The sequence below is a fragment of the Mobula hypostoma genome, chromosome 10 (genome assembly GCF_963921235.1).
Source record: "Mobula hypostoma chromosome 10, sMobHyp1.1, whole genome shotgun sequence".
In the NCBI taxonomy this organism is placed as follows: domain Eukaryota; kingdom Metazoa; phylum Chordata; class Chondrichthyes; order Myliobatiformes; family Myliobatidae; genus Mobula; species Mobula hypostoma.
The window spans coordinates 90,193,421-90,265,509 of NC_086106.1; the positions used below are offsets into that span (position 1 = coordinate 90,193,421).

At 40.0% G+C, this 72,089-nt stretch overlaps 1 protein-coding gene across 2 annotated transcripts; it reads right to left on the minus strand.

Moving 5' to 3' along the window:
- Window positions 1–6,044: 6,044 nt before the first annotated feature.
- On the minus strand, window positions 6,045–52,601 carry rab41 (RAB41, member RAS oncogene family). 2 transcript variants are annotated; one of them, XM_063060838.1, is made up of 8 exons: window positions 52,179–52,601; window positions 39,685–39,743; window positions 36,810–36,863; window positions 23,083–23,188; window positions 12,349–12,460; window positions 11,280–11,373; window positions 10,581–10,647; window positions 6,045–8,932 (listed from the first exon to the last, which is right to left on the minus strand). In XM_063060838.1, the coding sequence occupies exons 1-8, from the start codon at window positions 52,249–52,251 to the stop codon at window positions 8,868–8,870; spliced, it is 630 nt and encodes a 209-aa protein (XP_062916908.1). In that variant the 5' UTR covers window positions 52,252–52,601; the 3' UTR covers window positions 6,045–8,867. The 2 variants fall into 2 exon arrangements, with proteins under 2 accessions (XP_062916908.1, XP_062916907.1); XM_063060837.1 differs by lacking the exon at window positions 23,083–23,188 and adding an exon at window positions 24,517–24,622 and having other exon boundaries at window positions 52,179–52,405.
- Between the last annotated feature and the right edge of the window lie 19,488 nt (window positions 52,602–72,089).

Consider the following 72,089-nt stretch of genomic DNA (forward strand, 5'->3'; position numbering starts at 1 on the left):
TGTCATTGGTGCCTATCTTGACCATGACATATGTCTCCTCACCCTCCCCTTACAGAATTCCTTTAACCACTGAGTGACATCTTTGACTCTGGGTCTAGAAGGCAACACAACATTCGGGGGTCTCAAATGCAACTACAGAAACTCCCAACTGTATCCCTTATTATCAACACAACTATCATTAACTGATTTCACCTTTCCCTTTTTTGCTTCAGAACCAGGCATGGGTTCCACTGACCCAGCGACTGATGTTGGCTTATGTCACAATGATTCACCAACTGAATTGAACCTTTTTGAAGTATGATAAAAGGAGGCTGACATTATAGAAGTTATAGAATGTCAGAAAAAGAAACACGGATGGTAGTTTGCCTCTCAGGTGCCAGGGTCTGTGATGCTTCTGAATGCGCCCACAATATCCTGAAAAGAGAGGGTGAGCAGCCAGAAGTTGTGGTACATATTAATACCAGTGACATGGGTAGAAAAAGGGAGGAGGTCCTGAAAACAGAATACAGGGAGTTAGGAAGGAAGCTGAGAAGCAGGACCTCAAGGGTAGTAATCTTGGTATTACTGCTTGTGCCACACAGCAATGAGGATAGGAATAGAATGAGGTGCAAGATAAATGCGTGGCTGAAGAACTGGAGCAGAGGGCAGGAATTTCTGGATAATTGGGACCTCTTCTGGGGCAAGTATGACCAGTACAAAAGGGACAGGTTGCACTTGAATCGGAGGGGGACCAATATTCTTGCAGGCAGGTTTACTAGAGTTGTTGGGAGTGGTTTAAACTAATATGGCAGGAGAATGAGAACCAGTTGATAGAGCTGAGAATGAGCCAGCAGCTTTGCAAGTAGATGATGGATGTAACATGAATGTAAATAAGGACAAGCCAATGATTGGATACAAATGCAGACAGAGCAAAGAGTTAAATTGTACCATAGAGGAAAAATTCAAAAGGGTGAAGAATGCAGGACTGAAGGTGCTGTATTTAAATGCATGTAACATTCTTTAAAAAATTTTTTTTTGTCATCTGAGTGTTACTGGCATGGACATTAATGTTGCCTATCCTCAACTGGTAAGCCACCTTCTTGAACCACTGCAGTCCTTCTACAGTGGAGGAACATAAAGGAACCTTTAGGAGTCAGTGATCATAATATGATTGAATTCATACTGCAGTTTAAGAGGGAGAAACAGAAATCACATTTATCAGTACCACATGTGCAAGCGAGCTAGCTGGAGTGTTTGCTGACATCTTCAACTGCTCCTTGCTTCAGTCTAAGATCCCCTCGTGTTTTAAGAAGGCAACGATAATCCCAGTGCCGAAGAAGAGCAAGGTGGCATGCCTGGATGACTATTGACCTGTGGCTCTGACATCAATTGCTATGAAGTGCTTCGAGCGATTGGTTATGGCACACATCAACCACAGCCTACCGGTCAACCTCGACGCTTTGCAATTCGCCTACTGGAGCAACAGGTCAATGGCAGATGCCATCTCTCTGGCCCTACATTCCTCCTTAGAACACCTGGAGAATAAAGACGCGTATGTAAGGCTCCTTTTCATTGACTACAGCTCTGCCTTTAATACCATCATTCCAAATAAACTGATTCCTAAGCTCTAGAACCTGGGCCTTAGCACTCAGATCTGCAGCTGGATCTTCAACTTCCTCACAGACAGGACCTAGGCAGTAAAAATAGGGGACAAGCTCTCCTTTACAATCACTCTGAGCACCGGTGCCCTACAAGGCTGTGTACTCAGCCCCCTGCTGTATTCACTGTACACCCATGATTGTGTAGCCAAGTTTCCATCAAACTCAATATATAAGTTTGCTGATAACACAACAATTGTTGGTCGTATCTTGGGTAATGATGAGTTTGAGTACAGAGAGGAAATTAAGAACCTGGTGGCATGGTACGAAGACAATAACCTATCCCTTAACGTCAGCAAGACGAAGGAATTGGTTGTTGACTTCAGAAGGAGTAGCGGACCGCACGACCCAATCTACATCGGTGGTGCGCAAGTGGAACAGGTCAAAAGCTTTTAAGTTCCTCGGGGTCAATATCACAAATGACCTGTCTTGGTCCAACCAAGTAGAGTCCACTGCCAAGAAGGCCCACCAGCGCCTTTACTTACTGAGAAAACTAAAGAAATTTGGCCTGTCCCCTAAAACCCTCTCTAATTTTTATAGATGCACCGTAGAAAGCATTCTTCTAGGGTGCATCACAACCTGGTATGGAAGTTGTCCTGTCCAAGACCGAAAGAAGCTGCAGAAGATCGTGAACACAGCCCAGCTTAGCATATCACACAAACCAATCTTCTGTCCTTGGACTCACTTTACACCGCACGCTGTCAGAGCAGTGCTGCGAGGATAATCAAGGACACAACCCACCCAGCCAACACACTTTTCGTCCCTCTTCCCTCCGGGAGAAGGCTCAGGAGCTTGAAGACTCATACAGCCAGATTTAGGAACAGCTTCTTTCCAACTGTGATAAGACTGCTGAACAAATCCTGACCCGGAACTGGGCGATACCCTCCAAATATCCGGACCTGCGTCTCAGTTTTTTTGCACTACCTTACTTCCCATTTTTCTATTTTCTATTTATGATTTATAATTTAAATTTTTAATATTTACTATTGATTTGCAATCCAGGGAGCAGGAAGCACAGAATCAAATATCACTATGATGATTGTACGTTCCAGTATCAATTGTTTGGCAATAATAAAGTAAAAAGTATAAGAATCATAATGGAATAATGGGAATTACAGAGATATGAGAGAGGAGCTTGCCCTGGTGGATTGGAGGAGGATACTGGCAGTGATGACAGCAGAGCAGTGATGGCTAAAGGTTCTGGGAATAGTTCTCAAGGCACACGATCCCAGAGGAGGTTCTCAAATGGCAGGGGTAGGCAACTGTGGCTGACAAGGAAAGCTAGGACTGCATAAAAGACAAGGGCATATAAGATAGCAAAAGTGAATGGGAAATTGGATGATTAGGAAGCTTTTAAAATCCAACAAACTACTACTACGTCGACTCAGGCCTAGGGGGATGGCGTCGGGCACAGTGACGGCCTCTCCCTCATCAGTGTGTTCAGTTCATCTACATTGGCCGTGCTGCTGTCTTCTAGGAGCGTGTTGACTATAGTTTTAGAAGGGCGCTCAGGGTTCATCCTCCCGTGCTTGGGCTCCCATATGTAATCCAACAAAAGGCAACTAAAACAGCTATAAGAAGGGAAAAAATTAAATTTGAGGGCAAATAATATAAAATAGGATACTAGTTTTTTCGGTTATAAGGGAAGTAAGAGTTGATATTGGACTACAGGAAAATGATGCTGGTGAGGTAGCAACGGGGACAAAGAAATGACAGATGAACTTAAATGAGTACTTTGCATCGGTCTTCACTGTAGAAGATACTAGCATTGTGTCAGAGGTCAGTGAGTGCCCAGGAGGAGTGAGTGCCATTGTTATTACAAAGGAGAAAATGCTAGGCAAACTAGAAGGTCTTAAGGTAGATAAGTCACCTAGACAAGATGAACTTCATCCCAGAGACATGAGAGGTTGTTGAAGAGATAATGGATGCATTAGTCATGATCATTCAAGAATGACTTGATTCAGGCAATGGGCCCGGTGGATTGGAGGATTGCAGATATCACTCCACTCTTTAAGAAGAGAAGAGGCCAAAAGGAAATTGTAGGCCAGTTAGCCTAACCTCACTGGTTGAGAAAGTGTTGGAATCGATTTTTAAGGATGAGGTTTCGGGGTACTTGGAGACTAATGATAAAATAAGTCAAAGTCAACATAGTTCCTGTAAAGGGAAATCTTGCCTGACCAATCTGTTGAGTTCTTCGAGGAAGTAAGCAGCAGGGCGGACAAAGGAGAGGTAGTGGATGTCATTTACTTGGATTTTCAGAAGGCATTTGATAAGGTACTACACAAGGCTGCTGCGCAAAATAAAATCTTATGGCGTTACAAGAAAGATACTGGCACGGATAGATTGGCTTACAGGCAGGTGGCAGAGAGCGGGAATAAAGGGGCTCTTTTCTGTTCGGCCGCCAGTGACTAGTGGTATCCTTCAGTTGACAGTATTGGGACTGCTACATTTCATATTATCAATTATTTAGATATTGAATTGATGGCTTTCTGGCAAAGTTTGCAGATGATTCAAAGATAGGTAAAGGGGTAGGTAGTGCTAAGGAAGCAATGCAATTGCAGCGGGATTTAGACAAATTGGAAGAATGGGCAAAAATGTGGCAGATGGAATAGTGTAGGGAAATGTATGATAATGCATTTTGGTAAAAGGAGCAATTGTGCAGACTGTTATCTAAATGGGGGTAAAATTCAAACATTAGAGGTACAGAGGGACTTGGGAGTCCTCGTGCAAGACTCCCAGGTTAATTGACATGTCGAGTCTATGGTAAAGGTGGCAAAAGCAATGTTGGCATTTATTTCAAGGGGAATAGAATATAAAAGCAAGTAGATAATGCTGAGATATTACAAGACACCAGTCAGGCCACACTTGGGAGTATTGTCAAGAGTTTTGGACTTGTATCTCAGAAGGGATGTGTTGTCATTGGAGGAAGTCCAGAGAAAGCTAACAAGGATGATTCCAGGAATGAAAGGGTTAACAATGAGAAGCATTTGGCAACTTTGGGCCTGTGTTCACTGGAATTTAGAAGAATGCATGGGGATCTCATTGAAATCTATCAAATGTTGGAAGGACTAGATAGGGTGGTTGTGGAGAGGATGTTTCCTATGGTGGGGGTATCCAAAACTAGAGGGCACAGCCTCAGAACTGAGGGGGGACCTTTTAGAACAGAGGCAAGGAGGAATGTTTTTTAGCCAGAGAGCAGTTAATCTGTGGAATGCTCTGCCACAGACTGTGGTGGAGGCCAAGTCTGTGGGTATGTTTAAAGCAGAAGTTGAGCTTCCTGATTGGTCAGGACATCAAAGGATATAGCGAGAAGGCAGGTGTATGGGGTTTAGTGGGATCCAGGATTAGCCATAATGAAATAGTGAAGCAGTGGGCTGAATGGCCTAATTCTGCTCCCATGTTTTATGGTCTTATAAAGTTATGAGAGATATAGATAGAGTCTACTTCCCATTTTTAATACTCAAAACTCGGCACTTGGCATAAGCTGCCATAAGAACTAGTGAAGGCAGGAAAATAACATTTAGGAGTCATCAGGACTGGTAAAGTATGGGTGGGGTGTGGTTGCGGTGAATAGAATTAATGCTGGCAAGTGGGATTAATATTGATAGGCATGATGAAGGACCAGCTTTTATTCTTGCAACTTTTATGACTGAAAATTGTATAGTTGCTCCCTGAATTACCCATTTTATTGCCTCCTCTCTGCGAACAGAACTTAAACAATCCGTTAAGGTTTTTAAGCGTCAGTTTCCGGCACCTAACTTTTGTTTTGGTATTTTCCTTTGTTGAACCCATTTTCAGGGTTCTTAAGGATCCACATTATTACTCCATTTTTCGTCTTTCTAAATTGTATTTGTTTACTTTAGCTAACAAGAACGCTATTTATTTAAAGGAAAGAAAATAATTTGGCATTCATCTGATGTAATATTTATAGGTAGCTTATGTATTTAGACTGTGATGCATTTATATGTATACACCTATGGATTCCACTATAAAAGCATCCATGCAATTTCTTGCTGTTGTCACTAACAATCATTCAATTATGTCCACTTAATTGATGTATTTTCCTCTTAAATACAAGTTTAGCTGAACATATAATGGTGAGCTCCGAAAATATCTACATATTTTAAGGCTATTCAGCAAAGTAGTTGCATTTTTTGAAAAAATACTATGCAACCAGCTACAACTGGAAGGAAAGTCTCAAATTGCTGATAAACCTTCATTAGAGCATTAAATTGCAAAAGCTGATGGGACTGTAGTACTTTCTGAACAAGTTTCAGAATTTCAGCATTCACTATCTTTTCTGCTGGCTGTACTCCAAAATTTAGGTACACAACAACCAAATCAATTATCCTTGATTTTTAAGGCACACAGATGAACATTCAAGGAAACCTGACACAAAAATGACCAGGGGTGAAATGGCTCATTTTATTGTGTGATACAAGGATGTTACTTTACAACCTTAATACAAATAATCTAATAACTAGCTGTAATGAGATCACTTATTACAGGAAATATGAAGACATAAATAGCTTCTTTATTACATAGTTGGTGTCAATGAACTATTTGAATGACATGACATTTATCTTTGCAAAAGACTTCAGACACAGGTACACAGGCTGAACTAATCTAAGTGATAAGGGCATAAACTTCATTAAAGAAGAGTGGGTTAGTGTCTTACTGCCTTTCCAAAGATTTTAAACTGGCAAATGCATACACAGACATGAGAACATTACAATTGTTAATTATTTACAACAAAAAGACAACTGTGCTAAATATTCAAAAAATACATAACTGATGGAGGATGCTCAGGTACTTTGCCTGCAGATATTTACCATTCTTTTTGGCTGTTTTCAAATTATTCAACAGAATATCCTTCATCACTGGCCTCCACAGGTTGCATTAGAATACCAACAATCGTTGTCATGACATATAGAAAAACTGCATTTTGCGTAACAGTTGCAACTTCATCCTTGCAAACCTTCATCAAATGAAGCTGATTAGACATGGTAAAGTTCAAATGGAGTATTTCACTGAGTGACAAAATCAACCCCTTAACTGTGTTCCTATCCTTCCAAATAAGGGTGTATTGCTTATTTAAAAGTGTGATTAAAGATGCAAATTTCAAATGAGACACAGTGAATCACTGTATTTTAATGATGCTGTGATCATTTTCAAATATCCTGTATCCTGTAACAATATTTGAGCATAGAATGCTACATCCAGAATCCTACATCAATTATTTATGGCTCATTTCGTTTCTCTAGCTTTTTATTAACATTTTATTCCATGCCAGTTAATTTCTAAGTAGAAATGATGAGGATTTCTGGAACCAAAAATTTCTAATTATTTAAGGGGTCAATGATATCACATGCTCTCTAGTTACAGGTATAAAAGTATTTACCAGAACTAGGTTAATTTCAAGTCTGCCAATGAGTTAAATATCAACCTTTACATTTTAATATTATCCCTTTTGGTTTAAATAAATAGCAGCTCGAATGAAGAAACAGCATTGGTCAGAATGTTTAATTTGCACCTCTGGTAGGACTATGATACAAAATGCTAAATTAGCATTAACATTATATCAATTTGAAGTGACCTTACGCACAACATCCCATAAAGAATATTTATACTGGAAGGAACATGGGCACCTCAAGTGTGCATCAAACACAGTCTTATAGGGTGAGTAAGCCAAAAGCTATGATTAGTTGAAAACAGTAAATACATCAAAATATTGTCCATAGCAAATACATTTAAGAATTCACATATTCCATTAAAAGGATTCCAAAATTCAGGCATTCACATAAATACTTTGCTGTGAAACTGAACTTGCTAAAGGACAAATCTCATGAAATATCACTATTAGCCCCTCCTAAATCTAAACAACAGGTACACATTACGCCTTTAGTACAGAAGCTGTGCAGAATCTATACATAGCTATAAATTGTAACTCACCTGGAGAATGTTTACTAGTAAACTCTTAATTCACAAAGAAAGTGGTGTACAAAGCTGTTATTTCAAGTAATATTTATTCTATTTTATCACTGATCTTGCATTAAAACATCCTTTCAACTACAGCAAAGCTATTCAGAAAGACTCCATTTAGTCTCAGAGCATTGTGGCTCAATACAGAAAATTATAATCAAACACCGTGATTACTTGGACATTTTCATCAACAAATAAAATTCTCAAGTATCCTTTCTCAGCAAAATCATAAACATTACTACATATTTAACACTTCTTATTAAAATGGCCCATGAAACAGATATTCGTTTAGAATATAAAATTGCTGATTAATTTTGTAAATTAAATCTATTGGGGCTATTTGAAAAGAATCCTCTTTATTTTGATATTGACCAAGTAACTTAAGGAAATAGTAATAAAAAAATTCTCTATTGTTTAACCATTTCATCACGTCACAAAATTAATTTATAAAGCATAATTTTTTTTAAAAGTTATTTTAAGAGTACCTAAAGCCACCTAATCTCTGCCTTCTTTGGAAGGAAGACTGAGTGGCTAATCAGAGGAAAATCTTTAATTACTTCAAAGACCACTGCATTCCTCGTCTGCACTTGAGCTCCATATGCTTGTGCACATATGATAAAGCATGAGATATATTCAGAAGATGTCAAATAATTAATCCTGCATTGCATCTTTGCTTAATGATAGAAAAATCAAGACTGCTATGCCAATGGATTGTTGGAAGGCTGCTCCAATATATTACAAATCACCCAAGGCAGCATTCTAGATCAATTAGACACCAAGAGTCTTGTGGAACACATGTTGTTCTGATACTCCACCACCATCATAAAAGCATTCTCTGTGGTCAAACCAACATCAGCACCTCAGCTCATACTCATATCAGGACTTCATCACAGACAATTTTTCCTTTTTTGAAAATCTGATACAGCAACATCTTTGCATATTCACACAAACATTTTACATCGTGCACACATTTCTGTACAATGTAGAGGACTGCATCGCTCAGTGTTAGAGTGCAATACATAACATAACAAAATCAAACTCGATCTCAGATCTTAAATAAACCATGCAGCTGAAGGAAATGAAATTGAATTTTCTGAATGAAGCTCCTGGTGTGTTTGACACCTCGGTAGCAGCACGTTCACACATTACCGAGCCAGCACACCATTAAGAGGGAGCAAGGTGGCTAGTCAATGACTGTAATGCAACTGGTGATGCTGGCTAATAAGGAACAGTTTGATTGTGCCAGCATTAGCAGGAGCAACCACCCTCGTTGATTGGCGGTTCAGGTGGTTTCTCCAGTTTGATATCAATCACTGTGTAGCTGGAGTTAAGGAAATATTTACCTTAATATCCTGCATCTATACCAAGGACATAGAAGAATCACTGCAACCCCTAACCAAAGTATATATACACTAATAATTGCATAACTTCTTTTTCTTCAAACTAGCTCCAGCATTTCTTTGTACAGATTTTGATAAATTTTGCTGAATTCTTTGAAAAAGTAGCCAACTGCTCTAAAACAGTATTTTAACCATTTGTAAAGCTCAATGATATTCAACCAGCTTGGGAAACTCAGTAGCAACTTGTAGAACTATATCAAGTTGTTTATTTAGACTAGCATGTTCTACAAGGAGAGAAGCTTCATACCATCCACAAGGCCAAATGGCTCCAAAAGAGGGGGGGTCCAATGTTTAGTTTTAATAAGTGGAAAGTCTTCAGCACTTGGAAAAAGCAGATTCGTGTTTAATTTTTAGGATCTATCATACATGAAGCTCAAAGGTCATGAGTATCATGTGGAAATTCAAGTTTACTGGGAAGAGAAACAACATTAATGGCTGGGCCAAAATAGGTTTGCAATCAGTTTGGAAGGTGCATAGAGTTGAGGATTTCTCTGGTCCCAAATAAAAGATAAATTAAAACACTTTTTAGTGCTGATGTCCATGAGCTATCAAGCACTCAGTCAGATCCCCCGCTTTTACTGTATTATGAAAGATCGCTTTTGTATGAGTAGCCTGTGCTTCTCATTGCTGTTTCTCTCTACAAAAACGACAAGATCAACCACTTGTTCACCTTGACTCAATCACAATCATTTAATAGCTAGCATAGCCATTAAACTGCTGACCACCATCAATGACCACCCAAATCTTAGCATCATCTGTAAAAGTACGATTTCAGTTGTCAAGTTAAAGTGCCAGTATGAAAGCATACAAATAACTAGCTCTAATTTTGTTTTGAAACCTTGCCAAAACATTACCAGCAGTGGTTTTCCAATCTCCTCCAACATGCTGACATCTTGTTGAGGTTGTGGTTCTTTTAACTTCACCTGCTGCTTGAGATATTTATGTGCATTCTGTGAATCCATGCAGAATTACCAAGCTATCTGACAGGATAAAGTTCTCTCATTCTTGAACTATTAGTTTCAAACTTGGAAGCAATTAAAAAAATGATCTTGCTCATAGTTCAGGAGGGTCTTACTGTATAGTCACCAGAGATCTAAGCAAGTTCACCCAACCCCAATAAACAAACACGGATGTCATGTGGAATAATTATCAGCCTGTTCAGCAAATAAGTCTTTGTTTTCTTTTTGCTCAGCTATTTGTGGTCAGAGTAGTCTATGTCTGTGACTTTCTCATCCAAATTCCTCCCCCACCCCGCCCAACATCATCCCTCTCACCACTAGTCTCTAAACGTTATTGTAATCATCTTTGGGCAAGAGGATCAGAAGGTAAATAGCTTGATTCTCATTTCTGCAAAATTAAAACAGAATATTATTATTCTATTCAACTGGAAGGAATCAGAACTGGATGTGGCTCTGCCCCAAGGAACCAAAGATTCAAGCCAGGATTTACATTCTCAATCTAGCTAATTATTATTAAGTGCTATCCTAAAAGATAGAATAAAAAAAATCGAAGTCTTATTTGACTCTGTTCTAACTTATAACTAGATATTCTTAAAGGATACTGTCTTCTTTGCTCTTTTCAGGTGCATTGTCCATACCAGGAAGTGCAGCAGCTACACGCCGGAAAAGCTACAAGACAAGAATGAGAAATTGATGACTCGGGAAAGATTATCCTGTTCAACAAAAGTCAAACTATGAAAACAAAACAACATTTGTTTTAGGCAAGTATATAGTGTCTATAGTCTATACTTGTCACAAACCATCTTAAATTTGCCTTAAAGACTTCTCTTTTGGTTCTCTATCAACAGGCTTGCATTAATTAAAGGGGACAATGAGGAGATTTAGGAACTCTGACTTAAACAACAATCAATGTAGGAATTATTTTTTGTGGGGGGTATTAATATTACAGAAAAGTAGTAATGGCATGTAGGTACAGCTTTTGAAAGAATTTTGAAACCAATGAAAAACAAATCTGAAGACGCAATAAGCTGGAAACACTCAGCAGGTTCAGCATCAATAAAAAGATAAACCAGTTATTGTTTGTAGTGTAGGACACTTCTTCGGAACTGAGGGAAAGTGTCGAGCGTTTATAGTTTAAAGTAAGCTGAAGGACCGCGAGAAAGCATTTAACAGGGTTTTCTTTTCGCAAATGATACTCTGCATACTTCACAACAACCTGTTTATAAATTCAGAGCAGCAACTGTTTGGTACAAATCAAATTCCAGTGAAATTTCAAATCCCTTTCAATTTCACAGACATACCTGCTTGACATTATATCCTGCTTTAGCACTGGTTTCAATGTACATTACATTTAGCTCCCTGGCTTTCCTCTCACCTTCTTCCATGGAAACCTGCCTACAACAATGTAAATGCAAAAAAAAAATTAGCAAACAATCTAACTGTAAGGAATTCTAGCATATCCACAGTTAACCGTATAAATACTAAAAGGAACAACATTTTTTTAACATACTTTATTTGTGCCAAGACATCATGATTGATAACTGCCTACTCTCTCCCTTCAAGATTAAAAGATAGTTGGCAAAATGCAATGAGTTTTGATGTCAACAATATAATTTGTTTAGTGCTTCCAATCATGGCTCAATTTCTGAGCATGTTACATAGTTTAGTTGGTCTTATGTTTATTTGTAGGTATCCTTCTTCTACTGGCTAACTGGATGCTACCAAAAAACTTTTATTAAAGAAGTACTAAATATACTGGCAATTCAATTTTCCAGAGTACGCAATCACAATTTGCAAGGCAATATCTCATTGCTTAGCATGCAAGCTCCTTTTCTAATTTTTGTATCTCATTGAAAAGTGCAGACTTGTTACTAACTTGAAGCGTAGAATCATTTGTGTTTCATTTCACTATTTCTGAATACTTTACAGGATTTTGAATATTTTTTAGAGCCTCATCCTCCAGAATACAATGTTTTATTAAACCTGTCAGTGCTCACACTCCATGTGGCATGCCACCCAAATTACCTCCTCACTACAAGTCAAGCCTGTAGCCACTATTATGTCACAAATCAAATTAAACTGCTGAATGTCAAGGTAGGTTCACAATTTTGGATAGGATCCCTTTAAGTCTGCTTCCGAAGATCCTACTCAAAGATCTGAATTTTGACAAATGATTACTTAAAAACTGATGATCTCACATTATATGGTGCAGATCTGAGGACAGGAATACCTATAATTTGATAACCTACTTTTACAGTAGAATTAACTATTAAGATTCAGCACATACCAAATCATTCCATCTTTAACTTCAATTAAAAAATGATACATGTGGAAGCATAAAAGTACATCCAATGCACTGAATGGTGTTACCTTTTATCTGCCAAATCAGTTTTATTTCCAACTAACATAATGATGACATCACTTCCCCTTTCTGTCCGTACATCATCAATCCATTTTGAAGTCTGTTGGAAAGAGTTCAAATCTAGAAATTGTAGAGAAAAAGTGAAAAGACAGAGAATCTAAGAATATATCAATGTAATTTGATAAGTTTAAATGCTAGAACTGGCTGTTATTAACCAACAGCAGACATTACATTGGTAGCTTAATGTGGAACTCAATTCCATTCTGCTATATGCAACATGTTCACTTTCTGCCAAAATGGTAAAAGCCTATACATAAAAATGAAAGATTATGAAGAATTACTTCTCCTAATGAACAGAAATTAACAAAGGAAATCTGGCAAAAATAAACTTGTTGGATCAGCTGAGTTGCTATTTCAAATGCATTTTTGTTACTATGATGGCTAAAGGTTTCTCCCATCATTGCACTGTTCATAGTAACACACATAAAATGCTGGAGCAACTCAGCAGGACAGGCAGCATTTATGGAAATGAATAAACAGTTGATGTTTTGGGTCGAGACCTTTCTTCAGGATGGAAAAGAAAGAGGCACACGTCATAATAAAAAGGTGGGGGGAGGAGAAGGAGGCTAGCTTAGAAGGTGATAGCTGAAGCCAGGTCAGTTGGAAAGAGTAAAGGCGGGAGAAGAAAGAATCTGATAGGACAGCAGAGGGGACCATGCGAGAAAGGGAAGGAGGGGAGCTGGGAGGAAGAGATAGGCAGGTGAGAGGGGTCAGACTTGGGAACAGAAGAGTGGCTGGGTGGGGGTTGGGAATTTTTTTAAAATTGGAAGGAGAAATTCACATTCATGCTACCGGGTTGGAGGTTACCCAGATGTAATTCAAACTGACAGATTAAGAAAATGGACAAAGAAGTGGCAAATGGAACATGGTGTCAGGAAATGTATGGCCATGCATTTTGGTAGAATAAGTAAAAACATAAGACTATTTTCTAAATGGTGAGGAAATTCAAAAATCTGAGGTGCAAGTCGGACTTGGGAGTCCTTGTACAGGATTTCCTAAAGGTTAATTTGCAGTTTGAGTCGGTAGTTGTTGATTTCTTTTTGGGTAGATGATTTGTTAACACTTAAATGACTTTGGCCACCAGACTTCTATTTTAACTGTTTGACAAAGGACTGTGGATTGAATCCACCACAATGGGCTTCCTAAAAGGTGTAAATACCAGATGCTTCTGGTGCCTGATGCTGTAGTTTCGAAGACAGTCTTACCTATACATTATAAATATTAATTGTCTTCTATGTTAGCACGTAAAATGCCAAATAAATGTATTGTGGATTGAACTAAAGGCTGTGGATACCAACACAGACATGTTGGCGTCAGAAGGAAAGGATGAAATCCGAAGGTGTGATGTTTGTATGTAACTTCAAAAGGATGCATTGTCTGTAACTTTTTAAGTAGCGATTGCCTTTGTGTTTAGCATATAAATATCGAGCCCACATTTTAGCTAGCAGACCTTTCTGCGGAAAGCGTCTCCATCCGTTAAGATGCCTGCTGTACCTTGCTGTGTCGAATAAAGAAGCTGCTTTTTACCTACCAGTGACTCTGTCTCTCCGGTGATTTCATCCACGCTATAACATTTGGTGTCAGGAGTGGGATACCTTCGTGACCCGTCGTGTGGCCAGCGTTCCTAGCAGTCTAAGTTGGTGAGTATATTTCTAAAATAACACTCACATTTGGATCTGTTCGGTCGGTGGACACACGGGAACACGAGGTATCACGAACGTGGAGAGCTGAACTGGTAGATATAAAAGTAGTGTGTGCATGTGTGTTTATGTAAGTGAGGAATCTTTGCATGTTAACTTGGTGAGAGTTGGACCACCAGTTGCGAAAGGTGGTAACCAACGGTATGGTTCGAGACGCCAGAGTAGGGGCGTGTATACTCGTTTGGGGAGCTGCATTTTAGTGTATGTGTTTGCAAGTGTGATGCAAGGGAATACAACAGGCATCATGAGTTCGGGTACTCAAAATTGGCAGATTGTGGAATACATACTCTGTGGTTTTAACTTTGTACTGTTTAACTGCTACCCGTCTATGATATTTTGCATAGTGTGGGAATTGTTTTTACCCAGATAGATCTACCAGAATAGCACCTATTGAGGACAGGCAATGTCAGGTTGAGAACCCTGATGATCCGAGCCAGCCCTTGACCTTGATTACGACTATTCATAAGCCCTTCACCCCCGGGGAGAAACAGAGCATTTTGTCCAAGTTGCCCTCACTTAAAGTCGCATGTGGGAATTCAGAGTTCTGGCGCAAGCTCGAGGAAATGGTTGAAATTCACCAGATGCACCCTAAAGATATACATGTGTTAGTGAAAGCAAAGTGCCCAAGGAATATGTGGGACAGTATGGCCCAGGGGGTGCGGGATGGTACATGGGCAACTACTGGGAGCGCCAGTAATGAAGAAAGATATCGCTCCTTTAAAGGGGAAGTGAGGCAGCGGCTGGGGGGAGGCGAGAGTAGCTGGGGAATGATAATGGCAGTGATACAAAAAGCTGACGAGACAGCCATGGATTATGCAGAACGTAAATACCGAGTGTACGAGAAGTATTCAGGGTTGTTTAACCCAGGGAGGGATGACCCAGTCTTCCTAAAAATGCTGAAGGAAGGCCTGAGCTCAGCCCACCAGGAAGTTTTAGATTTAGGCATAACGGTAGGGTCCAACTACTCTGAGATAGTTTCATGGGCCAGTGAGATAGACCAAAGAAAAGGCAAGAGAAATCGTAAAGTGGGTATAGTGGATGCAGCTGCTGTGATGTCTTGGAGAGTTTGTTTTGCTTGCCAACAGCCAGGACACTTTACAAAGGACTGCCGGACGAGGTATAAGACAGTGAAGGAGTTGATAAGCTACAGCTGTGGCCTATCGGGACATAGCTGGAGACAGTGTCCAAAAGGGAGGGGGAAAACCCAGGCGAAGGTCACGGCAGACACCCAGTCTAGTCTGACTGTCGATCAGATCAAAGAGTTAGTGACAGCGCCTCTTAAGGCAAAAAAGGATGTGTCAGCGGGCTCCATGGCCAGCTTTGATGACTCACGGATGTACATAACGGCATTGTTAGGGGGACGGCAATGCAATATGTTAGTGGACACAGGGGCAGCTGTATCGATAACAGACTTGCCCTTTCCAACAACCGGGCAGGCCAGTTATATTAGGGTGTAGGAGGGTAAACAGTAAATGCAGAAAGAAGTGAGAAACAAATACTAGAAATAGGGGGAGTGCAACTTCCAGTGTATTTTGGGGTATGTCCAAATAATGAAGGCACGATCATTGGAATAGACATCCTAAGGGAAGCAGGAGCTGTCATAGATTCGGGAAAGGGAGAAATAATATGGAGGAATCAGGGGCAGCAAACGCGCACGACCAACAGAATACACGGCCTGGCTAGCATAGCCGCAGCTGCCCCAATCATTAGAGACTGGAGCCAGGATGGTGTCTATGGGTTACTCTGTCAGCAGTTCCCAGCTGTGTGGGCTAGAGACAAGCAAGATTGTGAGCAGGTAGAGACAGACCCAGTTAAAATAGAGGAGGGTCTGTATAAACCCCCAAGCAGGACCCTAGACAAACTGACACACTGACCGCTGTTCAGGGTATAGCGAAGGAACCAAAACACCAGGGGATACTTGGAGAGACTGCGGCCACTCCAGAACATGAAGTTTTCCCAGTTCTTCCGAGGGCAGACATTACTGCAAATAAGGAAGCAGGGGAACAAGAGGCAATTGAAATTGCAAGTGTGCAGGAGGAAACGACAGAGGCCAGCTTAGTAAAATTATATGAAGAGGTAGAGACAGAAGAGAAGGAAAAATGGAGGAGAAAAGGAGCGAAGAAGGGACCAGATGGGTGCTGGACACATGGGAATGTTGAGAAATTCTGTCACCATTGTATCACTTGTGCCCAGCATAACCCTGGTAAGGGCAGAAAGCTACAGCGGGCAAATCAGCCTCGGCCGAGGGGACCCTGGAAAAACATCCAGATAGACTTCACAGGGCCCCTGCCAAAAAGCAGGGGGAAAAGTTACTGTCAACTTAAAGTATTAAAGGACCAAGCGAAACAACAGCAGGGAATTGCTGATCAGAAAGAGCCAGAGGGAAAGGGGATAGTTCTTCCACAGCCCGGCGACCAAGTTATGGTGAGGGTGCTGCCAGAAAGGCCAGGGTTTGCCCCCAGGTGGATAGGACCACAGACGGTACTCTTAACGAATGATCCGTGTGTCTGTGTACAGACTCGGCGAGGCAGCCAGTGGAAGCACTGGACTCAAGTTAAAGCATACAACTCACCCTCTTGTTGCTCCCACAGATGGAGTGGGGAAACCAAGTGTACCCAGTAACCATGTAATTACAGAGAACCTAAGAGAGGAACACCAGCCGGCCATGGCAGACCTGACCACAGCTGATGAAAACATACCCAGAGAAAACGCAAAGGCAGAAAACACTGAGAGCGTGGCAGAAGACACTGAGAACGTGTTGGAGAAACCATGAATAGCCTGCTAAAGTGTGATGACGATGGTTCTCTGTATAGAAGGCTGGTTGCTGAAGGTAGATGATTAATTTTATAGCATAGTATAGAAAATTATTTGGGAAATAGATGGGGAGGGATTTTTGAGTTAAAGCAGAGATGGCAAGTTCCACCACTTCGATGGCATTTCAGACTGCACACGGCATCTGAAAGCAGTCACCCCGAGTCTGAAGAGCTGAGCCCTTTTCAGCAGTTGAGCCAGTGATCGACTGGACAGTTCGGAAGGGGGTGCCACCGGGGAGAGGTCCTTGCAGACGTTTACGTAGAGGCCACCCCAACCCCTTCCTGTACATTGATGAGAGAGCCCGTGGGTGCTCCTGGAAGGAGAGTTTCAGCGACCAGAGGATAAAGGACTGAAGACAAAGGAATGTGATTTAAGATGTAGTCAGCCTGCAGGCACATGAAAGGAGCTGCATTCCTAAAGACTTGGAACAGCCTCTCTGCTTAACATTTAGTAGGTAATGCTAGGATAGATAGCGAGGTACATAAAATTGGGGGGGGGGGGGGAATTTCGAGACAGGGCATTTTTGCTGCCCTATTTGAGCAGATCCTCCTAGGTTGGCCTTTCCTGGTACAAATTTAATTTGTCCAGGAGGGCCAAGAGGAGGGACTGTTGGAGTGGATTTCGTTTTGGGTAGATGATTTGTTAACACTTAATATGACTTTAGCCACCAGACTTCTATTTTAACTGTTTGACAAAGGACTGTGGATTGAGTCCACCACAATGGGCTTCCTAAAAGGTGTAAATACCAGATGCTTCTGGTGCCTGATGCTGTAGTTTCGAAGACAGTCTTATCTATACATTATAAATATTAATTGTCTTCTATGTTAGCACGTAAAATGCCAAATAAATGTATTGTGGTTTGAACTAAAGGCTGTGGATACCAACACAGACATGTTGGCGTCAGAAGGAAAGGATGAAATCCGAAGGTGTGATGTTTGTATGTAACTTCAAAAGGAAGCATTGTCTGTAACTTTTTAAGTAGCGATTGCCTTTGTGTTTAGCATATAAATATCGAGCCCACGTTTTAGCTAGCAGACCTTTCTGCGGAAAGTGTCTCGGTACGTAGATGCCTGCTGTACTTTGTTGTGTCAAATAAAGAAGCTGCTTTGTATCTACCAGTGACTCTGTCTCCCCGGTGATTTCATCCACGCTACAATAGTAGTGAGGAAGGCAAATGTAACGTTATCATTCATTTCTAGGGGACTAGAATATAAAAGCAATGATGTAATGCTGAGGCTTTATAAGGTACTGGTAAGGCCTCACTTGGAGTATCAAGAGCAGATTTGGGCCCCTTATCTAAGGAAGGATGTGCTGACATTGGACAGGGTTCAAAGGAGGTTCATGAAAAGTATTCCAGAAAGTTTGATGGCTCTGAGACTGTTCTCAATGGAGTTAAGAATGGGGGGGGGGGGGGATCTTATTCAAACCTATCAAATGTTGAAAGGCCTTGATAGAGTGGACGTGAGAGGATTTAAAAAAATATATATATAGATATAGATATATATATCTATATAGATATAGATATAGATATATATATCTATATAGATATAGATATAGATATCTATATAGATATAGATATATATATCTATATAGATATAGATATAGATATATATATCTATATAGATATAGATATCTATATCTATATATATATATATATATATATATATATATCTATCTCTCTCTCTACATATATATATATAGTGGGGAAGTCTAAGAATAGAGGACATAGCCTCAGAATAGAAAGCCTTAGAATGGAGATGAGGATGCATTTCTTTAGCCGGAGTGTGGTGAATCTGTGAAGCTCGTTTCCGTAGGCTACTGTGGAGGCCAAATCAGTCAGGGTATATTTAAGGCAGAGGTTGATAAGATTCTTGATTAGTCAGGGTATGAAGGGATACAGGGAGAAGGCAGAAGACTGGGGCTGGGAGGGAAATGGATCAGCCATGATGAAATGGCAGAACAGACTCATTTGGCCAAAGGGCCAATTCTGTTCCTTTATGTCATTGTCTCTCATTATGGTATTGTTCCTCCACCCCGAGGGTAGTCTCCTCCTTGATACGAGAAGGCCATGGACTGACATGTCAGAATGGGAATTAAAATGTTTGGTGGATGGAGCAGAAGTGCTTGACAAAGCGGTCCCCCAATTTATGAAAGGAATGTAGAGCAGGCTACGTCAAGAGCACCGGACACAATAGAGTTATGTCTTGCATGAATTGCTGCATTCATGCAAGACATAATACACATTGTTTAAAAAGAAATAGGTACTGATTTATTTCAACTAGCTCCAAGCTTGAACTTTAATTGATTCAATGTATGGAAACACTGACCAAAAAAACTGCTGCTATAACAACTGCTGTCAACCTTTTCTATCATCACTTTACCCACAAATCCATCTCACTCTTTTGCACTTACTTTTATTTTCCACCATCTCCAGTGTTTCCTATATGACTCTCCCTAAGCATTAGCTTGATCAGTGGTGGGATTTTTAAACTGAAGATTTGTTCTTCTATATACCAAGAATGAAAAAGATTGGATATTGTTACCATTTAAGGCACCAAGAGTGATACCAAATGTTTAAATAGGATGTGTTCTTCAGAGATGCTGACAATAAAAATTAAAATTGCAGTGAAACAAGGGTTTAACTGCTCTAATATTTATTTAGCAGTTCTAAATAATTTCACAAGATTCTACAAATCGATAAAGTGGTAAAGAAGGCATAAAGAATGCTTGACATTGGTAGGGGTGTTGAGTACAAGTGTAAGGCAATCATACTGTATAAAACTTTAGTCAAACCATACTTGGGAGTAATATGTCCAGTTCTGATTGTGCCTTTATAGGAAGAATCTGCAGACTGTGAAGAGGGTGCAGAAGAGGGTACGGGCTATAAGAAAAGGTTGGACAAATTTGGTTTGTTCTCCCTAGAGTACTGGGAGTTGCCAAGGAAACATGATAGAGGGTTATAAAATCTATGAGGAATATAGATAGGGCAGAGAGTCTGAAACTTTTCCTCAGCGTAGAGATGTCAAACACGTTTTTAAGGTTGGGGAAGAATAGGTCATGTGGAGAATGGTAGGTGCCTGGAGTAGGTTACCAAACGTAGTGGTGGAAGCAGTTAGGTGAAGTTTAAGAGGCTGTTAGATAGACACATGAATATGAAAGAAATGGAGGGGAATGGATGATACACAGGAGGAAGATGATATTTAATTTAAATTGGCATGAGGATCAGCACAACACTGTAGATACAGTTGAAGGCAGAAGTTTATATACACCTTAGCCAAATACATTTAAACTCAGTTTTTCACAATTCCTGACATTTAATCTTAGAAAACATTCCCTGTCTTAGGTCAGTTAGGATGACTACTTTATTTTAAGAATGTGAAATGTCAGAATAATAGTAGAGAGAATGATTTATTTCAGTTTTTATTTCTTTCATCATTTTCCCAGTGGGTCAGAAGTTTACACACACTTTGTTATTATTTGGTAGCATTGCCTTTAAATTGTTTAACCTGGGTCAAACATTGTGAGTAGCCTTCCACAAGCTTCTCACAGTAAGTTCCTGGAATTTTGTTCCATTCCTCCAGACAGAACTGGTGTAACTGAGGCAGGTTTGTAGGCCTCCTTGCTCGCACACGCTTTTTCACTTCTGCCCACAAATTTTCTATCGGATTGAGGTCAGGCCACTCCAATACCTTGACTTTGTTGTCCTTAAGCAATTTTGCCACAATTTTGGAGGCATGTTTGGGGTCATTGTCCATTTGGAAGACCCATTTGCAAACAAGCTTTAACTTCCTGGCTGATGTCTTGAGATGTTGCTTCAATATATCCACATAATTTTCCTTCCTCGTGATGCCATCTATTTTGTGAAGTGCACTTGTCCCTCCTGCAGCAAAGCACTCCCACAACATGATGCTGCCACCCCCATGCTTCACAGTTGGGATGGTGTTCTTCCACTTGTAAGCCTCACCCTTTTTCCCCCAAACATAACGATGGTCATTATGGTCAAACAGTTCAATTTTTGTTTCATCAGACCAGAGGACAGTTCTCCAAAAAGTAAGATCTTTGTCTCCATGTGCACTTGCAAACTGTAGCCTGGCTTTTCAATGGCGGTTTTGGAGCAGTGGCTTCTTCCTTGCTGAGCAGCCTTTCAGGTTATGTTGATATAGGACTCGTTTTACTATGGATGTAGATACTTGTCTACCTGTTTTCTCCAGCATCTTCACAAGGTCCTTTGCTGCTGTTCCAGGATTGATTTGCACTTTTCGCGCCAAAGTATGTTCATCTCTAGGAGACAGAATGCGTCTCCTTCCTGAGTGGTATGACAGCTGCGTGGTCCCATGGTGTTTATACTTGCGTACTATTGTTTGTAGAGATGAAAATGGTACCTTCAGGCATTTGGAAATTGTTCCCAAAGATGAACCAGACTTGATATCATTTTCTGACCTCAATCCGACAGAAGATTTGTGGGCAGAAGTGAAAAAGCGTGTGCGAGCAAGGAGGCATGCAAACCTGACTCAGTTACACCAGTTCTGTCTGGAGGAATGGAACAAAATTCAAGCAACTTACTGTGAGAGGCTTGTGGAAGGCTACCCAAAACATTTGACCCAGGTTAAACAATTTAAAGGCAATGCTACCAAATACTAACAAAGTGTATGTAAACTTCTGACCCACTGGGAAAATGATGAAAGAAATAAAAGCTGAAATAAATCATTCTTTCTACTATTATTCTGACATTTCACATTCTTAAAATAAAGTAGTGATCCTAACTGACCTAAGACAGGGAATGTTTTCTAGGATTAAATGTCAGGAATTGTGAAAAACTGAGTTTAAATGTATTTGGCTAAGGTGTATGCTAACTTCTGACTTCAAACTGTAAATAACTTGTCCAGTGTTGTACTGTTTTATGTTAATTCTCATTGCAAATGATATATGAGATAATATGAACTGCCAGATATTCATGATTGGGTAAATAATTGACCAGAAGGTGGTTAATTTTTCACATCTGTAATTGGGAGATAGATTAACATTATAACACACCATGTTGTGTTTTCTTGATCCGCTTTCAAACACTGAAACTCTACTGCAAATAAAAAAATTTTAAATTCCTCTGTGTCCTGGGCCCAGAATGTAAGTGCAATTACAAAGAAAACGTGGCAGCACCTCTACTTCCTTAGGGGTTTGCAGTGATTTGGCATGACATCTGAAACTCTGACAAGCTCCTATAGATGTGTAGTAGAGAGTATATTGATGGGCTGCATCACAACTTGTTATGGAAACACCAATGCCCTTGAACAGAAAATCCTACAAAAAGTTGTGGATATGGCCAAGTCCATCGTGGGTAAAGCCCTTCCAACCACTGAGCAGACTGACATGAAACACCATCACAGGAAAGCAGCATTTATCATTAGGGACCTCCACCACTCAGGACACGCTCTCTTTTCGTTGCTGCTATCAGGTGGTACAGGAACCTCAGGACTCACACCACCAGGTTCAGGGACAGCTATTACCCCTCAACCATTAGGCTCTTGAACCAACTTCACTTGCCCTATTATTGAAATGTTCCCACAACCAACATACTCACTTTCAAGGACTCATCATATGGTCTTGATTTTTATTCCTTATTTATTGTTATTATTTTTCTTTTTTGTATTTTCACAGTCTGTTGTCTTCTGCACTAGTAGGGCTGAGCGCCCAAGTTGGGCGGTCTTACATTGATCCTGTTATCGTTATAATCCTACAGATTTATTGAGTATGCCTACAGGAAAATTAATCTCAAGATTGTACATAATGACATATGTATATTTTTAATAAATTTATTTTGAACCTTGTAGGGATTAGAAGAGAAAGCAACATTATTTCCTGCAAAAATATTTCAGCACTATGATTTCAGTAAGTCCACATGCATAGTTACATATTTAGGGTTTGGAGGAAGAGAAACTTATACCTGAAAATGTTCTGCCATTATTTGCAGTAACTGCACCACTACAATATTAGGGATACTGTGCTGTTACTGCATCTTTATCATGCTATTAATGAAAAGCACAAGGACATTAACCATACTCATATTAATTAGGTTATTAACAAGCTCACCAGCTGTGTGTTAAACAGAAGTATGGCATGCATAGGAACACAGTGGAGTAATGGAAAGTAGTAGTAGGAATTTGCACTCACTTGTAATATCATAGACTACAACAGCAATAGTGGAGTCACGGATGTAGCTGGGAATCAGACTGCGGAATCGCTCCTGGCCGGCTGTATCCCAGAGCTGCAGTCGAACCTGCAGAGACCAGGTCCAGGATAGCAAAGACAGAAAAGGCAAGGGGAAAATGACAGGATCAAGGACCAATCTCACTCAGCACAGTAGAGTGCCATTCACTCAGAGTAGGTAAGAGCCATAACTCTCATGTCCGAATAAGAGTCTCCACTATTGTGTTTCATGATAATTGGATTTAGTTGCAAATTAAAGCAGTTAGAAAGACTGAAAAGCTCAACCACAAGCATTCTACATCAATCTCAGGATTGCACAATGGCATATGCTGCATCCCGTGATTTTTTTTTAATATACAAAATAATTGACAACTGTTCTAAAGCACAGGGATTTGATGTATCAGGCGTTAAATTCCATAGGGATTATTGTGAAAGTTTAAAATAGTGAATTTGATTTTTGGAACTTGAATCTCCTTCAATTACAGCTGCAATTTATACAAGTATATTGAATGTGCAAGCATTGACTCTAGTTCAATACTCAATGCACATTTGAAGATACAGATACATCTCCTTTGCATGTCTGCTTTCAACAGTTCACCTGATAAGATCACATTCCCATCAATTTTCTACTGGATCACTGCAACTACTATTGTTTCATATAATTCAACTTGTGATGTAAGTGACGCTTACACAGCTTCTATCCTTTCTATCACAGGCCTCAGAAAGATTGCTGGGTTAAGACAATATGAATGCAATTATTAGAGCAAGACAAAGATGAAAAATAGCAATTCTGCAGGAAAGATGCTCTATCAATATAATTCAAGGACATTGGATTCAGGTGGTAGAGCTGTTCTCTTTCTCTTTAGCATCTAGTAAGATTGTTTTCTTGAAAGATGTGCACCCTGGACTGCTTTAACATTGTGCAGCTAAATCCATAAATACATAACCCTCAGGTCAGAATATACAAATCTCCTCAGTGGGCAGCTGATTTAAAAGTACCATTTATGCAAGAGTTCCCTAAGTTACTGAAGTATGTTCAAAGTAACAGAGAAGTGAGAGAGTGGAAGAAACTTTGAGCAAACTTGAATAAAAGGAGCCAGAGTTGAGAAAATCCATGCTGTACAGGAGCAGAAAACTTTCAGGGCTGTTTAATGCTGTTAATTGATTTGAGAGAAAATTCTCAGAATAGTTTACCCTTCACCTTAGGCTATAAAGATAAATTGTTCAGTACCTCACATGAATATCTAGCCCCAGAGAAAGGTATTGTACTAACATTGATGTTTCAAAACCCATTGAACAGAGCAGGTGTTTGGAGAGAAAGCGTGCGTTAACTGCCAGTTAGTCCATAAATTGCTTAAATTGCACTGGAATCAAAACGCACATATACTGAATACCTACTTGTAATATCAAACACTACAACAGCAGCAGCCGAGTCACGGATGTAGCTGGGAATGAGGCTGCGGAATCGTTCTTGGCCAGCAGTGTCCCACAGCTGGAGTCTGATCTGGGGTGGAGGAGCAGAGGGGAAAAACCAAATGGGAAAACAACACAGGAAAAATACACTAAATGATAAAGTAAAACAAAATAAAGAATGCAGGGAACCTATAAAGATGAAAAGCAGGTGATGCCTTTCCAATTGACCAAAAAAAACTTCAAACACTGCATTAATCCCAGTTTCAAACTTGAATGAAAATCTTTGAAAATATATTAAATAGGTAACCTGTATTTACTGATCCCATTAATGTGCAGAAGCACAATTGAAACCCAATCTGCCACATTCATGAGTCAGTCCCTTAAATGAAGAAAACTTTCAGATCAGCCATTCTACAAGGCAAATGGTTGATTTGCAGTTTACTCAAATCTTACAATGGGAATTCATCATGAGGTCATGGACACTAGCCTCCCTTTGATAACTCACCCAAATGATATTCTCAACATGATGCTAGACAGTGAATACCAACGTGCTATTCAACCAGAAGGTATTGCAGTTGAGACCAATCACTCAGTCCTCAAGTGGATACTTTGCAGCAGAAATCTCTAAAGAACCAGAGGCAAGAACTTTAGCTGATTTTACCTTCTCTCTAAAAAAAGCTGTAAGATGCACGGAAGAGTTCTACATTTCTAATCAGCCCACAAACAGACCGCAAGCCAATAAAGTGATATTTTTGTATCATGTTCAAGCCAACAAGCAACACTCACCTCCAGCATTTTCTTGGACATATTTTGTTAACACCAAAAAATTGATATCGTTGCTCATACCTTCCTTTCCTAGCTGGCAACATAAGAAGGATGCACTGCTAATTATGTTTTTAGGCATGCCTGAGATTGGAAATATAATGGAAGAAATCAAACAGTATCTTATCAATGTGCCATTCCAAGCATCAAGGCCCTGAAGTAATTTTGAACAATATCACTGCTAGGCTTCTATTTGTCCAGAGACAAGCTCTTTTACAGAATTTGTATGATCCACAACTAGAAATGGCTCTCTGACTAGCTATGGGAAAGGCCAATTGAGCTTACCTACTAAGTTTCTCCTCCAACATGAAACACATGATTCTAAGGAAGCTATGATGGTACAGTGAGAATGCAGGGGGAAAAAAAAAATCAGGATATTGCTTAGAATGGAGGATTTCAGCAATGGGGAAAGAGTGGATAGGCTAGGTTTGTTTTCCATAGAGTAAAGTGGTTGTAGAAAGCCCTAATATAGGAAATCAAAATTGAGGGGCGGAGATCAGGTAGATAGTAAAAATCAAAATCTGATTTTTTATAGAACATAGAAATCTACAACACATTTACAGGCCCTTCAGCCCACAATGCTGTGCTGACCATGTAACCTACTCTAGAAACTGCCTAGAATTTCCCCAGCATATAGCCCTCTATTTTTCTAAGCTTCATGTACCTATCCAAGAGGCTCTTAAAAGACTATTGTATCCGCTTCTACCGCCACCACTGGCAGTGCTTAATTGGTCCCTTAAGTTGTTGTAGCTGGGGGTGGTAATGAGGAAAGCTCCAATTATCTACTAAATGCTCCCAGCAGAGTCTGCTTCAAATAGCCTCTGACAAGTAAGTCCAGCTCCTGGTCTTTATGTGTGGCTTAGCTACTAAGCCCAGTGGAACCGTTTCTACTGACAGAAGAAGGGGCAAAGGCGGGTTACTGGCACCTTAAAACCAGTCGCTTTGGGCAGATGGGGCTTGTCAGCCGTGGATGGCAGTTCATCTAGGAGAAGGAAAACTGATCTCAAACCTCTGCTGCCTCATGAGGAAGGCTTCGGGAGTAAACCCCAAGGGAAAAATCCACAGCTGGAGTCCCCCAAGGAAGTCCTACATTGAGTTCCATGCTGACTGGCAACTCTTGCGACGCTGCTGGTGTTTGGGTTCATCAGCTGTGTGGAGAGGGGGAGCTTGCTACATTGGCAATGTATCTAGACAGCTAGGGAGCAATATCCATGGTCAAATCTGATCAAAGGAGGCCTCACTCACTCATATATTAAATAGTTAAATTAAATAAATAGTGCAAAAAAAAGAAATAAAAAAAGTAGTGAGGTAGTATTCATGGGTTCAATATCTATTCAGAATTCAGATAGCAGAGGGGAAACGGTTCCTGAATCGTTGAATGTGTTAAGCACAGGTATCTCTGAGCAGGTGACGTGAGTTGACAAAGGAGGAGATTTAGAGGGGATGTGGGCAAAAATGACTTGGAGGGGACGTGGCCTCTGTAAGTGACTGAGATTTAGTATGTACTGCTTGATGATCATTTGAAATGTCATGCCACAAAAGAACAAGTGCAAGAAAACAGGATTAGTATAGACAGGAAAGTGATGGCTAATTTGGGCACAGTAGGCTAAAGGGCTGTTTCCATGTTGGGGGATTCTATTAACCAGCATAATTTTTTCTTCCAAAAGTCATTGGGTGCATTAAGCCTATTCTTGCCTTTTCACTAATGGTTCTCTTGGATTAGGATCTTGAATACAAATAGACATTAGATATTCCAGCCTTTAACAACAGGGAAACAAATCTTTGTACAATATCATTTTCCAGCCATAGCACATTTTTTACCAGCTGTCCAAGTAGTACCAGCCTAATGAGCTGTCAAGAGTAGAGATATGGCCAGTTGGAAAGGGCAATGCGACAGAAGTATCTGGCTTCAACCGAAAAACTGTGCTGTAGCAAAGCCAAGACAACTAATATTGTGCAAAGTGTGCAAAAGTTATCTCCAAGGATCAGTGCAATATAGACGAAGAACCACAGATCCCACTGTTCAATGCTCCTCGATGCCGACCACTCAAGACTAATGAAAGACAAATTTAAGGAAAGCAATTTATGAGATAGGATGCCTAATTTCAGTACTAAGGAAAAGCTCTCTTTCAAAATATTTTCAAATATTTTAAACCTATCCATTTTAATGAATTTTGTTAAATTTGTAGGAAGAAGTTTTATCAGAATAATAGTTCACCAATAGTACATCAAATGTACTTTGTAAGTTTATAACCACTGAAATTCAAATAGAGCATTGAGGATCATGTAAAAAGATCAATGCTGCACTGAAGGAGCATGAATAAGATTCAGACTTGACATGTAAGAAAATAGGGGATTAAAGCACAGTAAAGTTAGCAGATGTAATTGATGACTGAGTAGCTATACAGAAAAGGTATCACAGAATGGTAGTTCAGAAGAAACCATCACGTTCACAAGGCAAGTACAGGTACAAATGTAGCCCTATCATAACTTGGAATTACAGGGCAGCCCACAAATGGTAAGATAGAAACATGGAGTAAGATACGATTATTATTGTGTAGGTTATTTACCCTTTAAAATCCTCGCAGAACTTAATCAATTCCAATAATCCACTCTTTCTCCACAGCCCTATAAATTATTGCCTCTTACTAACCAGTATTTTTTTGGAGCACCCTGAAGAATAATTCTCTCTATTACCTTTAAGCATTCCATATTTTTATCTACTAGTTCTTAATTTTTTTTCCCCTTAGATCTCCCCTGGATCTTTTATCCAAAAATTTCAATTCATGTGCCATCTGTTACTGGCAACAAGTTTGCCTCTTTATATTTATTAGACGTCTTGAATTCACACATCTCGATCAGATTACCTTCCAAGAACAATAATCCATTTTCTCCAGTCAAGTAAACTATTGTAGCAAATCTCTACTGTGCTCTGTCAGTCTTTACACGCTTACGTGGTGACTAGAATCACATAATATTCCATTTGTGTCCTAAATACAGTATTACGCAGGTTGAACATAACCTTCTTTCTTCCCCAGGCTTTGCCTCTATGTATGAAGGCCAGACCCTTATGTTCTCTCAACATGCCCATCACATTCAAAGATACAAACCAAAATTCCCTGAGTTCCTGCACATCCTTTAAAAACATTCCTTGTCTCAATCACGCAAACAACATGAATTCTGCAGATGCTGGAAATTCAAGCACACACATCAAAGTGGCCAGGCAGCATCTCTAGGAAGAGGTACAGTCGACATTTCAGACCGAGACCTGTCCTGACATTGACTGTATCTCTTCCTAGAGATGCTGCCTGGCCTGCTGCATTCACCAGCAACTTTGATGTGTGCTCCTTGTCTCAATCATTTCACCAAAATGCATTACATCACCTAGTAAATGTTATACTTCATCTGCCATTCTGCCTGCCTATGCGCTGTTACAACCTTTTACTGTTCTCATAGTTGAAAATACCTTCAACCTAAAGATGTCTACAAATATTGAAATCCTACCTTGCATACTAATATTCAAACCACAAATATCTCAAAAGCATTACTTTTAGCTCTGGCCTTTTGTGAAACATTGCTACCTATCATCCACCAATATGAATAATATCCAATCAGCATGAGACTTTGCCTTACGACTGCTTACACTGATAATAAAAATAGATCAATGGATTAAAATTAACTAATCTTTTTGTGAGATTTTTATCTCTGAAGATCCCTATTAGATGCTAACACATGGACAACAAGTATTAAAAATAATGTTTGCATTCAACCACTTTCTCTATTAGCCTTCTTAATAGAATATATAATAAGTCGAGTAGCATGTTCTTGCATCCTTTTTGTAATTGGAGGATTAAAAGATTATCCCACCACCAAGCACATCTTCCCCCCCCACTTCCGCTTTCATCAGGGATCGCTCCCTACACGACTCCCTCGTCCCTTTGTCCCCCCCATCCCTTCCCACCGATCACCCGGCACTTATCCTTGTAAGCAGAACAAGTGCTACACATGCCCTTACACTTCCTCCCTCACCACCATACAGGGCCCCAGACAGTCCTTCCAGGTGAGGCGACACTTCACCTGTGAGTCAGTTGGGGTGATATACTGCGTCCAGTGTTCCCAGTGCGGCCTTCTACATATTGGCGAGACTCGACGCAGACGGGGAGACCGTTTCGCTGAACACCTACACTCTGTCCGCCAGAGAAAGCAGGATCTCCCAGTGGTCACACATTTTAATTCCACATCCCATTCCCATTCTGACATGTCTATCCACGGCCTCCTCTACTGTCAAGATGATGCCACACTCAGGTTGGAGGAACAACACCTTATATTCCGTCTGGGTAGCCTCCAACCTGATGGCATGAACATTGACTTCTCTAATTTCCATTAATGCTCCTCTTCCCCTTCTTACCCCATCCCTTATTTTTTTATTTTCCCCCCTTTCTTTTTCTCTCTTTTCCCTGTCCCTCTCACTATATCTTCCTCTGATGCTCCCCTCCCCCTTTCTTTCTCCCTAGGCTTCCCATCCCATGATCCTCTCCCTTCACCAGCCTGGTATCCCTTTTGCCAATCAACTTTCCAGCTCTTAGCTCCATCACTCCCCCTCCTGTCTTCTCCTATCATTTTGGATCTCCCCCTCCCACTTTCACATCTTTTACTATCTCTTCTTTCAGTTAGTCCTGACGAAGGGTCTCGGCCGAAACGTCGACTGTACCTCTTCCTATAGATGTTGCCTGGCCTGCTGCGTTCCACCAGCATTTTGTGTGTGTTGCTTGAATTTCCAGCATCTGCAGATTTCCTCGTGTTTGCGTTTTTAATTCACTACTGCGAAGCCTCTTCCAGGGATGCCTACACTGAATAAGTTTAATTCTTCTCTTCAACAGTTTAGTGAAACCCTCTCTCACTGCTCCCCATCTATAATTTCTTCTGCCCTTCAAATTCTCGTCCACATTTTGACCCAGACCCGCTACTACAGCCACATATCCTTCCTTGGAACGTGTCTCTGTCGCCAACTTACTCCTGTTGGCTTCAGGATTTGTTTTCGAGCATCTCAATTCAGACCTTCTAAGGATCCCAGGTACTCACATTTTATTGACTATGCCTCCCATCGCTTCTCCCGTCAAGCTCTGAAGGCAACCCTCTCAACCATGAGGAAGTACTTGGCGTCCCTATCCGAGTCCCTTCCACACCTCCAGGACACTTTCTTCGCAGTTTGTAATGGACCTGCCCGTTATTTCATCCCCCATCGGACCCATGCCTGCAATTGCCATTTCTTTGACTTTATCATGTTAGGCAAGGATCACAAGATCTTCCATCTGCAGACCCCAGAGCCTGCCAGCTCTGACGCTAGCAGGCACGAACTTCATATTGTGGCCCCCGCCACCGATTTCGGCAGCTCCACCAACCCAGGGCATACTCAAAACCCAGACTCCAGCACCATCAATGCAGACTCCAATGACCATGGACACCTTCAAAGCGATTGCACAACCTCCAACTGCGACTCCAGCCTTGAACTCCAGGCCAGGTCTTCACGTGCTGCTGTTGTGACTCCCGTCTGCCCTTCCCCCACCACAACTCTGCAACCCTGTCTCCCTCAGATCCCACCATCAACTCCTGGACTCTCAGAGGCTCCATCTTCCTCTCACCCCAACCCTCCTGTCTCCACTTACACTACTAGCCTCTCTCCTCCTCCCCCGCACCCCCATCCCAGCTCTCATCCGTGCTGGGTCTTTACCATCCCCTCCGATCTTCAACTCAGAAGCAGAGCACTCTGTCCTCAGTAAGGGCCTTACCTTTGTCTCTCTTCGCCCACACCTCAGCGAGTTCTGCGTGCGCCATGACGCTGAACTCTTCTTCTTCCGCCAGCTCAGTCTTCAAGCCCACTTCTTCGGCAAGGACTCTCTCACCCCCACCGATGATCCCTTCTCCCGTCTTCAACCCTCCTCCTCTTCATGGACACCCCACTCTGGTCTTCTGCCTGCTCTGGATCTCTATATTGCTAACTGCTGACGGGACATCAACCGTCTCGACTTCACCACACCTTGTTCCAATTCCAACCTCACTCCTTCCGAACGCTCTCCTCTCCACTCCCTCCGCACCAATCCTAACCTTACTATAAAACCCGCTGATAAGGGAGCTGCTGTTGTAGTCTGGCATACTGACCTCTACCTTGAGGTAGAGTAAAGGCACAGTAACAACTCGCTGATACCTCCTCTTATTTAACCTTGATCATGACCCCACTAAGCAGAACCAGGCCATTGTCTCCCACCTCACCAACCTTATCAGCTCCGGGGATCTCCCATCCACTGCCACCAACCTTATAGTTCCCGCACCCTGCACTTCCCGTTTCTACCTCCTACCCAAGATCCACAAACCTGCCTGTCCAGGTTTGCTCCTGTTCCAGCTTGCTCCTGCCCTGCCAAACTTATTTCTGCACACCTTGACACTGTTTTATCCCCCTTTGTTCAATTCCTTTCCACCTATGTTCGTGACACTTCTCACGCTCTGAATTTTTTCAATGATTTTAAGTTCCCTGGTCCCCACCGCTTTATTTTCACCGTGGATGTCCAGTCCCTATATACCTCCATCCCCCACCAGGAAGGTCTCAAAACTCTCCGCTTCTTTTTGGATTCCAGACCTAACCAGTTCCCCTCTACCACCACTTTCCTCCATCTAGCAGAATTAGTCCTGACCTTTAATAATTTCTCCTTTGGCTCTTCCCACTTCCTCCAAACTAAGGGTGTAGCCATGGGCACCCGTATGGGTCCCAGCTATGCCTGCCTTTTTGTTGGCTTTGTGGAACAATCCATGTTCCAAGCCTATACTGGTATCCCTCCCCCGCTTTTCCTTCACTACATCGACGACTGCATTGGCGCTGCTTCCTGCACGCATGCTGAGCTCATTGACTTCATTAACTTTGCCTCCAACCTTCACCCTGCCCTCAGATTTACCTGGTTCATTTCCAACACCTCCCTCCCCTTTCCTTTCTTGATCTTTCTGTCTCTATCTCTGGACACAGCCCATCTACTGATGTCTACTATAAGCCTACAGACTCTCACAGCTACCTGGACTACTCCTCTTCCCACCCTATCTCTTGCAAAAATGCCATCCCCTTCTCGCAATTCCTCTGTCTCCACCGCATCTGCTCTTAGGATGAGGTTTTTCATTCCAAGACGAAGCAGATGTCTTCCTTTTTTAAAGAAAGGGGCTTCCCTTCCTCCACCATCAACTCTGCTCTCAAATGCATCTCCCCCATTTCACGCACATCTGCTCTCACCCATCCCAAGTTTTATTTGGGTTTTTAGCGCTGGAAATAGTTACATCCCGACACGCGGGACAGAAGCATGGTCGCATTGTGTATTCCAGGGACCAGCTGCTTGCGCTAATGCCGGCCGGTTTAGCGAGCAGAGCGGCGGACACCCCTGCTGAAATCTGGAGGAAAACAGACAGAGGAAGTAGAGGGGGATCACAAAGTCGAGGAAAGAGGACCGGGTCGAGACAAAAGAGACTTATGGAGAAGAGGAGTTCGGTGGGTAATAAAATGGATGAGTTCACGGTGCTAACCAGGCGTCAGAGAACAATTTCGGGAGTATAGTGTTATGTGTTTCACTAGAACGGGGCTGCACAAGGACATACCCGATCAAAACTTCCCCATGGGTGGCTTCCAGACCATTCTGGCTGACTGGAAGTGCACTGAGAGCGGTAAGCGTAAAGGAGTTGGGTGCTTACTGTTCTGGTTACAACAGATGGTGCAATCCGGGTCATATTACGATCGAGGAACGTGTTTGTAGACCGGATATTGAACTTTTTACTGTTGGACTTCGGCCACATTCCACCGAGATACAACACTGGGCAGCACTGGAGGTCGTTCCTGCCTGTAGCCATCGAACTTGCAGCTCCTCCCGTGGAGGGTCAGACACCCTGAGCCAATAGACTGGTCCTGGACTTATTTTCCATCTGGCATAGTTTGCATTTTGTTGTTTGATTGTTTGTGGTTTTTGTATTGCTATATTTATGCTCTATTCGTTTGCGGCTCTAACAAAACCCAATTTCCCTCGGGATCAATAAAGTATATCTATCTATCTATCCTCTGCCACCCCACTAGGAATAGAGTTCCCCTTGTCCTTACCTACCACCCCACCAGCCTCCAGGTCCAACATATAATTCTCTGTAACTTCCGCCACCTCCAACAGAATCCCTAGCACACCAAGCACATCTCTCCCTCCCCACCCCCTTCTGCTTTCCGCAGGGATCGCTCCCTACACGACTCCCTTGTCCATTCGTTCCCCCCATCCCTTCCCACCAATCTCCCTCTTGGCACTTATCCTTGTAAGCGGAACAAGTGCTACACATGCCCTTACACTTCCTCCCTCACCACCATTCAGGGCCCCAGGACAGTCCTTTCAGGTGGGGCGACACTTCACCTGTGAGTCAGCTGGTGTCATACACTGCGTCCGGTGCGGCCTTCAATATGCGAGACCCGACGCAGACTGGGAGACCGTTTTGCTGAACACCTACGCTTTGTCCGCCAGAGAAAGCAGGATCTCCCAGCAGCCACACATTTTAATTCCACGTCTCATTCCCATTCTGATATGTCCATGCACGGCCTCCTCTACAGTCAAGATGAAGCCACACTCAGGTTGGAGGAACAACACCTTATATTCTGTCTGGGTAGCCTCCAACCTGATGGCATGAACATTGACTTCTCTAATTTCCGTTAATGCCCCTCCTCCCCTTCATACCCCAACCCTTATTTTTTTTATTTTCCCCCCTTTCTTTTTCTCTCTTTTTTCTCCCCAGTCCCTCTCACTATATCTTCCTCTGATGCTCCCCTTCCCCCTTTCTTTCTCCCTAGGCTTCCCGTCCCATGATCCTCTCCCTTTTCCAGCCTGGTATCCCTTTTACCAATCAACTTTCCAGCTCTTAGCTCTATCACTCCCCCTCCTGTCTTCTCGGATCTCCCCCTCCCCCTCCCACTTTCAAATCTCTTACCATCTCTTCTTTCAGTAAGTCCTGACGAAGGGTCTCGGCCCAAAATGTCGACTGTACCTTTTCCTATAGATGCTGCCTGGCCTGCTGCGTTCCACCAGTACTTTGTGTGTGTTGCTAAAAGATTATTTGTAGGTTTTTCTTACCTCCCTCAGTATCTTTGCATGCATCCCGCTATGACCGTGTGATTTACTTAAGCAAAGCCAGTCTTACAAATACCTTTATTGATATTCACTTCATTAATTATTTCTGGTACTTCAATTTTTATGTCCTGTCCCTTGGTAAAGACCGATATAAAGTATTCATTAAATATTCCAGTCCTTATTGGCATACTGAGGTACTGTTTAGAACTGAGTGTTAACGTCTCTGACAAAGTTGACAAAATTTTAATTTCATCCCAGGCAATACAGGAATCTGAAGATATCTGTTCATATAAATTGGGAAAGTCATCAAGCCCCAAGTAGCAGTTATCCCAGAATTTTAAACAAATTGGGGACAAACTTCCAAAAGAACAAACGAAAGTTTTCCAGAGTGATAATAATGCCAGAGGGCCAAAAGTCTGGCAAATATTAAACTTATTCAAGAAAATGATAAGGAACAAAAGATAAACAATTTAGTCTTTATTTTGATTTTGGGTGAAGTATTAGGGATAAAGATTACAAGTTCCAAAAAAAACATTGCTACATTTCTACCTCTCCATTGCCAACTTATACTCAGATCAAGTGAGCTTTTGCACTGGCAACTAATAAACACCCAATGGGTAAAAAGGATTGTCACTAAGGATCTGTCGAATAAAGTCTGCGCTTGATTATTGAACAATTCTTTTTTTTAAGGAAATCAACACAGAGAAATGGAACACAATGGAAAATACATTAACAGAAGGCATTTGATGTAATGCTATGGCAGTTTATATAATTAAAATTTCAGTTATTAACAGAAATACAGAAGCATTGATAAAGCTGGTTGGGAACAAAAACAGACAAGTTTAAACAAACGTATAAAGGACTGAAAAATCCACTGCTTTCTTAGAATTTTTGCTGGGAACTAACATTCACAAAGAGAAGTAGAAAATAGTAGTCATGAAGCAAAAGGTTAAAAGTGCTATTTCGCCTTGTGTTACCTTTTGCCTTGTGTTCGTTTAACAAATAATGAACTACTTTTTTTTGATATGATAGGATAATAAGATTGATGCTTCAATATGATCAGTTATTGGGATACCATTATGCTGTACATAAATAGCTCTTACACTTTATCATTTAACACAATATGGTCAACTTAAAACACCACCACTGAATCAGACAATTTTAACTGCCAAAGTGGTTCTCTTAAATTCTACCTTTTTGATAAGGTGATAACTAATCCACTGTGGTTACATACCAGACTGGGAAATGTCTGACAAAGTTGTGACCAAACAGTTTCTGCATGGAAACAACTCTTGCAAGTGGTTATTTATATTTACTAATTTGTACATGCTAATTTTTATTTTAAGAAATAAAACTGCTAATAGTTTTATAATCTTTCTCTACAATGGTTGTCAGTTGCAGACGACTGTGGAGGAAGATAAAGGGACAAGGACATTTTGAACTTAATTTCCTGTATTTTAAAACAGGTTCCGCTGATCATTTTGTTTTTTAAAAAATCAAAGAAAAATCAGATGGTGGTTTCTACAACTGGGTTAAATTGGATATGCACCATGTTACATGGCATCAACTTAAGGCTCAATGTGAATTAAGTGACTCTGGTGGTGGGGAGAAAGGTAAAAATATGAAGTCAGCTCTAGTCTATGCTCCCAATTATTAGAAGCTTACATGCATTGGAAATTAAATTTTAATATTAGATGGAAGCAGAATCAGTCTCCTCCAATTTTTATCTTGAATGAATAGCAATTCACCATTTATGTTCAAGGCGTGAAATATGAAGAACTGCACAATATATTAGAATGAAGCTACACACCAACATGAGCCATCTAATATGGAGGAAGATGCAAGGGAAATCTGGAAAATTAACAGACTAATAATTACAACATTCTATGTACTATACTGCTAAATGGACTTAAACAGTTAACTTGAAAGCAGAGTACTTCTGTTCAGCCAAGGGATTGGATCTCATACTGCATAATTAATTGGTTATCAATTTGTAATCGAGCAAAGAAACCTTACTTACTGAACATTAGCTCACATTCTGTAATAATTTTAACTTTAAATTTTTGATTGTACAGATTATGATAGGCTCCAGATTAACAAAATATATAAAAACATATAATATAAAATTATGCAAACTAGTTTGTGATCAAAAAGATGAAAGATCCTTTCATTTTAAGTTCATTTTTTTTTTAAACTCTCCTGACTGACCATGGAGAATATCAATTACCAACCTCCAGTGAGCAACCAATACCTTTCACCCCAACTTTAACAGGAATTTAATGTATATACATAAAACTATTATTCAATGTAAATGAGATAAAGGCTTACCGTCCGATCTTCCAAATACATTGTTTTTGACAGAAAATCAATTCCAATTGTTGCCTAGGAAGAAACATCAAATTAGAGAACGCAGAAAATGTGACATCGATCACAGGACAAGAGGTCATAAACAAACAAGATTAGGTAAGCAAACTCAGCTTTTATTGGGACAGACTTACTCCAACCTATCCTATTTCATCTGTGAATGCCCACTTGAAATGCCTGCAATTAAATTCATGAACTGAAGGTTGAGATAATAACACTGACCAAAGTATTCTTCAGATGTACAGGACAACACAAAGCAAGAATATTAATTTCATAAAGCAGCTAATTTTAACTTTAAACATATTAATGAAAGGTCCCAACCCTAAACTTGAGAGAAATTAGGCAATTATTTGTCCATTATGGAGCTCTTCATCCAACAATAAACCAAAGGGAAACTTGTTGATTTACTAGATTTGATCAATTATCCCCTCAACCAATACCCATCCAATCAAAGACAGGCATGTGCCATAATGTGTTTGTACTCTCCACCTAGTTAAGGCAGTCAGCACCTAGTAAATAGCACTATTCTTCAGGAGCACCACCTAAAATTGCCACTTATTTTCACATAGTGGATTCCAGTTAGTTGGGATAGCTGCTTACTCGGGACAACTCTTAAAGAACAAAAACAAATCGAGAAAGTAGCTGGGATTCCTTTTGTTTATTGGAGACACTATGCTGCTTAATGGAGGCAGGAGACTGTTGCCGAACAGTTCTAACTAGCATCAGTTGCGCACACTTGAATAGCTGTTAGACGCAATACTGTGCTTTGAGGCAAACACTTTAAATAGCATCAGTTGCACATGTGTTTGCTCAACAAGCAGAGATTTTTGTCACTGATAGTTGGTGAGAAATCAGCAGTAAGACAATTCAGAACTGTTTTTTGTCACCATGGTTTTAAGCATCCAGGCTTGCAGTTGCCAGAAATGCCGGGAGTGAAAATAAAACGATTTCACCACTCCAAGTTAGAAACTATGAAGAATTTGGAGGTATTGACATCATCTTGAATGTTATCCACTTAGCCCTCACCTGCAACAGTGAGACCTATAGTGAGATCCAATGGGCAAGAAGGCAGTTCTGCAACGCTCCTCGGACAGCAAACGGCATCATGAGGCACAGAAGTAATCATGGTCATCCACTGCAACCAAGACCTCAGTTGTGATGACTGCAGGTCAAGAGAGAGCAAGTGCCCAATGCAACAGCCTCTCTCACTTTAACAACTCTCCTGCATCCCTCCCCACGGATCTCCTACCTGGCACTTATCCCTGTAAGCGCAAGTGCTACACCTCCTCTCTTGCCACCATTCAGGGCCCCAAACAGTCCTTCCAAGTGAGGCAATACTTCACTTGCGAGTCTGTTGGGGTCATCTATTGCATCCGGTGCTCCCGGTGCAGCCTCCTCTACATCGGTGAAACCCGACTCGGATTGGGGGACCGCTTCGTCGAGCACCTCCACTCCATCCACCACAACAGACAGGATCTCCCAGTAGCCACCCACTTCAACTCTGCTTCCCAATCCCATTCAGGTATGTCCATACATGGCCTCCTCTACTGCCATGATGAGGCTAAACTCAGGTTGGAGGAGCAGCACCTCATGTAACGTCTAGGTATGAACATAGAATTCTCCAACTTTCAGTAATTCCCTTCCCTCCTGTCCCCCATCCCTGTTTCACTGTGCCCCCTTCCCCAGCTGTCTATCACCTCCCTCATGGTTCCGCCACCTTCTACTACCCATTGTGTTTTCCCCTATCCCTTCTTCACCTTTCCTGCCTATCACCTCCCTGCCTCCCCTCCCCCACCCCTTTATCTTTCCCCCAACTGGTTTTTCACCTGGAACCTACCGGCCTTCTCCTTCCCACCCTCCCACCACTTTCTTTATAGGGCCTCTGCCCCTTCCCTCTACAGTCCTGACGAAGGGTTCCGGCCCGAAACGTCGACCGACCTTTTCCACGGATGCTGCCTGACCTGCTGAGTTCCTCCAGCTTGTTGTGAGTGTTGCTTTGACCCCAGCATCTGCAGATTATTTTGTGTTTATTCAATTGGGAAATAGCCTAATTTTGTACCATAATGCTTCTAAGGCTCCTTCTTACCTCCAAACATCAGTTTGTTTCAACTCTGGCCTTCTGTATAGTTTGGCATAAAGAATCCCCTCTGGTGTCCATGCCTTCAAATATCACAGCTCAAACTTGGAAATAGTTTCCATAATGCTCTACATCTCCTTCCTATAAAGCCACTCTCTGAGAGAACCTTTAGTCACAAGTCCAATATTCACTTTTATGGTTTAGTGGGAAACTCACCTGATAATGCTTCAGTGGAATGCTTAGGCACATATTACTACGTCAAGAGATACTACAAAATACACAATTTTGTAAGAACTTTCCTTGCTAGCACTACTGCCTCATATCTAGTGGCCGGATATCAATTCTGATCATGGGTGATGTCTCTGCTGAATTTGGTGATTTTCCCTGTGATCAGTCTTTCCTTCGGGTCCTCCAGTTCCTACCACATACAAAGATGTGCTATTGATTGGTTACCATCAACCCCCCTACACAGACAGCACCCAAGATTAGGATCAGGGTCTCTGAAGCTATCTTTACGGAGATAATTCTCCATGTTTCATTAACATTTAAGATTCTGTGGCTCTTGATTGAAATTAACACATTCAATTTAACAAATAGAAGCAAACAATCCTGAAAATAAGCACTATAACTATAAGAATTGCATTACAAGTTGCCTTTCCCCAGATATTACAAGCAACAGCAAGGAATGACCATGAGCAGTGGAACATTGTTATAAATTGAACCCTGACCAAGTTATAACTACTAGTCAATTGTGCCACTAACCTGATAAGTATTGTCGAAGCTGTCATACATAAACCTAGTTATCAGCGATGTCTTTCCAACTGCAACACAAACATTACATGAATTAGAAAATGTACTTTTATAGATTAAAGGAAAATAATCCACAAGAGTGAAATATCATGTACAATTGACAGAACAAATACAGATGCTTTTTTTTTAACAGATGCCCAAAACTGAAAAATCCCCCCCAAAAAACATGATATGGTAACAGTATCTCCTCAGTGATGTAACAAATGGCATCAAAACACAAAACTGTTAAGTGTTACTAAAAGTAGAAAGAAAAACAATTCCTCTGTTTGTAGAAATGAAATCATGCACTTTTAAACTTTATAATATTAGGGGAGCTCATTTGTATGTAGGAAGTGCCCATAAATCGAGCGCTTGTAATCTGGGACAGCTTGTACATAGTCATAGAAAAGTACAGCACAGAAGTAGGCCCTAAGGCCCAGCTGGTCCATGGTGAACCATTTAACCTGCCTAGTACAATCGACCTGCATCTGGACCATAACCCTCCGTACCCTTCTCACCCATGAACTTATCCATATTTCTGAACGGTTGAAATTGAGCTTGCATACACCACTTGCGCTGGCAGCTCATTCCACACTCTCACAGCCCTCTGAATGAAGTTTACCCTCACGCTTCCCTTAAACATTTCACTCTTCACCATTAACTCGTGACCTCTAGTTGTAGTCCCACTCATCTCAGTGGGAAAAAGCCTGCTTACATTTACCCTATCTATACCCCTCATAATTTTGTATACCTCTATTAAATCTCTCTTCAATCTTCTATGTTTAAAGGAATAAAGTCTGAACCTATTCAGTCTTTCCTTATAACTTAGATCCTCCAGTCCTGGCTACATCCTTGTAAGTTTTGTCTGTACTTTTATTTACATCTTTCCTGCAGGTAAGTGACCAAAACTGCACACAATACTCAAAATTAGGCCTCAACTTTCATCTTATACAACTTCAACATAACATCCCACCTCTTGTACTCAATACTTTGATTTATGAAAGCCAATGTGCCAAAAGCTTTCTTTACTACCTTATTGGCCTGTGCCGCCACTTTTATCGAATTATGGACCTGTATTCCCAGATCCCCTTGTTCGACTGCACTCCTCTGTGCCCTACCGTTCACTGTGCAAGACCTGTCCTGGTTGGTCCAACTGGAGTGCAACACCTTGCACTTCTCTGCTTTAAATCCCATCTGCCATTTTTCCAGTTGGCCCAAATCCCACTGCAAACACTGGGAGTCTTCCTCACTGTCCATTACACCCCCAATCTTGGTGTCATCCACAAATTTGCTAATTTAGTTAACATTATCATCCAGATCATTGATGTAGATGACAAACAAGACCCAGCACCAGTCACTGAGGCACTCCACAAGTCACAGGCCTCCAGTCAGGGACGTCGCTGTTACTTTGCCTCACATCTATAGACTCTGTGTCTGTCTCCTTACATATGCATATATACAAATTTGCTCTACATCATTAACTTATTGGATTATGTCGTTGACTTTCAAATCTGTTTCTCATTATAATAAATAGCATACCATTCTCCATCCACAGTACACTTTAAAATACTAACATAACTTATATTCACTATTCTTTATGATTTGTGAAGATTTGCTTCACATATCATTTCCAGAATCAAATCTCTCAAATTGGAAATGGCGTTACCTGAGTACTTTACTGGAAAAAGACAACAAACACTTGTAGTTACAAAGGCAAAAATTCTTTTAAATAGTTTAGGAGCCAGATAATCAGTGAAGAATGCAGTAGGCCTTTAAAAACTCAGGTTGATTTATCTGAACACGTAAAGTATTTTAGTTATTTTAAATTATAGAACATAGAACAGTACAGCACATTACAGGCCATTCGGCCCACAATGTTGTGCCGACCCTCAAACCCTGCCTCCCATATAAGCCCCCCACCTTAAATTCCTCCATATACCTGTCTAGTAGTCTCTTAGACTTCACTAGTGTATCTGCCTCCACCACTGACTCAGGCAGTGCATTCCACGCACCAACCACTCTCTGAGTAAAAAACCTTCCTCTAATATCCTCGTTGAACTTCCCACCCCTTACCTTAAAGCCATGTCTTCTTGTATTGAGCAGTGGTGCCCTGGGGAAGAGGTGCTGGCTATCCACTCTATCTATTAATATCTTGTACACCTCTATCATGTCTCCTCTCATCCTGCTTCTCTCCAAAGAGTAAAGCCCTAGCTCCCTTAATCTCTGATCATAATCCATACTCTCTAAACCAGGCAGCATCCTGGTAAATCTCCCCTGTACCCTTTCCAATGCTTCCATATCCTTCCTATAGTGAGGCGACCAGAACTGGACACAGTACTTACTCCAAGTGTGGCCTAACCAGAGTTTTATATGTTATATGTTTTTATATATTTTTCTATCTGTAGTCCCTTTCAATGGCCAATGCTAAAAAAAAGTTGTACAGAAATATTTAGTGAGACAAAAAAAAAATTGTTGTGGAACTGCAAATTAATTCCTTTGGACATGGTTAGGATGGAGTTCCTACAATGTGGACAGTACTCCTTTCTAACTATCTAGGCAAAAAACAAACTAAGGTTTTGACGTAACCTAATTTTCAATTTTGCATAGGGCTGTTTGAACAAGTTTGAGACCACATCACAAATTCTTTGCTTAATTGTGGTATAACATCACATTTTCCAGACTTGCTTGAAACCATGAATGGATCCAAAAATTCAAGTTATAACTCTAATCAATACACCTGGCAATGTTTTCAATAAATAAAAATTGAGAAATAGTGCCTATAATTAGAGTTATGATAATAATCTAAAGGAAATTAAATTAAGTTCCTAAAAGAATGGTAAAGAGCTGATTTAAAGGTTGAAAACAAAATTTGAAAAATTAAATGGAGAGCAAATGTGGCAAACAATGACATGGAAAATTTTGTCACACAAGATATAAACAGTAGGACAACTCAGAACTGTTTTGTTCTATGCGGTTTCAAGCACTCAGGCTTGGAGATGCCAGAAATGACCGAGAGTGAAAATGAAATGATTTCACTACTTCAACAAATTAGGAACTACAAAGATTTTCAAGATATTAATCATTATCTTGAATATTACAATGAAAATGAAGATTTGAAGGATGCAATTGTCAAAAATATTTTATGAAGGCAGTCTATTATTTGCACTAGTTGTCTGTGCTGATTTTGTTCCTTGATTACACTGGATGAATCCTTCCATCGATGTATATGATACAGTTTTATAGTACTGTCATCAGCTAACTGGGGCAGCTGCTTCCTAGGGCCAAAATGTACTGGTCCTGATGTGTCCCAATTAACTAGAATCCTCTGTATTATCTACATGAATAGCAGAGGAAATTATAACTTTTGTATTCTTCTTTGTTAATATGAAGCCAGAAAAGCAAAGAAATGAAGAACTGTGAAATCAAAATCATCAAGACATAAAAACTAGAAAAACTTTTGACAAGTAAATGAATATAAAATACAAAGCTTAATTGCAGAATAAAATCTTTAACTATTAAATAATTGACTTAAAAACATTTATCTGACAGGTAAATCAGTTTAACATGTCAGAAAATAAAATTTAAAAATAATTAAATAAACCAACTATAGTCCAAAATAGAGGTGAAGACACTTGGACAGGACTGAAAGAATCTAGAGAGAAAACAGAAGGATATTTAACTATTTGTATTTGTACAAGGGAAACACAGCATACTCAAGGAACTATTGAACAGCTAGTTTTTAGCACAAGTGCAAATCACAACCAAAGAGAAAACGACCAGTGGAAAAACAGGAAACATCTTTTTGCAGCAATTTCAATAAATTATCTGTACAAATACAAAGGGAGTGCAAAAGATGGTATTCAGGTAATTTCAAAAAGTCTTCCAATGAAGCGCAAATAAAGAATAAGGCACAAGAGAAGTAGGATACACAATGGTTAAAATTCCTCAACACCAATGAGAAAAATCACCAGAGCCTCATTAAAGAAAAGGCCAAACACATTGAACCAAATGTAAAGTTTTATCTTCAAACTGAGGAAAATGTGGAAATTATGAAACAATTAAGCTTTGGTTTGACAGCATTAGGGGACTGTGTAAAGATCTGGTTGGCAAATTATAAAAAGGACATATCAGATAGAAGAAATCAAAATTGGAAGATTATACCTTTCAGTAAAGGACACACTGGATAGTAAAATACAGGTCCACAATCCCTTATCCGAAATCCTTGGGGCCAGCTGCATTTCAGAATTTTTAAGATTTCAGAACCCCACCCCCCCCATACCAAAAAACACATATACTCAAGTCCCTTATTTAACCTGGCTCAGTGCGGTGGACTTTAGGACCTGGCGGCGCACCAAACATACGCACATCCTCTCGTATACTTTAAATCATCTCTAGATTACTTATAATACCTAATTCAATGTGAATGCTATGTAAGTAGCTGTTATACTGTATTGTTTAGGGAATAATGACAAGAAAAAAATTTCCAACAAAAACATTCAATAAAACAAAAATATACAGCTTCAAATGAACCGAATCAAACACATGGTAAATAACTTATTGGAATAAATGTAGAACGTCACTGTCACTATAAAACTTCAGTAACTTGTCTTTCTGTTTATTTAAATCATATACAGTGGTAGTTCCGACACTATTTTCTTCAGTAAGATGCCGCACAGACACACCACAATCAAGCTTCTGCAATAACTCCACTTTCTGTGTTATTGATAATGACAGATGTTTCCTTCTCTTTTTCTCATTGTTACCCATAGGGGTATCTGCAGCTCTTTTTGACATTTTTACAGTGAAATTAAATACAAAGTCAACAGTGAACACAAAATATCAGCAAACAGCAAATGCACGTGTAACCAGTACGAGCGCTGAGCCACAAATGACGTCTGGTGGCCTCTGCTAGTGCTGCCACGTCACACCTGAGTGACGTCAGCTGTTGACAAAAAAAACTTCCTTTTTCGGAGCTTTTTGGATTTCAGAATTTCAGATAAAGGAATTAGTCAGAACTTGTAATTAGTCAGGACTAGATTTTAAAAACATGTCCTTGCAGTTAAAATCCTTGTGGCAAGAGTCAATCATTTCCACTGGGTTCAGAATCAGTTTTGCCAATGACATGCTTGGTAAGGGTTAATTTCCATGTGAACTGAAACATTCTAGTACGGGCAGATGCATAAAGCAGTATTATTTGCCTGAAGCAACATTAGGAAACATAATTTCCTGATCAGCAAAAGCTGATCTGAGAAAATAGCAGAATCATGATTTTTGACTGAAGAAAGCCTCAGGATACAAATAATATACAATTCCCCCCCCCCCCCCACACCCCCCATGATACCTACAGGGTTGCCTAGGGCTCATTAATGAAATTTGTAGAATGAAGGAGGGTGCCACATATGAGCGAATGAAAGAACTGACTATCACCACAGTATTTGGCATTTAATCAAAACCCTGGAACAGGGGTGAAATTAATACCAAAGGTGGTACAGGATAACTCATCAATACATTCTTGTAATGTGGACCAGTACATTTTGTGAACATCAGGACCGGTACAATTTGGCCCTTATAAGTGGCTACCCTAATGAGTGAAAAAAGAATTTCAAACCGTAGCCACATAAAAAAAATCTTGATTTAGCCTAGTCTTGGGATTTTAACTTTATGACCAGTTTGCACAATCTAGCAATTTTAAGCAAATTATATCCAATATATAACATACACTAATTAGATCTTTTGATACAGTTGATAGTTTTACTTAAGTCTGGAAAATATACTAGGTCAGAAAATTAATAATGAACAGGAATTATATTTCTGGCTTGTTGGTTAACATAAGCAGCACTGACTTCTGAACACTGACCTATTATGATATGAGCTCACTGACCTGTAGACCACAACTTAATATAAATAGTCATTTTAAGAACTAAATTATGAAAATATTGTTTTCTGAGAATAATCCTAGCAAGATTTATTCTCAAAAATAAAAAGACCATGCAACTGTAAAATTGTTAATCCAAAATTAACTGGTTAGCACCTAGAAGGGTGGAGGTAGAAGTTGTCACACGTACAGATAGTGAAAAACCTGCCTTGCATACTGTTCATACAGATCTATTCAATACAACAGTGCATTGAGGTAGTACAAGGTAAACAGAGAAACTGCAGTGCAGGCAGACAATAAGGTGCAAGGTAATAATGAGATAGATTGAGGTCAAGAGTTCATTTTTATTTTACTAGGGGACTTTTCAATTGTCTTTTAATAATGGGATCCAAGCTGTCCTTGAGCATAGTGGTACATTGCTTTCAGACTCTTAAATCTTCAGCTGGATAGGGTGGGAAGAAGACAAGATGTCCAAGGTGGATAGGGTCTTTGATAATTTTGCTTTACCAAGGCAGCATTAGTGTAGACAGAATGACGATAACCCACACAAAATGTACACTATGCTTCTGCCACACGCACTGATTATTACTAAATGAATAGTCCAGTTGCTACTACACTACATTTACTACTGCATCACCACCAGCGATACTCTTAGAGAATATACTGTAATGATGACAGACTGCATGAGATTGTTGGTTTTAAGTTGTTCCTGGTAAAGTTTTGGAAAATTAAATATTTAACAGACTTTAGTAATCTCAGTTGATGAAATAACACTTCCTCACGTCATAAATCTCTGTCCAAGTGCATCAAAATTTGTTTTTGTAACATAAATACTTCCCTGAAAACAGGCCCATATATATCATTTGTATTTCCAATAATAAAGCAAGGTGATGTAGCTCAAATTTAGAAATGAATTAAAACCGTCAAGGTTTTCAATATTTTTATTAAGTTAGAATTATACATTAAAAAACCCAAGTACATCAATGTATGCATCACTGCCCACTTGATTTCTTTTACTAGTCCTTGCAAAACTGCAATTTTATCTTTTTAATTTTATTTGATAACAGACTGTGGACAAAATAGATTTATGCCTGAATTGACCTTTTCCAGTCCCTTTTTACTCTTAATCATTCTGTTAAGTTGCCTTCAAACTTTGGTATTGTGCAAGCTGAACCAAACAAGGAAAGTGGAAGCAAGCTTTTCAGTCCTTCATGTATGCTCTAACATTCAATAAGATTATTTGATCGTTTACCACAGCTGCATATGAATGAAAGAAAAGGTTAGAAATGAAAGTAAAGTCTAATGTGGCAGTATTTCAGTGGAGTAAAGGAAATTACAGTGGTATGAGAAAGGAGTAGGCCAAAGTAAATTGGAAGGAGATGCTGGCAGGGATGACAGCAGAGTAGCGATGGCATGAGTTTCTGGGAAGATTGAGGAAAATGCAGGATAAATGTATTTCAAAAATGAAGAAATACTCAAATGGCAAAATAGTACAACCGTGGCTGACAGGGGAAGTCAAAGCTAATGTAAAAGCAAAAGACGGCATACAACAACACAAAAATTAGTGGGAAGACAGAGGATTGGGAAGCTTTTAAAACCCTACAGAGAGCAACTAAAAGAATTACTTGGAGGGAAAAGATGAAATATGAAAGCAAGTTAGCAAACAATATCAAAGTGTATACAAAATCAGTATCAAAAGCTTTTTCAAGTATGTAAAACATAAAAGAGATGACAGTGTATATAGGACCACTAGAAAATGAGGCCGGAGAAATAATAATGGGGAACACCAAGATGGCAGATGAACTAAATGAGTATTTTGCAATAGTCTTCACTGTGGAAGACACTAGCAGTGCGCCAGATGTTGAAGGGTACGAGGGAAGAGAAGTGACTGCAGTTACTATTACAAAGGAGAAGCTGAAAGACCCAAGGGTACACAAGTTACCCAGACCAGATGAACTGCACCCTCGGATTCTGAAAAAGGTATCAGTTGAGATTGTGGAGGCACTAATAATGATCTTTCAAAAACCATTGGAAGCTGGCATGATGCCAGAGGACTGGAAAATTGCAAAATCAGCAGAAAGGAAATTATAGACCAGTTAGCCTGACCTCATTGGTTGGGAAGTTGTTGAAGTCAAGTGTTAAGGATGAGGTTATGGAGTACTTGGTGACACAGGACAAGATAGGACAAAGTCAGCATGGTTTCCTTCAGGGAAAATCTTGCCTGACGAACCTGTTGGAATTCTTTGAGATTACAAGTAGGATAGATAAGGGGAAACAGTTGATGTTGTATATTTGGACTTTCAGAAGGCCTTTGACAAGGTGCCACACATGAGGCTACTTACTAAGTTAAGAGCCCACGGTATTACAGGAAAGTTACTAGCATGGTTAGAGCACTGGCTGATTGGTAGGAGGTAGCGAGTGGGAATAAAAGGATCCTTTTCTAGTTGGCTGCCAGTGACTAGTGGTGTTCTGCAGCGGTTAGTGTTGGGTCTGTTTCTTTTTATGTTATATATCAATGTTTACATGATGGAATAGATGGCTTTGTTGCCAAGTTTGTAATTGGTGGAGGGGCAGGTAGTGTTAAGGAAAGGCTGCAGGAGGACTTAGGACAGATTAGGAGAATGGGCAAGAAAGTGGCAAATGAAATACAATGTTGGAAAATGCATAGTCATGCACTTTGGAAGTAGAAATATGTGTGCAGATTACTTTCAAATCCAAAAATCTGAGATGCAAAGGGACTTGGGAGTCCTTGTGCAGAACACTCTAAAAGTTAACTTGCAGGTAGAGTCGGTAGTGAGGAAAGCAAGTACAATGTTAGCATTCATTTCAAGGGGTCTAGAAAACAGGAGCAGGGATGTGATGCTGAGGCTTTATAATGCACTGACGAGGCCTCACCTTTAGTATTGTGAACAGTTTTGGGCTCCTCATACAAGAAAAGAGGTACTGGCATTGGAGTGTGTTCAGGAAAGATTCACAAGGATGACTCCAGGAAAGAAAAGGTTATCATATGAGTAGCGTCTGATAGCTCTGGGTCTGTACTCATTGGAATTTAGAAGGATGGGGGGGGGGGGAATCTCATTAAACCCAATTGAATATTGAAAGATCTAGATAGAGTGGGTGTGGAGAGAATGGTTCCTGTAGTGGTGAGTCTAGTACCAGAGGGCACAACCTTAGCAAAGAGGAATGACCATTGAGAACAGAGATGACGAGGAATCTTCAATCAGAGGGTGATAAATCTGTGGAATTTATTACCGCAGACAGCTGTGAAGACCATTGAGTATATTTAAAGTGGAGGTTGATAGGTTCTTGATTAGTTAAGGAATCACAGGTTAGAGACAAGGCTTGAGAATGGGGTTGAGAGGGATAATAAATCAGCTATGATGAAATGGCAGAGCAGCCCTGATGTACCGAATGGCCTAATACTGCTTCGTTGTCTTATACCTTGCAGTAACCCCATATCCTCCAGTTCTCTTCAAAGCAAAAATCTATTGAACTTTGATCTTGTATATAAAAGCCTTCAATGGACAGTGAATTCTGAAGACCGAATTCACAATGTGTTCACAAATTTCTTCACATCTGTTCGAAATGGTCGACCCCTTATTTTCATTCAGTGTTTTTTGATTCATGATGCCACAACCAACTAAAATGTCTCTGCATCTACCCTGTTAGGCCTGGAGAAATTCTTTCCATTTGAATGAGAATGTAGGGCATGCAGCATGCCAGGCAATCTGGCAAATCTTTGTTGTACCTCACTGCCCGTATATACTTAGGTGGAGAAACTTGACCTGTACACAATATTCCAGATGCAGCAACACTAAGGTTTATATAATTGGAGCAAGATACCCTTAATTTTGCATTCAGATCTTCTTGGGGGGAAAAGGGGCCATTACACTACTTGCTTTCAAATTTGCTAAATCTATTTACTTTGATTTGTATGCAAAAGTATGAACAGCATATTATTCTATTTCTCACTGTGAAGAAATACTCTACATTGGATATCCTCACTTGAACATCATATTGAATAATTTTGCCTGTGAGATTTCCTGCTGGAACAGTAAGTCCATGGCCCTTTATAAAATGCAACAAAGAAATTAGCTCTGAAGAGGGATAATATAAATGCTCCTGGTACAATGTACAGGTTCCTTTGCAGGAACCACAAATACAAGGCATCATAGAAAGCAAGCAGGTTCCTATCAAAATTAAAACTAACAAATACGTTAACAAAACTTTCAGCCCATCTTCTCCCCACCTGCACTCACCCCATCTTCTTGCCGCCTTAACAGGGATAGAGTTCCCTGTCCTCACCCACAACCCCATGAGTCTGCACATTCATTATTCCCCGCAAATTCCTCCATCTTCAACGAGATCCTACCACCAAATACATTTTTACCTCTATTCCACTCTCTGCTTTCCGCAAAGATCGCTCCATGATTCCCTTGTCCATTCATACCGGCACACTGCAAGCAACAGAAATGCTACACCAGCTCATTAACCTCCTCCTTCACCTCCATTTCGAGCCCCAAATAGTACTTCCAGGTGAGGCAACACTTCACCTGAGAATCTGTTGGGGTAATCCATTGTATCCGGTGCTCCTGATGCATCTCTATATTGGTGAGATGGCATAAATTGGGAGACTGCTTTGTTGCGCACTTCAGCTCCACCTGCAAAGATCAGCGCTGGCCAACTATTTTAACTCCATCACCATTCCCTACCCGACATGTCAGTCCAGAGCCTCCTCTTCTGCCACAATGAAGCCACTCTCAGGGTGGAGGAGCAACATCTCATTCTGTCTCAGTAGCCTCTAACCAGATGGCATGAACATTGATCATCTTTTCCCTCTCCCTTCATTCTTCTATTCCCCCACTCTGGCCTCTAACCTCCTCCTCCTCACCTGCCTATCACTTCCCTCTGGTAATTATTCTTCCCTTTCTCCCATGGTCCAGTCTTTTCTCCTATCAGATTCCTTCTTCTCCAGCCCTTTGCCTTTTCCACCTATCACCTCACAGCTTCTTACTTCAATGCCCCCCTACTTGGCTTTACCCATCACTTTCTAGCTTGTTCTCTCCTCCCCCACCTTATTCCTGCATCTTCCTCCCCTTTCCAATCCCGATGAAGGGACTTGGCCCGAAATGTTGACTATTTATTCATTTCCATAGATGCTACCTAACCCTGATGAGTTCTTCTAGCACTTCATGCATGTTACTGTGGATTTCCAGCATCTGCAAAATCTCATGTTTAACAAAAGTAACTTTTTTTTGTAAGCAACTGGATAATTGGAGTTGGTATGGGTATGCTACTTACCACACAGAAAATAGCAAGATAGAACCAATGGTTTGGAACATTCTTTTATTATCACCACCTACCACCTCCACCAAGGAGATCTTGGGTTCGATGAGCATTAAGTCAAACATCAGATTCCACAATAATCTACAAACCACTATGAGAAAATCAAGAGTGGACCTTTGAATGTAGTGCAAACAACTGCTTTTTTGCACATTATTAATTGTGGAGCGTTTCTTCACTAACTGGTAGAACAAGAGATCTACTTTAGGTTTATTTGCTAAATTGCTAAAGCCATTCACAGGAACGTACATGCAGTTAAATGACCCTAAACTGGGAAAGGAAAAGTGGCAAAACAATGTGGATTGTCCGAGATGAAATGCTTTGAAATTTAAGAAAAAAAATTGGCACTAACAACATTTGAATCTTTTACATCCAATTTTAGGTAACAGCTGACTGCAGTAAACGTTACAGATAAGGCAAGCATATATTTTAAAAGACTTTGAAACATGAAATATTTATAGAGACTAGTGTCTCAATATTACAGATCAAAGATGCTGCCCCAGCTAATAGTTGAAATTTTTCATCCATTCATAAACTTAAATGCAAAATTGGCTTCAGCAGACAGGAATTCAATTATTTCAGATAAATTGTCCCAAATCGTATAAAGACAGCAGTTGCAGGTAAAAGAATAATAATACCAACAGCCTGCTCGAAACTAGACTGGAGTTTGACAAATACATATTATTCAGCCACATTTTGTTTTCGCTGCTCTCCAACCAACTTGCTGATCAACATATTAATTAATACTTTGGAGCGATGCGTAAAGATGTGGCTAACTTGATATGTCTATGAGGATATGGAAATAAAAAATAAAATACAAAAGAACACGACTTCTGAAGAACGGAAGAAACGTCTGAGGAAGAGATGCAAAGGCCTAACAATTAGAAAGGGAGTGAGACAGACCGATTATTAGCTAATGAACTAATCATTAAACAAGAAGAAAAGGGTAAGCGCTCAAGGCATTATTATTAATGCCTAGATCACTAAAGTTTCCAGGTGGGAGGAGGGAGTCTCCTTCAGTGAGGTCATTGGTCCTAGACCCAAATCTAAATGGCGTGAATTGCCAGGCTTCGGCGTGAATCTGCTCGGCATTGAGAATACGATCCTGCAGCGCACGGAAAACACCGCGGACCCAATGCCTGCCTGAAAGTCGCCCAAAGGCCCGGATGCTACCACCCTGCGCTCTGCCCTAGCCTGTTTTGCTCACGATAATCCGAGGCTCATCTTCGGGCCTAGGTTGACCACTCACCGCTCTGTTCACCAAGAAAGACGAGCTTAAACTTGCGTAAGGGATTTCCAAACTCTCCACCGCCGCCGGACATGATTGTGCTAAAAAGCGAAACGAAAGGAACGAGATCGGACGACCACCAAGACAAGCTCGTCACCGCAGCAACAAGTGCGTCACTTCCGCCGGCGCTTGACGACCCCACCCTGTACGTTGCTGATGAGGGTGTGATGGCCGCCACGTTACTATGATGACATACTGTTCGTTGTTTGCTTCGGAGGTGGGAGCGAGGTGAATCTGCTGCTGAAAGGAAGATATCTGTAAAGGAACATGTTCGATTATAATCTTTTGAAGCGTCATAGATTACTTTCTCACAATAAGTTACTTCTGCTGTATATGCGGAAAAGGAGAAGGCGCAGTTCGCATATCCTTAAGGGAACCTCGATAAGAATTTGCATTTATATTATAAAGGGTATTGCTGGAAATACTCAATACCTCAAACACATGTACTAAGAGAGAAAAGGAGTCAATTGTTCAGGTTGATAGCCTTTCATCAGACGTCAGCTCTGAAATTTATGTATACTGTATAAAGAACCTTACATCCCTTTCAGTAGATTAATGTCATAATGGTCTTGCCTCTATCTGTAATAAATAACATTAGCTGTGGACAATAATCTTTATTTAAAACAGCCGCCGTATGAAGCATTAACATGTGCCTTAACTGCTCACTGGATTGCAAAAGAGGCAAATATGACACTAGGAGCTATAGAGAGGTTTAATTGTTGTACCCACAAGGTAAGTCATCACCAGGGCCTTTCTCAACTGCCTTCTTCCAGTGGCCAAAGAGCTACTCTCTGAATGAACAGTATGGATTCTGATCATCCTGAGGCACAGCAGACACGATCCCCTCTGCAATAGCTGTTTAAAAATGTAGAGCTGCACCAGCTATTACGTGTGACCATTTATTGACCTCAGAAATGCCTTTGACTGCATTAACTGAGAAGGAATATTCTCCTTAAATTTGGCTGCCCACAGATATTACATTTGCTTCATGACATGATGTAAGCAATAATATTAATCCCTGGCTTTTCCTGTATTTCTTTCTCCACCTCTGAACTCGCAAAACAAAGTTGAAAGTCTACCTGAAGGAACTAAGAAGGATAGTAAAATTTTGTAAAGTTCTATAATCAGACTGCAATGTTCTTGAATACACCACACTTACTTTCATTGAGATCTTCATGTTTCATGCTGTAAGTAAATTCTGCAATGGACTTTGTTAAGGGTTTAGAACGCACTGAGGATTTACTGTGTAATTTGGAAAGACATTGCTTTTATATAATACCAAATGGAGTTTAACATGGCTAAGTAGTGAAATTCAAGCAGTTTCCCTACAGAAGTAGATCAATTACAAGAGAAACCCATAGAAAGGTTTGTGTATTACTGTATTAAGAAAGTGAAATTATAGCAGGTATGCCATTTTAATTTGCATGTGCAAGCTGGTGATGATTAATAAAAATAGTAATTTTTCTGGTCACAAATGGTACATTTTCATCATAGTCACCATCCCTTCACATCTTTATCCCACTAAAGATTAAAAGCAACATTTTCAGCAAATCTGTTGACAGAAGCTGAACAGCAGATCTGTCATGTGATCATGACTCTTTCTGGACCAGCACACCACCAGAAAATGTCAGATAATTGTTTCCCAAGCAATCACTAACTTCATTTCTTCTGAAGATCTTCTCTATAATTTCTTATAGTTGGTTCTACAACCATTCTTATTCCTAAGATTCAAAAGCAAGTTTGTCCTGGTAGACCCATGGTTTCCTTCCCACGGTGGCTCTTCTCGTTCTGTCTTATTAGTCTCTTCTCACCTTCAACTGCATTATTTCCGATGCCTTAACATTTCCCAGTTTCCTGTTTGACTAGCTAGTTCTCACTTTGGAATTACAATCTCTCTACACCTCCAGACCATTGCTGGATAATGTATTGCCACTTCTTCATTGTCACTCAGTCTAAATCCAGGAAATTTCTATCCAACAAAATTGTGGGTATTCTATTACTAGAAGGACTGTAGCATTTCAGACTGTGCTCACTAGCATGTTCTCAAGAATAATTGAGAAACCTGAAGCCAATGTTGTTCCAATGCACTTGCTGCCCGTTTTCTTCATGGTCACAAAGGTCATGGGGAGTGGAGTAATTTTCAAAATAACCTGTGCAAAAAACTGCAGTGTATTTTGAAGATGATATACACTACAGCCATCCTGTGTCAGTTGAAGAAGGAATAAACATTTATTGTGCCAATCCAAAAAGCTGCTATGTATTGGATTGTATTGAACTTCTTGAGAGTTATTAGTGCTGTATTGATCACTCTCCTAATATGAACCCTGTGGACAGTGATTCATGTCAGGTTATCTAGCCTTTGATCTGCCCATGTTTAAACTTCATGTTTAGCTGGACTAACAGCATAGTGAAAAGCAAGATATGGCATCCAGTAGACAGAGCTAATTAGTACAGATAGATAAACAGCAGCTTGATTCACTGCAGAATAGGAGGCAAGGGGTGACCTTATAGAGGTAGTTGTGGGAAGAACAACAGTGTCAAGGGGGGCTGTTTCAGATATCCTAATTGGTTTTTGCATGTAGTTCTGGTCCATGCAGAACATCCACCTGGTAAGCTGCACTTCTAAGTTTGCCTCTCATAACTTTCACTCCCAGTCTCAATGCATCATTTAGTAAGTATCAGGGCCTTTACTTGTGGACATAATGCTGCAAATCTAAGCCAATGCCTGCTGGAACAAAAAGCATATGTATTACCTGCTACTCATTGCGCAATAATCTTCAGTACTATGAACTAAACAAAATCTAATTCTATCCCAAAAGGATGCAACTCTTAAAATTCCAGGAGTATGTTAATGAAACAAATGTCACTAAAAGAAGAAAATCACAACAAAATGAAAGGATGTGTTCTTCAGATTTATAGATAGGTTTATATATGACTCCCATTAAATGTTATCTAAACATACTGTAAACAGAAAATAACTAGAGCAACAAAATCAAATTATATGTCTTTCTGTCATTTACTTTTTCAAGGTTCTGCAGGATAGCCAGTTTTTTTAGAAAGGCATTTTAGTAAACAAAACTCTAGAAAGTGGTGGCTGGAGAAATCGTGGACGCATTGGTAATTATTTTCCAATGTTCTATAGATTCAGGATCAGTTCCTGAGGACTGGAGGGTAGCTAATATTAACCCACTTTTTAAGAAAGGAGGGAGAGAGAAAACAGGGAATTATAAATCAATTAGCCTGACATCGGTGGTGGGGAAGATGCTGGAGACAATTATAAAGGATGAAATAGCGGCACATTTGGGTAGCAGTAACAGCATTGGTCTGAGTCAGCATGGATTTACGAAGGGGAAACCATGCTTGACTAATCTTCCGGAATTTTTGGGGGATGTAACTATGAAAATGGACAAGGGAGAGCCAGTGGATGTCGTGTACCTAGACTTTCAGAAAGCCTTTGATAAGGTCCCACATAGGAGATTAGTGGGCAAAATTAGAGCACATGGATCATAAATTGGTTGGCAGACAGGAAACAAAGAGTGGGGATTAACGTGGCCCTTTCAGAATGACAGGCGGAGACTAGTGGGGTACCGCGAGGCTGGGTGCTGGGACCGCAGCTATTTACAATATACATTAATGATTTAGAAAAGGAAGGGATTAAAAGTAACATTAGCAAATTTGCAGATGACAGAAAGCTGGGTGGCAGTGTGAAATGTGCAGAGGATGTTGAGATAATGCAGGATGACTTGGACAGGTTGGGTGAGTGGGCAGATGCATGACATGCAGTTTAATGTAGATAAATATGAGGTTATCCACTTTGGTGGCAAGAACAGGAAGGCAGATTACTATTTGAATGGTGTCAAGTTAGGAAAAGGGGAAGTACAACGAGATCTTGGTGTCCTTGTTCATCAGTCACTGAAAGTAAGCATGCAGGTACAGCAGGCAGTTAAGAAAGCCAATGGCATGTTGGCCTGCATAACAAGGGGAGTTGAATATAGGAGCAAAGAGGTCTTTCTGCAGTTGTACAGGGCCCTGGTGAGACCACACCTGGAGTATTGTGTACAGTTTTGGTCTCCAAATTTGAGGAAGGACATTCTTGCTATTGAAGGAGTGCAGCGGAGGTTCACGAGGTTAATTCCCGGGATGGCGGAACTGTCATATGTTGAAAGATTGGAGCCACTGGGCTTGTATACACTGGAATTTAGAAGGATAAGAGGGGATCTGATTGAAACATATAAGATTATTAAGGGATTGGACACGCTAGAGGCAGGAAACATGTTCCCGATGTTGGGGGAGTCCAGAACCAGAGGCCACAATTTGAGAATAAGGGGTAGGCCATTTAGAACGGAGTTGAGGAAAAACTTTTTCACCCAGAGAGTTGTGGATCTGTGGAATGCTCTGCCTCAGAAGGCAGTGGAGGCCAATTCTCTGGATGCTTTCAAGAAAGAGTTAGATAGAGCTCTTAATGATAGCGGAGTCAAGGGATATGGGGAGAAGGCAGGAACGGGGTACTGATTGTGGATGATCACCGTGAATGGCGGTGCTGGCTCAAAGGGCCAAATGGCCTACTCCTGCACCTATTGTCTGTTGTCCATTGTCTAAAATAATTAGCAGAAAGCCAAGTTGCATTTCTCTGCATACTTTGTAAGTAGGCAGACTGAGGCAGCTCTACACAAAGATAAGGTGCCTCAACACAGAGTCCTGAACTACAGTTATTAGGGGAATATAATTGCAGTCTGACAGAAACAACGGAGATTATAGGTCAGGACCACCAACACGTCTATCACTAGAATTCAATGAAGTATCTTCTCTAAAGAAAAATCAAGATTTGAAAGGGGGATTGGTTTTCTTAAACTGATTTATTATTGTACGACCAGCCAAGCCAACTATAGCTTTTCCAGAGCTGATATCAAAAACATTATTTATACTTAATTACTCTCGAAAACACTTTATTATTGAAAAGTTGGTATTTATATGGCATGCTGGGGTTCACCTAGAAGACACTGCACCATAATGTACACTAACCTTGTTCAGATTTGAAGTGAAGCTAAATCTGCTTTATTGCAGTGTTCTTTCTGAAAGAAAAAATGTCATAGATTCATTGGAAAGTTGCTAGAAAAGCTAACTAGGATGATTCCAGGTTTATTGGTTACATTGTAAAAGAGAAAAAAATAACCAAACTTATTGATACTGAGCTAATGCCCCAGGGGAAATGAATCAGATTACTAAATATTAAAAAACAATAAAGATACAGAAAATAAGCAGGATTGAAATAAGCAAACAATTTAACTTGAATGTGGGCACCTATTGGTGACAGCTAACATTGAACAAATAAAACCCAAATAAAAATAATGATTAGGAAGAGTTTTTGTCACCTGACAGGAGAGTTCAAACTCACTGGCCACTTTATTAGCTACCTCCTTTACCTAATAAAGTGGTTAATGAGTGTATGTTTGTGGTCATCTGCTGCTGTAGGCCATCCACTTCAAGATTTGACATGTTGTGCATTCAGAGATGCTCTTTTGCATCTCATTGTTGTAATGCGTGCTTATTTGAGTTGTTGCTTTCCTGTCTGCTTGAACTAGTTTGGCCACTCTCTGTAAACTCTACAGATTATTGTACATGACAATTTCAGGAAATCAGCAGTTTCTGAGATACTCAAACTACCCTGTCTAAATCCGACAATCATTCCATAGTTGAAGTCACTTCCCAATTCTGATGTTGGTCTGGACAATAACTGAACCTTTTGACCATGTCTGCATGCGTTTATGCATTGAGTTACTGTCACATGATTGGCAGATTAGATATTTGCACTAATGAGCAGGTATACCCAATAAAGTGACCACTGAGTATACAGAATATAAAGGAGAAACCCCTGAAGTGTTTATTCCCTAATTTACCGCATTGATTACTGTCAGAATTATTATAAATTGTTTAAGAATTTTGTGGGGAAATGTAATCACAAACATATTAAACGAAGAAAAATAACAAGAATATGTGCTGATGTAAATTTACTTAATTATGCATGTTTTCTGTGTAGAAATGTATTATCTTTAAAAAAAGATCTGCAATAAAGTAAGTTAAGAAATTTTAAGTTGATTTGATAACTAAGCAAATTGATGAAGGCAGGATGGTTGTCCGTGTGAACTTTAGTAAGGCATTTGATAAGATCCTGCATATAGGTGGGTCTGGAAAGTTAAGGCCTATGAGATTCAACATGAACTGGCTAATTGGATCCTAAATTGGTCTGTAGAGAGGAAGTCGAGGGAAGTGATGGAAGGATGTTTCTCTGAAAGGATGTCTGTGACTGGTGGTGTACTACAAAAATCAATGCTGGGACCACTGCAGTTCACAATATATATTAACAACTTGAATGCAAATATAGAAGATAAGTAAATATGCAGATAATATGGAATTTAGTGATTTGTCTAAGGTAGGGTTTCTCAACTAGGATTCTGTGTGTGGTCACTAGGGGTTCCGCGAGAATTTGTGATTTAAAAAATAAGCATTGTTTATCGAATTTTGTGCAATGCACAATGCTAGCACTTGATAGATAGATAGATAGACATACTTTATTGATCCCGAGGGAAACTGAGTTTCGTTACAGTTGCACCAACCAAGAATAGAGTATAAATATAGCAATATAAAACCATAAATAATTAAATAATAATATGTAAATTATGCCGGATGAAAATAAGTCCCGGACCAGCCTATTGGCTCAGGGTGTCTGACCCTCCAAGGGAGGAGTTGTAAAGTTTGAAGGTCACAGGCAGGAATGACTTCCTATGACGCTCAGTGTTGCATCTCGGTGGAATGAGTCTCTGGCTGAATGTACTCCTGTGCCCAACCAGTGCATTATGTAGTGGATGGGAGACATTGTCCAAGATGGCATACAACTTGGACAGCATCCTCTTTTCAGACACCACCGTCAGAGAGTCCATTTCCATCCCCACAACATCATTGGCCTTACGAATGAGTTTGTTGATTCTGTTGGTGTCTGCTACCCTCAGCCTGCTACCCCAGCACACAACAGCAAACATGATAGCACTGGGCACCACAGATTCATAGAACATCCTCAGCATCGTCCGATAGATGTTAAAAGACCTCAGTCTCCTCAGGAAATACAGATGGCTCTGACCCTTCTTGTGGATGGCCTCAGTGTTCTTTGACCAGTCCAGTTTATTGTCAATTCGTATCCCCAGGTATTTGTAATCCTCCACCATGTCCACACTGACCCTCTGGATGGAAACTGGGACCACTGGTGCCTTAGCTCTCCGCAGGTCCACCACCAGCTCCTTAGTCTTTTTCACATTAAGCTGCAGATAATTCTGCTCACACCATGTGACAAAGTTTCCCACCGCAGCCCTGTAGTGGTGGACAGTGATCGAGCAGCACCATTAGCAATCTCACCAAGTATGGCAGTGCACATTAGGACTGTGTTTATGTGGTTGAGTCCATACTTAGTTTTTGATGCGAGATAGGGGAGGCAGTTGATAATTGGTGAGCGTTGTATTGCATGGAGGGAAGGATGCTCGGCTGGTAATTGGAGAGTGCTGTATTGCACCAAGGGGAGAATGGTAGGCTGATGAGGAAGCATTGAATGGACATTTTCCAAGCATTGAATGGATTTGCCCAGCTTGGGCTGTGACATCAGCCTCTCCCTCCCAAATTATCTCCCCCATCTTCTCCTTATGCACTGCCGACTGATGTATGGGAGTGAACAAATTCTACCAGTGTAGTAGAAAACAGGAGAGAAATTTTCATTCTAAAGACAGTCCAATGTGGTGATTTTTGAAGAGGAGGATTCTAGGTCTAGGCCTACAGATAATTTCGATAAGGTTGATGATGAAGAACTACAATCTTCTGTGTTGTTTCACTGCACTAGTACAACAATGGACACAGAAAATTCCATCTTTGCGATGAAAGCTACTTATCAATGTGTTTTACAGGGACTGGTAATCCAAATTGTCCTATTCCATTGTGCCTAGTCTGTGGCAAATAACTTACAAATGATGATGTCATCTAGTAAGAAAATGTACTTTTCCAAAGTCTTGTATAAAATTGTGTCAGGCTATATTTTTATTCATATTGCTCTGGGTTATGGTTTTTAGTAACTTTACTATTCAACATTGTCAATAAATTTTCATGTTGTAAATAGCATTGATATAAATCAATTTACAACCTTTAAATGAAATCTACCGAGCCTACCTTTAGAAAAATTAAATCCCATTTAGGCTTAAGCCAGTTATTTAGCAGGAATTTATTATGTTTGCCTTGTGATTTTTTAAAATTTATGAAAGGGAAAGAAAGAGATTAATTTCAAGTGTGCAGTACTGGTTGCCACACTCTTAGAAGGATGTTTTTGCTCTGAGGAGAGTATAGAGGGATTTACCAGAATGTTACTTGGCTTGAAGGACTTTATTATGGAGAGAAATTGAATATGATGCGCTTGTTTTCCCTGGAGCAAAAAGAGTTGAGGGTGACTTGACAGAAGTATATAAGGTTATGAAAGGCTTGTGTGGAGTAGATAGTTAACATATGTTTCCTGTAGAAGGGATATCAAAAATAATGGGACATAGGTTTAAGGATTTAAAATGGATCTGAGGTGTTAGCTTTTTTTTACATAGAGTGTAATTGATATCTGGAATGCATTGCCATGGGATTTGGTGGAATAAGACATCATTACTACATCTAATAGCACTTACACACACTTAAACAGGCAGTGCATAGAGCGATATAGTCCTGATGTGGTCAAATAATGTTAGTCTTGTTGGGCAAAAGGTCAGTAATGGATATGTTGGGCTGAAGGGCCTGTTTCTATGCTGAACAACTCTATGTCTCCATGATTCGATTAACAGCACTGACTGTTATCTTTTAGACATGTAATGAACGAATTTATGAGCTTCAGATTCTCTAACCTACGCTCTGGAGCACTGTTTATTCATGGAAAATGTGATTTAGTTTTTCCTAGAGCAGTGAGCTATTGAGTATTTAACTCCCCAAAGAGCTAGGGAGTCTTCTGGAATTACATGAATATAGCAGCTATTAATTCAAGCAAAAACAAGTCTTCAGTTGCAATTGCAAACAATAAACTGAAGTTAAAAGCTCACAGACCAAGAGATATAGTTTTCAAAATGGTGACAATGAGATGATTGCATATGCATCAGCCAAACATTAGACAATGGGGATGTGTTAATTGGCCTGCATCACATCAGGTAAAATGGACTAAGTTATTTGCACCATTCTGACATGAGTTCAAACTGCCAGACCAGACTGATGTGGCCACTTAGCATATCAAACATGATCACAGGTATAAGCAGTCAATTGTATGTGTGTACTCAGAGAAAGTCCTGAAAACCTGAAAACTAACTTGCTTTTCTTCCTTTCACGGTTTGAATTGCTTCTCTTCCCGCTGTTGCTTCTCGACCTGCTGTTTTTCTAGCATTTTCTGCTTGTGTCTCAGATTTCCTACATCTGCATTCTTTTGATTTTCATAAACACATTAGGTTATGGTTTTTCAAAATATGTCTGTTTAGTTCACAGGGTATCTTTGAGCAGTTGATTTAATTTTCTATCCCACTCACATTCTAGTAACTCTCTTTTGGCTGCTACACTGTTACATTGAATTTCAAATTAAGCTTGAGGATCAGCATTTTATCTTTTGACTGATTAAATTACAGCCTTCAGGACTTAATATTGAATTCAACAATTTCAGATAACTGGCCTTTCTACTTAGTATGAGAACTGTTGAGTTTTAATTAAAGATTATTACATTGTAACATTAATTTCATTCCTCTCTCTATTGATATTGCTTGACCTGCTGATACCTCTGGCATTCTCTATTTTTACTTCAAACTTCCAGCATCTCCAGTGTTCTGCTTCTCCAGTTTGTCATTCAGTTTTCCTTTTTTCCCTCTTTTCATTCATATCCTTCTCTCTACATCTTCTCTAGACAAACTATATGTACTTTCTGCCATTCAGTTTCTCCTGGCTCCACTAAAATTTATTTTGTTCTCTGCATTCCACCCCTCCCCCAGACCACTTTTCCCTACAATTCATTTTTTTTCCAGTTCTGATGCAAGGCTACCAACCTGCAAAATTGATTCTGTTTCTGTTTCCTCAGAATTCTCTGCCCTACGAGTATTTTTGGATTTTTGTATAATCATTATACATATCAAATCTGAAAAATTAAGTGGCCTAATATACTGAACTTTCAGTGAAAAATTTTGCATTGCATTCCAAAAGGCAATGGTTACCCAGCCCTTGGAGTAAGACAGACTGAATGCCAACAGCAAATGAAGTAGTTTCCTTGGGCATTATTCTAAACGAGAAGAGAAAGCAGATGATATTAAAGTAAAAGGCCAGTCATTTATCTCCAATTATTCCTTCGCAGAATTTATTGTTCACAAAAGAATTATTTCCTGCTTCTAACTGATTATTAGTAAGATAGTATGTTAAGCATTGTGCAGTACTCTAGTTCTGAACCTTATCTATTGTATGAAAAGATGTTTGCATTTTTGCAGTAGCGGTGATGGCTTAGAAGATAACAATTTCCATCTATGTAGCTCTTGTTGCAAATATAATATTCTTGGACTTTCATAAAATTGTTATCTGCCCAAAAATTGATGCTAAGTCACAAAAGCTTGATCAAAAAGCTATGTTTTAAAGACGCAACTCAAGGAAGAAAGATAGATAGAACTCAAAGAGGATTAGGAAGGGAGTTCTGAACGTTTGAACCTTGACAACTGAAAGCACTTCTGATATGATAAAAAATTAAAGAGGAGAAAGTGGCTGAATTGCAGGAAAGTAGATACAGTATCTCTGAGCATTATAGGCTGGAGGTGATTTAAAAGATTAGTGAGGGGCAGGAGAACGATGGAATTTTATTTAAAAAATGGAAAGTTTAAAAAAGATGTGGGAAGGAAATGAAAAAGACACTTAAACCTCAGGTCCTTACAGATTTAATGGTAGGCCCTAATATTCATGGTATTGTGTTGGTTTCCTGGATGCATCCAAACATATCAATGGTCTGATTAATCAGTCAGAAGGGCAGTTAATGAGAAAATTAAAGTATAAATTGGCAGCAGGTAGTTGGTAATGGTGCAGTAGTGGGAGTGGGTAGTTGGCCAAGTAGTCATCTCTTATTGGGGAGAAAGTTTATTGATGTGGGTGGATACAGTACATCATGCTCTTCTGGTCCACAAGTTGTACTGGAGTTATCCTTCCCTTCACAAAACCCAACCAACAAGCATTAGAGTTAAAAGTTTATTTAAAGTAGAGGCACAGTTTCCTTCAATATTTCAGATACTTTAATGACTAGCCTCCCTCTTGCTTAGTTCCCAACCTAGTTCCTTGAAACTGTACATTGCTGGATTGCAGATGAGCAGAAGTTGTTATTTTTAATTTTAAAATTTAACTTGCCTGTGGTTAATGTGATTTGAAATTCCTCCATTGCTGCTGTTATCAAAGAGTTTCCTGCAATTTGTAGGTCAGCATGAGGACAAGTCAATCAGAGTAAAACTTGAATTGCTTTCATTTCAAAAGTACCAGATGAGAGTAATATCCTAATAAGGCAGCTGTACATTGGACAAAAAAATTGTCAAACTAAGAAATCAATAGCTTCACAGTCATTAGTGATCCTTTTTTGATACTATGGTGTAATGTTCTAATGGGTTTGGATCAGGTTACCAATTTTATTTTAATCACCTATCAGTTCTGGGAGAGGATAAGCACTGTTTAAATAAATTGCATTTCTGCTAAAATCCTTGAATTTATATTTATGAAGGTTAGTAGCTTCCACAAGCTTACTTGATTAATTTAAACTTCCACTATCAGTGGTAAACATTGAGAACACTGGGACCACTTTAACCCATCAAACACATAAATTGATAAATTATTCAATTTATCTGATCTTCATTCTTACAGCTCTGGATTTTTTCCATTCCCCACATCTTGTCATTCTACCATTCTTTTAACTCTCTGAGCATTCAGCTGGAATCCTTTGCTTAAATCTCAATCCTTCTCTCCTCAATTCTCTCCTTTCTAAAAATTAAATCTTGAAAATCTACTTGCTTAATATTTTGGTTCCCTTTCTTAACATCTTCTCTGACTCTGTGTCATTCTTTCTCAGATTAGACCATTTGATGTACCCTAAATCATTTAACAATGTTAAAGGTGCTAAATAAAGGCAAATTGTTAATGTTTCTCTTAAACAGTAATGTAATGTAACCTTGCTATCATTGTAATGTGAGCTAATCTCCTATTGTATTGCTTGTAGATGAAGTTACAATTTGTTTTCATGTCCCCTTATCTGCTTATTTGGTTGCCTTTAGTTATTTGTCTTCTAGTCTGTTTCTATTCCTTTTGGATTTTCTTTGACTTTAGGTCTGACTGTTTACATAATTATCTGTTTCTTCTTTTTCATACAGTTATGCAAAATTAAAATGGAAAATGAGTGCATCAGAGTGTGATTTTTTAAATGATTATTGATGCTCACCCATTTACAATCCCACTGTGTCTAATTTCATTGGATGATAAATTTTGGTAGCCTGTTCCTAACTTGAGTAGGAAAAGTAAAACCACCCATAACATATGAGTGAAAATTATGTTTCTTTTAAAAATTACAATTCACCCTGTTCAAATCCACCTAATTACGAGTAGAAAAGCAATAGAATCAGAGTCATACATTTCATTTTATATATGTTTTAATGATAACTCTGCCCTGTTCCTAATTAGTTGTTTTTCAAGTTCCCTTTCAGAAATAATTCTCTCAAGAGTTCAGAGGTACAGGAACACCATGAACATGAAGATTCATGTACCAGATAAGCAAAATATTAACCAGAATTGATTGAATTATTAGAAAATGCAGAAGGTGCAATCACTTTTATGTAATACCTGAGAACCAACATTAATGGTGGCGCATAGCACGAAGAGCCAATCAGCTTTGCGAATCTGAGGAGAAAAAGAAGTGGAATTAAAAGTTTGGGAGCATGGAAAGTGATATGGCCCTGGTTCTGTACAGTCACCACATGCTCAATAAGTGTAATTCTGTTGAAAAAAAAGAAAGTTATGTTTGAATATACTGATCACACTGGAACAAATTGTGGCAAGTTTTCTTTATGGTGCTTGCTTTACAATGTAGAATGAAAAGCTTATAATAAGGCTATACATATTGTACTCTGCTTGTGCTCCCATGCACTGAACTCTCTGAAAATCCTCTGGTGTCACTTAACAAAAGTTCTCAACAGCCGTAATCTCCTAAAATTTAAAGTTACTAGAATGTATCTGATGATGTTGTACATGGGAAATTACAGTCAGTTTAGACAAGTAAGATAATGAGTGAATGCTAGACAGCAGTACATTGTTTTCTCAACAGTTATTTGGAATTTGAAATATGAATTAGATATTTATATTAGAAATCTGGAAGATTTTTGTGGACAAGTTGTTATTGTGAATTTAGCCATTGTCAGTTTAGAAAGGAATACGGAAGCTTTTGGAAATGTCATTAGGTCTACATTGTTGATGGGAGATATTGATGAGGAGACAGATGGAAGTATCTTACCATATATCTATTGAGTTTATTGATGAAAAGCAAAACAGTATGTTTTATTTATTTGGTATCTTAATAAAATAATTAGAGAGTAGAAAAATTGACATTGTATGTTATGTCAATTAAAATGGAATTTGGAAAAGTTCATTCATGTTGAAAGAAAAAGAGTTGATATTTCAAGTCAAAAATCCTGTATTAGTTCTGAAAAAATGTTTTTGACCTGAAATATTAACTTCTTGTATTTTGCAAGATGCTGTCTGGTCTACAGAGTATTTTCACTGTTTTCTGTTTATATTTCAGGTTTACAACACATGCAGTTCTTTAATTTTCACAATAGAGAATGACCTTGATATCGATAGTGAGAAGGAATTTGTCTCTACAGAAATGGGGAGGTTATTGCACCTCTGAGTATTGTTAGTTTCAGATGTATCTGCAACAGATAGATGGTAGATACTTCCATCAGTTTATTCTTTTCCTAAATGTCATAAAAAAAGACCGATAGGCGTGTCACTTGTTGATGGTGCCATTGAGCCACGTTTGGTGACTCTGATGCCTCTCAGTTGGAACACATTTTTCTTCTCAAAAATATTCAACATGCAAGGAATATTGATTCATCAGTTGAAGAAGGGGAGAACGTTAAAAATAAATGTGATGTTTCTTTGCTAATCTTTGACTTGGTACCATGAGACTCCATGGGTTTGACAGGAATATTGGAAACTTCTGTGTCTATTCCTTTGCATGTGAAACCCCTTTTTTCTGGGTGCCTCTGGAAATGCAGTTTGTTTGCCCCTCACTAACAGCCACTGGACTCCGTGGCACCATTCTCAGGCTCCCTACATCTAGGGCGTATATGACTTTGGTCCCACCAAACCCATGAGTTTTGGATGTCTCGCCCACCCAAATCTCAGTTTGCGTGAACGCTGTGTGATTTTTTTGCCACTGCCCCTGCAACCGCCGTCAGTAAGAAATAACAGACCATACACTGCATACAATTATAAATAAAGTATATTTAAGAATGCTAACTTGACCAAACAGTTATATAAAGAAAAGGGAAAAAAAACCAAAAGGGTCCATCATAACTAAACAGTCAAATGTGCACAGTTTGACTGTTGGAGCTCATCTAACTCACGCACTGGACCCTCAGTCTGCGTGAATGCACACACCACCTTCCAAATGTCGCTTGAAATCCATTTCAAATAAATGGACTTTCCCATGGGAGTATTGGTCCTTCCTCCTTGAAGCCATTCATCTTCATAAAGCACCTTGTACAACAGGGACAACACCCTCAGCCATCTTCCCTCCTGTTTTCTCCGAGATCCTGCCAAGAAGACCTTGACCCACACCAGTATCCATCACAAAACTCTCTCCGCTGAGTGTTCTCTCCAACCTTCTTCCAGTTCCACCATCCTGACTGGCTGACACCCCATTCCTAAATTGAACAACAAAGCCCCTTATCTCAGCTCAAACCCAATCAGGCTGAAAGCTGAACAGACTACTCTTACAGCACTGCTAAGATGAAATACCTACAGCATAGCAGTATAAATCTTAACCAGGGCATTACACATGCAAACTGTATTGTCAACACCCCTGGTGCTGCATGATGGCAGAGGAGACTTTGCAGGATCATCTGAGTTTGTCAAGCCTTAATCTGAGATTTTGTGGACCTCGTATTTTCTAATTTTGTATCTTGTCAGAGTGGTTTAGCGCAACTTAGAATTTTTATAGGTCATTTTGGAGGATAACTACCTGCCAACCCAAGTGCTGTGCATCTGAAGTTACTGTATGTATAGATCCAGGCAGTTAAAAATGACAAACATATTCCCTGTGTACCTGACAGTCCTTGAAATGGTCACCACCTGATGCTAATTCCATATTTACTTAACAAATTGAATTTGAATTCCTCAATGACCATGAGCCTGGAACTATTTCTTTCAAACTTTAGTTCTTTAGAAATACTGCACCATTAAATTACTAAGATGCTCCTGTGCTGAATGTCCAATTTGAATTATGGTTTAATCTGATCTCTTAATTTTTGCTTCATGTTTTATAACTAACTTGGTGTTTTGGCTAAATTTCAAGCTTTTGGCAATAATTAATTGACCAAATCAAAGCAGGGTGTTTATCTAAATTCAAGAATAATAATAGGTAATTTTAACAAATTTGATATCCTTCACTAAACATTTTAACAATCTGTACTTCCTGTAACTGATTTGATCAAAACATTTTGCAATTGTTCTCCAGAAGTTTTTAATACAATTTTTTAATGGAAATTATTTATGTAAATATATACCTACGCAATTTGCTTACCAATTCTTCATAAATGGTCACACAACTTTCTAGAAAGATTTTGTCTAAAAATGTTAAAGTACTTTTATCAGTTATTGAAATTTCTAATATTCTAAATGTTGGTGCAGATGAAAACAAATAGAAAAAATCAATTATTTCATAATAGCATGGTTAAATTCAATAGTATTGATTTATTCTACACCATATCTTCAACTCTCGTTCCTGCAATTAAATTGACATTTAACCATATAACAATTACAGCATGGAAACAGGCCATCTCAGCCCTTCTAGTCCATGCCGAACTCTTACTCTCACCTAGTCCCACCAACCTGCACACAGCCCATAACCCTCCATTCCTTTCCTGTCCACATAGCTGTCTAGTTTAACTTTAAACGACAACATTGAACCTGCCTCAACCACTTCTGCTGGAAGCTCGTCCCACACAGCCACCACTCTCTGAGTAAAGAAGTTCCCCCTCATGTTACCCCTAAACTTTTGCCCTTTAACTCTCAACTTTTGTCCTCTTGTTTGAATCTCTCCCACTCTCAATGGAAAAAAGCCTATCCACGTCAACTCTATCTATCCCTCTCATAATTTTAATTACCTCTGTCAAGTCCCCCCTCAACCTTCTATGTTCCAAAGAATAAAGACTCAACTTGTTCAACCTTTCTCTGTAACTTAGGAGATGAAACCCTGGTAACGTTCTAGTAAACCTTCTCTGTACTCTCTCTATTTTGTTGACATCTTTCCTATAGTTCGGTGACCAAAACTGTGCACAATACTCCAAATTTGGCCTCACCAATGCCTTGTACAATTTCAACATTATATCCCAACTCCTATACTCAATACTCCAATTTATAAAGGCCAGCATTCTAAAAGCTTTCTTCACCACCTTATCCACATGAGATTTCACCTTCAGGGAACTATGCACCATTATCCCTAGATTCCTCTGTTCTACTGCATTCTTTAATGCCCTACCATTTACCATGTATGTCCTATTTTGATTAGTCCTACCAAGGTGTAGCACCTCACATCTATCAGCATTAAACTCCATCTGCCATCTTTCAGCTCACTCTTCTAAATGGTCTGAATCTCTCTGCAAGCTTCGAAAACCTACTTCATTATCCACAAACAGGAATTCTGCAGATGCTGGAGATTCAAGCAACACACATCAAAGTTGCTGGTGAACGCAGCAGGCCAGGCAGCATCTCTAGGAAGAGGTGCAGTCGACGTTTCAGGCCGAGACCCTTCGTCAGGACTAACTGAAGGAAGAGTGAGTAAGGGATTTGAAAGTTGGAGGGGGAGGGGGAGATCCAAAATGATAGGAGAAGACAGGAGGGGGAGGGATAGCGCCAAGAGCTGGACAGGTGATAGGCAAAAGGGGATACGAGAGGATCATGGGACAGGAGGTCCGGGAAGAAAGACAAGGGGAGGGGAGTGTGACCCAGAGGATGGGCAAGAGGTATATTCAGAGGGACAGAGGGAGAAAAAGGAGAGTGAGAGAAAGAATGTGTGCATAAAAGTAAGTAACAGATGGGGTATGAGGGGGAGGTGGGGCCTTAGCGGAAGTTAGAGAAGTCGATGTTCATACCATCAGGTTGGAGGCTACCCAGACGGAATATAAGGTGTTGTTCCTCCAACCTGAGTGTGGCTTCATCTTTACAGTAGAGGAGGCCGTGGATAGACATGTCAGAATGGGAATGGGATGTGGAATTAAAATGTGTGGCCACTGGGAGATCCTGCTTTCTCTGGCGGACAGAGCGTAGATGTTCAGCAAAGCGGTCTCCCAGTCTGCGTCGGGTCTCGCCAATATATAAAAGGCCACATCGGGAGCACCGGATGCAGTATATCACCCCAGTCGACTCACAGGTGAAGTGTTGCCTCACCTGGAAGGACTGTTTGGGGCCCTGAATGGTGGTAAGGGAGGAAGTGTAAGGGCATGTGTAGCACTTGTTCCGCTTACACGGGTAAGTGCCAGGAGGGAGATCAGTGGGGAGGGATGGGGGGGGGGGACGAATGGACAAGGGAGTTGTGTAGGGAGCGATCCCTGCGGAATGCAGGGGGGGGGGAGGGAAAGATATGCTTAGTGGTGGGATCCCGTTGGAGGTGGCGGAAGTTACGGAGAATAATATGTTGGACCCGGAGGCTGGTCCAGAACTCCACCTATCTTTTAGTATCATCTGCATACTTACTCATCCAATTTACCATCCCATCATCCAGATCATTAATGTATATGACAAATAACATTGGACCCAGTACAGATCCCTGAGGGACACAACTAGACACCATCCTCTAATCTGACACACAGTTATCCACCACCACTCTCTGGCATTTCCCATCCAGCCACTGCTGAATCCATTTTACTACTTCAATATTAATACCTAACGATTGAAGCTTCCTAACCAACCTTCCGTGTGGAACCTTGTCAAAGGTCTTACCAAAGTCCATATAGACAATATCCACTGCTTTACCCTTGTCAACATTCCTAGTAACCGCTTCAAAAAATTCAGTAAGATTAGTCAAACATGACCTTCCATGCACAAATCCATGTTGACTGTTCCTAATCAGACCCTGTCTATCCAGATAATTATATATACCATCTCTAAGAATACTTTCCATCAATTTACCCACCACTGACGTCAAACTCACAGGCCGATAATTGCTAGGTTTACTCTTAGAACCCTTTTTAAACAATGGAACAACATGAGCAATACTTCAATCCCCCGGCACCATCCCCGTTTCTAATGAAATTTGCTATTTCCACACTAACTTCCCTCAATGTCCTGGGGAATATCCTGTCAGGACCCAGAGACTTATCCACTTCTATATTCCTTAAAAGCTCCAGTACTTCTTCTTTAATCATCATAGTTTCCATAACTTCCCTACCTGTTTCCCTTATCTTACATAATTCAATATCCTTCTCCTTAGTGAATACCAAAGAAAAGAAATTGTTAAGAATCTCCCCCATCTCTTTTGGCTCCACACATAGCCGTCCACTCTGATTCTCTAAGGGACCAATTTTATCCCTTACTATCCTTTTGCTATTTATATAACGGTAGAAACCCTTTGGATTTATTTTCACCTTACTTGCCAAAGCAACCCCATATCTTCTTTTAGCTTTTCTAATTTCTTTCTTAAGATTCTTTTTACATTCTTTATATTCCTCGAGCACCTCATTTACTCCATGCTATCTATATTTATTGTAGATCTCTCTTTTTTTTTCCGAACCAAGTTTCCAATATCCCTTGAAAACCATGGCTCTCTCAAACTTTTAACAATTTACTTTATTTTTAGAATCAGAATTAGAATCAGGTTTATTATCACCAACATGTGACATGAAATTTGTTAACTTAGCAGCAGCAGTACAATGCAATACATAAATAAACAAGTAAATCAATTACGTATATTGAATAGATCTAAAAAGATGTGCAAAAACAAAAACACTGTATATTAAAAAAAGTGAGGTAGCATCCAAAGCTTCAATGTCCATTTAGGAATCAGATGGCAGAGGGAAAGAAACTGTTCCTGAATTGCTGAGTGTGTGCCTTCAGGCTTCTGTATCTCCTACCTGATGGTAACAGTGAGAAAAGGGCATGCCCTGGGTGCTGGAGGTCCTTAATAATGGACGCTGTCTTTCTGAGACACCGCTCCTTGAAGATATCCTGGGTACTTTGTAGGCTAGTGCCCAAGATGGAGCTGACTAGATTTACAACCTTCTGCAGTTTCTTTTGGTCCTGTGCAGTAGGTCCTTCATACCAGACAGTGATGCAACCGGTCAGAATGCTCTCCACGGTACAACTATAGAAGTTTTTGAGTGTATTTGTTGACATGCCAAATCTCTTCAAACTCCTAATAAAGTATAATCGCTGTCTTGCCTTCTTTACAACTACATCGATATGTTGGGACCAGGTTAGATCCTCAGAGATCTTGACACCCAGGAACTTGAAGCTGCTCACTCTCTCCACTTCTGATCCCTCTATGAGGATTTGTATGTCTTTCTTTGTCTTACCCTTCCTGAAGTCCACAATCAGCTCTTTCGT

Bases quoted from the DNA above. Each gene is read 5' to 3' on its own strand.
- rab41 (XM_063060838.1), bottom strand. From the start codon at position 52,251: ATGTCCGGCGGCGGTGGAGAGTTTGGAAATCCCTTACGCAAGTTTAAG. The intron at 39,744-52,178 runs GTGAGTGGTCAA...TTTGTGTTGCAG, and splicing joins CTTTCTTGGTGAACAGAGCG to TTGGAAAGACATCGCTGATA. The intron at 36,864-39,684 runs GTTAGTGGCACA...GTTTCTTCCTAG, and splicing joins GCTTCGACAATACTTATCAG to GCAACAATTGGAATTGATTT.